We start from the raw sequence: 72,089 nt of genomic DNA, 5'->3' as shown, positions 1-72,089 counted from the left end.
TGAGTGCATTTCAAGAACGACATACGCTTTCTCAGCTCCTGTCGCCATTTTGTCTCACTGCGCTCTCGAGCGCTCTGGCGGCAGAAACCTGAAGTGCGGCTTCAGCCGAACAAAACTTTATGAGTTTTTCTACGTATCTGTAGTGTGTCGTGACCATATGTCAATGAGTGGAGCTACAGTGAATTTATGAAATCGCTTCAATCATTTGTAATAGCCCTGTACATACGAAGAAGAACTTTATTTTTAAACACTTGAGGAAACAAGTTAAACCTGTGTGTAATATTACGTAGGGGAGATATACGCTGTATGGGAGACAATCAATACTCTGCTGTATTCAAACTGTGACGTAGCTCATTTCTCATAAATGACAGATAATGAACTTAGAAATAGTGTATGTGACAATTTAGATACTGTTATGAATGACCACAGTGAAGTGGTAAGTTTTGATGACCTCATCAGAAAAAAAGACATTGTTATCGAAAACAAACTGACATAATATTTACATAGATTAAGCCTTCGAAGAGAATCAACAGAAATTTTGCGAAATGAAGGTATCAATGAGGAAGATAACGTTGTGGCACAAAACCTCAAAACAGGTCACTGTAATTATTCAAGCATTGCAGCGGCCATCTCAGTCCTCGAAATGCCCTGCGTAGTCCGCGCCAAACCATGAAGGCGTCAACATCCAGGTGGGAGAGGAAAATGGTTCAAATGGCTCTGAGCACTATGGGACTCAACTGCTGAGGTCATTAGTCCCCTAGAACTTAGAACTAGTTAAACCTAACTAACCTAAGGACATCACAAACATCCATGCCCGAGGCAGGATTCGAACCTGCGACCGTAGCGGTCTTGCGGTTCAAGACTGCAGCGCCTTTAACCGCACGGCCACTTCGGCCGGCGGTGGGAGAGGAGAAAGTCACACTGACAGCCGGGAGAATGGCTCTTACACCTCCAGCCCGTCTCCCTTTCCAACCATATCAGTCATTGTCCATCTCTCCACTACATTTTGGCGTCAGGAGAGGGATGGGCAAAGGTGCTACAGATTTGTGGTTTGCCCATCGTCCTCTTTAATTATCACAGGCATAGAATCGGTTATGGTACCGGGAAAGGGCGCAAGGGATGTGTATGCACAGTGAAACCTACCAGGTCATGTTACCCCACACACCGAATCACACAACGTGGTATGCTGGTAAAGTGTACATTACGCTAGGCAGTGCAGGGAGACAGTTTGAATGAGATATGAGAGGCTGTTGGTTGCACTGGCGACGCTGATTCAAAGCAGCCTAGCAAGGCCCTGAGGTACCAGAGATGCGAGATGGGTCATTGGTCGTGTCGTCTTCATTATAGCGCTGCAGGTCCCTCGAATTCAGCGGGCAAGATAGAAGAAATTGTACCTATGATAACTGTGTAGACCAGTGTATGGCGTAACGGGAGAACGCATCACGTATTGCGATTTCGAGGAGACAATATTATAAATTATTATAGAGTGACATTATAGAGCATTGGTTGTAGCTGGTAACGCGCCAGCGGTTAAGTACATACAGCAGTAGAATTGCAGGGCTCATGATTCTCTGAAAGGGTATCCCGGGAATAAGAGGAGAATTTCAAGGTTTATGATAGTTATGCGATCATTATGATCAGAAACGCGACTATAGTCACTTTATCACGGATCAAAAGTGAGAGGGAAATATGACTTTGGGCGTGTGTCATACTACACTTAATAATAATTGAGGACTGGGCATGTTATCAAATTACACCTTTATTTTTCACAAACTAAGTACACAAGAAAACATTATTACATCCTTGATCGTTTACGTAAGGTGAAAAAAAAATATCCGATCCACGTCGGAAACAAAGTGGAGATAATCATTTATCCCATAATCCAGGGTGCATTTCATCGCACTAAGAACTTCAACAAAGTATATGCCTTCCTTAAGCCTTTACCATTGTGTGACTCTTACGTGGCATTCTCCGATTTATTTGCTATTTTCGTTTGCACTATCTTGCGTTGAGTGGAGCAAATTCGTTGATTTTGTCATTGAAGTCAAATTCAGGCAAAGGAAGATAAATGATTAACGTCCTGTCCACGTCGAGGTCATTACAGACGGACAACAGGCTCGGATTTTTTCAAGGACGTGGGAGGAAATCGGTTGTGCACTTTCGAAGCAATCATCCTGGCATTTGTCTGCAACGATTTAGGGGGATCACGAAAAACATAAATGAGGCGGAGTGGATGAGGCTTTGAATGACAGTTCACCGATTGCGAGTCCATTGTGTTGACCATTGTGCTATCTCACTCGGTGGCAAGTTTATGGGCTGCTTCGTGTTCTCTCGATTAGACAGCAAAATTTGACAGTTTTTTACTATCTGTAACTTGCTGGAACTGCGTTCGATATATTTTGCAGTCACTGCCACTGACATAGCTGTCCCGTGGGCTTTTTCTGTGTTAACCCATACTTTGAAAAAGCCATCAAAATTTCCAAATTGGAAACAGTGTCAGTGTTCCTCATCAACTCTTGCACATCAAACTTGCAAGCAGCTACGCTTTTAACTTTCTCTGCTACATTTCGCATCTAAATCGGCAGCTCATTTTCTAAGCCATGATACAGAGCTTTCATTTAAGGCGTTTCCTGACAGAAAATCGTATAAAATATGTGCGATTTCTATTCTGTTTTACTTATTGTTCTATGAGATACAAGGAGCGTTCAATAAATAATGCAACACATTTTTTCTCGGCCTATATAGGGTGAAAAAGTGCAGAATTTGTTGTGGGACATAGTAGTATATTCCCGTTTCAAACCCTACAGTGACATGAAGTTTCGACAGGTGGTGGCACTTTTCGAAAGCTTCTGAATGACGTCTGTAACGGAGGTGCGTCCCAACCAGAGAGCTGTCATAGAGTTACTCTTGACGGAAAACTAGAGCACGGAAGATATTCATAGGCACTTGTAGAATGTCTACGGAGACCTGGCAGTGAACAAAAGCAAGGGAAATCGTTGGGCAAGGTGTCATTATCAAACACCTCGCTGCTCAACTGAACCTGCTCTGTTGATAGTGCCGATACACTCGTTCACCAGTTGGGGTACTCGGAAGTGTATGACCGCTGGGTTGCTCGTCGCCTTAAAAGAAGACCATTAAAAACAAGGAAGGACCATCTTTTCGGAACTGCTTGCTTGTCAGGAAGCTGGTCGTGACAGTTTTTTGTAGAACAATTCGTGGGTGACGTTGAGGTTACAGATGCAACAAGACGATGGCTCCGACATCATCTAGTAGAGTGCGGGCATACAGGGCCTCCCAGTAAGCTGGCGTAAGGTCGTCACATTGACCTGAAATTAGATTAAAAGATAGCGTTTTGTACCTAAGAGATTGGAGAATAATGTGCTCTATTGGAATCCAGAGAAAACCACGCTGCTTTCAGACCTCATCGTAATATGAAGCGTTCTAATTGCAAGAGTATCGCTTTAGTGCTCTGTCGGCAGAAATCGTCAGTATCCGGAAGCCTTCGATGAATTATCGTGTTTGCTTCATCACCCAACAGCCAGTCTTGGAGATACTACAATATTAGGCGGATCATGGAGACCCTCAAGAACATAGCGGCTAGGGCGGGGAAGAAGTCTGTGTGCTTGTCGGGGGGCCTTGTCCAGGATGTGGCTCTTCTAGCGGCTATCGAGCGTGCGGGGTGCAGCCAGCTGCAGATTGGTGCGCCTGTCGTCGGGGTTCCGAGGAAATCCTTGGGTCCTTTCGACGGCTGGCTAAATTGTTGAAGGCGGCCTCCATCTCTCGAGGAGTGGAAGCCAAGCTGACGATCTGCAGCATCGCACCCAGGATGGGCTGCGGTCCTCTGGTTTGGAGTCGAGTGGAGAATCTAAATCAGAGGCTACGTCTACTCTGTGACGAAAATGGTTGTAGATTCCTCGACCTACGCTATGGGGTGGAAAGTTGTAGGACGCCCCTCGATAGATCAGGGGTGTACCATACACAGGAAGCAGCTACATGGGTAGCACAGTACTTGTGGCGTGCACATAAGGGTTATTTAGATAAGGTTCCGCCCCATGGGAAAAAAACCGCTGCCCAGAAATATTACGAGTTCATGTCCCTGATGTGGGTTTATCAACTGTAAAAATTGTTAGTTCGCCTAAACAGGTCATTCCAAAGAATTTAAATATGCTTAATCTCATGTTAGTAAATTGTCGAAGTATCTGTAGCAAGATCCCCGAGTTAATCTCCGAAATAAACAGGAGCAATACCAATGCTGTATTAGGTACCGAAAGCTGGTTGAAACCAGACATAAAAAGCAGTGACATTTTGAACTCTGACTGGACAATGTTTAGGAAGGATAGGATGATGCTATGAGAGGTGGTGTGTTCATTGCAGTCAAAAGCTGTTTAAACTCATTTGAGGTCAATACTATGTCGGACTGTGAAATAGTCAGGATAAAGCTGTCAATCAGACAAGGATTGACCATTGTATTAAGATGTTTTTATAGACCACTAGCATCCACAGAGTGCAGTTGGGTAGAAAGTTTTCTCACAGACAGGGAGCAGTATGTCGTCCTGAACGGGGTAACTTCATCAGAAACAAGAGGAACTTCAGGTGTGCCCCAAGGCAGCGTAATAGGTCCTCTGCTTTCTACGATTTCCATAAGCGATCTGGTTGATGGTATTGACAGCGGCCTTAGACTGTTTGACGATGATGCTGTAGTGTACAGGACAGTAGGAAATGAGGATTTGCAGAGAATAAATGCGTGGTGTAATAACTGGCAGTTATCTCACAATATTAGTAAGTGGAACCTAGGCGAAAATCCCCATTAATGTATGAGTACAAAATAAACGATCAGTGTTTGGGAGCGGTAAGATCAGTCAAGTATCTGGGTGTGAGTATTCGAAATGATCTCAAATGGAATGATCAGATTACACAAGTAACGGGTAAGGCGAACTGTAGATTGCGGTTTGTTGGTAGAATTCTGAAGCGATGCAGTCCTTCAACAAAGGAAATAGCTTACAATACATTAGTTCGTCCAGTCTTAGAGTATTGTTCGTCTGTATGGGACCCTTACGAGTTGGGTCTGATTTAAGAGATTGAGAAGGTCTAAAGAAGAGGGGCAAGATTCGTGGCTGGTACATTTAGCCTTCGCGAGAGCGTTACAAATCTCATACAAAGTTTGAAGTGGGACACACTTGCAGATAGACGACGCGCTTAACAGAAGGGGCTGCTCACTAAATTCCGAAATCAAATCTTCACCGAGGATGTAGAGCATATATTATTACCACCAACTTTAAATCACGTAATGATCATTATTCAAAGATAAGGGAAATAAGAGCTCGTACTGAGGCGTTCAGACAGTCGTTTTTCCCTCGCGCGATCCGCGAGTGGAACAGAGGAGGGGGGGGGGGGGGAATATGACTTTAGCGCGAATTGTGCCCTCCACCACACACTGCTTGATGGCTAGCGGAGTATACACGTAGATGTAGATTATAGCGAAGTAGCAGCAAGAACTCCTTTCGTGGAAATTGAGCCGTGCAGCTGGCAGTTGTGTGAATCAAGAGCGCTGTTGCCACATAAACCATGTCAGTGACAGACGTCTGTTTGTCAGTAGTCGTTTCTTTATTTTGCGACTAAGTCTAAATGACAATCTGAAAACAGTGTGCCTTTACAACCACGGGCCGAGGGAAAGGTTTTCTCCTAGTAGACATAGGATATGAACAAGAAGTGCAAGAGGACTCCCATACATTCCCCGGTTAATTCCTAAACCCTCTCCTTTCTGGTTTTTTTTTTTTCGGAAAAATTTTGCGGCAATCTCTATTTCTTCGTCATCGTCAGGGGCTACATCGACATCCCTTCGGCACGACCCAGGACACAGCACCGTTGCAGAAGTTTATTACACATGGTCACCCCACTCCCGAGCAACGCTGAGTGCAGTAGCTAGCGTTTCCACGAACATTGTCTGTCGTGCTGAAGCCACTTTACTCCTCAGGCGGATTTCTGTAGCTCTCACTGTTCTGACACCCTGAAGAATGGCTCTTACACTCCGTCCCCAACCCCTACCCCCAGTAGCGCTAATTGCACGCCAGGCCGCTACAGAGGAGATTTTAAAGCAGGTAGGTTGGACTGCCGAGGAGAGGAATTCCATTTGTGTGGACATGTAAGTCGCCCACATATTTTGATGGGAGTTAGGTATTAGGAGGTGAACAGTGATGTGGCGCTTATCAGGCAACCAAAGAACTATGAAGAATTAGGCAACGGATATGCACTTGGTATGTGTGAATCAACAGTACGAGGTCCACGAACAAGACAGGAAGGAGTACTTAACTAAATGGTTCAAATAGCTCTGAGCACTATGGGACTTAACATCTGAGGTCATCGGTCCCCTAGAACTTAGAACTACTTAACCCTAACTAATCTAAGGACATCACGCACAACCATGCCCGAGGCAGCATTCGAACCTGCGACCGTAGCGATCACGCGGTTCCAGATTGAAGCGCCTAGAACCGCTCGGCCACGACGGCCGGGCCGTACTTAACTTTTCATGAATAGTGCCACGGTAGTGAACGACCGTAAGAACTGCCTTGCACATAACAAAAGACAACCTTTTGCATGCACGTATACGCAGCCACATATGTTTTCTGGGGAAGAGAGTATTCTACTTTATCTAAAAGGCATTTAGCGGCAACTGAAGCACAGCTTGATATAGCGAGGAAGGATGGTACTTCAACGGTTATCTTTGTCTATGTGTACACATATGTATGATTCAGTGTCACTGACCAACAGCTGGTATAATAAAGCTAAGACAACAAACCCACTACATTTTTGGTGATAATGACAATCGATAACATTAACAAACAAAAAAGTTCAAATGTGTGTGAAATCTTATGGGACTTAACTGCTAAGGTCATCAGTCCCTAAGATTACACACTACTTAATCTAAATTATCTTATGGACAAACACACACACCCATGCCCAAGGGAGGCCTCGAACCTCCGGCGGGACCAGCCGTAACATTAACACCACAGAAAATTAATGTACCTCTGATAATCCAGTGGAAGTGTTGAAACATTGCTATCTGTCCAGTAGAACGTCACCCCAACGCCACTGGGACAGTATAGCCTCAGAGATAAGGACAAAAAGAAATAATCCAAGCACCATGAGTGTATTTCTTAGAACACTCAAACGGAACATGGACCTCTAGTATAACCGAACACAAATCACTTCCAATAACAGGTTACTTTCAGTAACCATCTCCGAAACCTGACAATGTAATCCCAGTCTTATTGCTACTCTTCAATACGTATTTATCACATTATATTCTGAGATGACTTCCTAGAGACCCACGGTACTGCCAATGGTGCTGCTCGCTGATGAATGCCGCAGGAGGTAGCTCGATGGCTTCTAGGCGAGCGTTCCAGCCGTGGAAGCGTGGATTCCAGCCGTTGACGCAGGGAACTCGCTGTACTTGCTGTGCTGAGCGTAGATTGAACATGGAGGCGGTACACGCTTATATCATAATGCAAATGAGTTCATTTGTTACATGTGACTGGTTGCTGCCGGCCACGACGACAGGCGGCTTCATCATTGACTCACCACGCAACATGATGTCGTCCAGCAGTTGATTTGGATCTTTGGAAGGCATGGAAATGTACTTCCGTCAGCTGTGGTGTCCTGAGGTGGCCGTCGCTATCAATCCTATTGCTTAGCAGCACCTGCTGACTATGCAACCGGTGGCACTGCGCTGTACTACGGGATGTCGTCCAGCGAGCGCCAGAGGACGCTACAGGAAACAACAACGTATTCACTGTTTATCATACATTTTTCTAATGCAAACAAAATAGACGCTATTCGAACAAAAGGATAAACATTTCTTTCAGATGCAGTGAACCACAATTGTATATAGTGATAGGTCTGGAGAAACATGCTAATGTTAAACTAAATTACATTCGATTTCACAAAATAACTTCCGTGAAACGCTGAAAATCAGGTTCACAAAAAATGGTTCAAATAGCTCTGAGCACTATGGGACCTAACATATGAGGTCATCAGTCCCCTAGAACTTAGAACTACTTAAACCTAACTAACCTAAGGACATCACACACATCCATGCCCGAGGCAGGATTCGAACCTGCAACCGTAGCGGTCGCGCGGTTCCAGACTGAAGCGCCTATAACCACTCGACCATACCGGCCGGCTCAGGTTCACATATATTCCTCCGTGGACGTCAGTTAATGTCGAATACCACAGACGCCGAAAGGTTTGCTAAGCAGAACAGTGAAGGGACACCACACCAACAGAGCATAGACGCTGCTAAACGTAAGAAAAGAAACACTTTACAGCTATCACTGGTCCTACGGCTTGTCGCTAGATACTTATTTGCTGCTGAAGGGGTGTCAGGTTCGATTCCTGAGTTCGGGAAAGGTGTCTGTGTAGAAGAATTATTGTCCATGACCAAAACAATACGTACAAGGGACAAAGCATATTAATTATCTGTTTCAAGGCGTGTCAACGTATGACAGCTAATTTTTTTAACAATGCACCTTTTCGTGATACACAATTGGCAGCATTGCATAAATGCTGATTGCAATGACGGTCGATGAACATAATGAATATTGTAAATGATGTTCCTTGAAACCTATGTCATAGACTGACAGACCTATATAATTGCATTATCCGTTATACAAATGTTCAAGTGCATGTCCACCTTGTTGCATACCTTGATGTGAGTGCCTCTTGGCATTAACAGGGGCACCTCTTTACATTTCTGCAGATAATGCAGCGCTAGCATAACGATTTTTTTTTTTTTTTGTTTACAGCTCATCTGGATTTCCGGTTTCTGTTCTGTAAAACCTGCCCTTGATATAACCACATAAAAAACTCCAAAGCCGTTAAATCAGGCGATCTCACTGGCCATCGGATCCCACCAGCACATTCTATCCGACGTTCGGGGTACACGTTGTTGAGATATTACCTAACCGCTCTACGATAATGGGGTGATGATGCACCATCCTACTGAGACCAGTGCCTCACTGCTAACTGACGTGGGATGCCTTCTGGGAGATTCCAGAGATTAAGCTCATTTTGTAGGAATTGCAGGTACAGCCGGGCAGTCCTGGAGACAGGTAAACTGATCCATTGATGTGATCTACTAGTAACAGCTTAAAGGGATGTCATTTTCGTTCCCCCAAAGACTTTTGTACCCAAGACCTCGATTCCCCAAGTCGGCTGCAGCTCTTCTTTGTCCTAATTACGATGACGATGAGAAAAACGTGCTACTGACCGACTTTCATAGCTCCATTGCAGTGCGTCTCCCCAGTGATCTGTATCATATCGATGTTGTCTTCACTGGAGTACACTGTTTTTGTTACCTGTTTGACTGTAAGACCTGACTCGAACTACAAACAGACGTCCACGCGACCTTATCACAGTGGAGCAAGAAGGAAAACGCACGCAGATGGCGGCACAATTCGGTGGAGTTTCGCTTGTAGGTGCGTTTCCCCTTTGGACAGCCGTGACTTCTTGCACTAACGTACGCGGGAAACACAAAACTACAGAGGATAGCTCGCGCGGGAACCCTGGTACATACGCTATGTGATCAATAGTGTCCGGAAACCCCCAAAGAAATACGTTTTTCAAATTAGGTGCGTTGTGCTGCCGTCTGCTGCTAGGTACTCCATATCAGCGACCTCAGTAGTCATTAGACATCGTGAGAGAGCAGAATGGGTCGTTCCCCGGAACTCACGGACCTCCAACGTGGTCAGGTAATTGGGTGTCACTTGTGTCATACGTCTGTAAGCAAGATTTCCACACTCCTAAGCATCCATCCATAGGTTCCCTGTTACCGATGTGATAGTGACGTGGAAACGTGAAGGGACAGGTACAGCACAAAAGCGTACAGGCCGACCTCTCCTGTTGACTGACAGTTGAAGAGGGTCGTAATGTGTAATAAGCAGACATCTACCCAGACCATCACACAGAAATTCCAAACTGCATCAGGATCCACTGCAAGTACTATGACAGTTAAGCGGGAGGAGCGAAAACTTGGATTTCATGGTCGAGCGGCTGCTCATAAAGCCACGCATCACGCTGCTAAATGCCCAATGACGACTCGCATGTTGTAAGGAGCGTAAGCCTTGGACTATTGAACGGTGGAAAAACGTTGTGTGGAGGCGTTATTATTATGGTGTGGTCGTGTTATTCATGGAGGGGGGTTGCACCCATTGTTGTTTTGCGTGGCATTATCACAGCACAGCCCTACATTGATGTTTTAAGCACCTTCTTGCTTCCCACTGTTGAACACCAATTCGAGGAACGCGATTGCAACTTTCAACACGATCGAGCACCTGTTCATAATGCACGGCCTGTGGCAGAGTGGTTACACGACAATAGCATCCCTGTAATGGACTGGCCTACACAGAGGCCTGACCTGACTCCTCTAGAACATCCTTGGGATGTTTTGGAACGCCGACTCCGTGCTAGGCGTCGCCGACCGACATTAATAGCTCTCCTCAGTGCAGCACTCCGTGAAGAATGGGCTGCAATTCCCCAAGAAACCTTCCAGCACCTGACTGAACGTATGCCTGCAAGAGCGGAAGCTGTCATCAAGGCTAAGGGAGGGCCAACATCATACTGAATTCCAAACTTGCAAGTACTTGTAAGTAATTTTCAGCCCGGTGTCCGGATACTTTTGATCACGTGGTTCATGACATACATTAAGCAATAAAGATACGGTCTGAGTTATGTATCACAATAATCAGCAATCTTTATTTATGTATGGAATGACAAGGAGAGCCAAATTACACTGCGTCTGAAAGATAAACGAATGGGTAACAAGCCGTACACATCCAATGTAAGCATGCTTCACTGCATGACTCATGAGCAGTGTGTGGACCATTAGCGCCAACTGTGACCTGACCTACAGAACACACGACCCAAGCTAGACAAGAGACAAAATTATGTCTACGTCTGCTCATAACGAGTTGTACGAAACATGAATGAGGCACGGGGAGTGGAGAAAGCAAGCTTTTCCCAGTGACTCCAAGAATTTAGGCTGCCGAGGGGTGAGGGGCGGTGCAGGGGAAAAAGGCCGTGCTTACGTCCTGACGACTACACTTGCGCTTTCATATCAATTTATGTACAAATCGGCGATGACAATGCCATCTGCTGGCTGCCGTACCAGCTTCAACTGGAACCACTGAGCGTCAATGAAACTGAGACATGGGCGTAACAAAAGCGTACAGGATTCGTGAAATCGAAAGTTAGTTTCAGATTGAAAGATGGTGCTTAGTCCTACTAATTTTGTACGACTTCGTGGATAATAATCCGAAATTCATAAGCCGACAACATAATCGTTATTCCAACATTTCACAGTCCTCATAAAAAACCGAGAACGTTTTATTCATGTATGCCATCGCGAAAGACTCCGAGGACTCATATTACTGTCTATCCAAGTTTAATCGAGGCAAAATATTTCTGTGGCGGTTCCGAAATATGTCTCATTTCTACAGTAAAACGCGACCACTCGTCAGAAATGTCTCCACTCTTTACTAATAAAGATTTCTTAATCTGCACGATTTTCCTTGTGGTCTCATAGACAACAAAATTTGTATCAGAGATACAATACACGAAGTACAGTCAGTCTTTTCCTCGAGTACTTCCCAAGGTTTCTGCAAGATACGCAGACATGGAGCATTCTTCTCCACCAAGTAGAAGTCTTCAATTTTTTGTCTTACACACACACCCTGTCGAAATTAAACAACTTGATTTTCCCGGTACATCTTGGTCTATCTGAAACAGAACTAATAAAAAAGAAGTTAGAAAGTAGGACTCCATTCTAAGCAAAATGACAGGAGAAGTGCCCAGGGGTAGTATGACTTTCTGAAACCACCTGCACGCATGTGTAGGTATTGTTCCTAGGTATCACGTCATGAAGCCATAGTTAACTGAACAAAAATAATGACGAGTCATTTGTATAAAAATGTAAAACAATTTACATGTGACGGGAATAGAGCTATCTTCTGTATATTACCCAGATAACTTAATCATTAGCCTACGGAGTGGTTCGAAAAGAATATAGCAAATTTAGTCACTTAGTGGGTCACAGCAAATTCTTTTTTTGTTGATTACATGCTGACTAGGACTCCCCAGGATAAGTGATTATATGGACTGGGGTGTGATAGGATACCTGGGGCCATAGGCGTCCGTAAGGGGAAAGGGGCATGAGGAGGCACATTCACCTTCCCCACGTCCACCTTCCCCAACCCCGCTGCAATACGGAATTAGTATTCACATATTGAGTGGATAACCATCAAATCTGTGGGGTAAAATAAGATTTTGATGTCACCTACAAAGTTTAGTTATTGTGGCATAACAAGTTCCCAAACTGTATGACTCATTTATATCAGAAGTGGCAATCTTAAGGTCTTGCTCACTTCCCGGAAAAATTTCTGCGGGCGCCCGTGCCTGGGACCCTAATGAACACAACCACGTATGTGGTTTTAAAATGTCGATCCCACCTCTGTGGGTATCTCTGTTAGGGAAGCGGTAACAGAAGTTCCTATAGTAAATAACGTTGCTTTTATGCGCCCAAACTAAATGACAATTCTAGAGCAGTTAAAAAAAAGGGACATAGTTTCAAAATAATTTAGAAATGAAAAACTTGAATTGAAATGTACGTCTTGACCGGGTGCTTCTGGTTGATTTCCAGTGTTATCTCTGCAAAAATTTCAAATTCTCACAGAGCTTGCTGCGTATGTCATTGTTCGCCTTTTCGGCCGAGACTTTTGCTGTCCTCCTCCCAACGGTCATTATGTTTCCATCTTCACTCAGTAAAACACTAAACTCCTAGCCCTACTACGAGGAGAGGAATGACTGTCTGGCACTGACCGTGATGCACTAATAACCGCTTCCTCACTCATCAAGCGATGCATTCGTGGGCAACGTAACACGGCTCAACAGTCACTTCGCAGTAGCTACTTCCTTAAAGTTCTGTCTTATATCGTTGAAGCTGTCAGCGGTCGGACACAAAACATAATCGCAACGAAGTCGACCGACTTTTACCGACTTCTCTCGATCCAGAGCTTGGGGCCCCCGTCCGTCGCTTCGTGAACAGACTACAAATAATGGACACAGACCACTGCACATGACAATCGTTACACTTCAGGTTACACCCCCACAAGAAACAAAGGACATGTGAAAGACGCTATATGCGATTAATAAAGGCTGTTTATTTGACTGGTAGCAAAACAAGACACTGACAAACAAGTGACATATAATGTGGCGTTGTAATGATTATTTGATATATCAGGTATTATGTAATTTGTACTTCGTCGTTAACTGATTCTAACTGCAACATCGGAAATTTTAACTTCACACTACTGAAGGTCACAGAACAACTGGCACGATTACGTCCAGACGTCGATGGTCTATATACGATACGTTCCAGGCGCTTTGCACAAGCGTTAACCCATGTGAAAGACCGCAAGTGTGACGGGCATGAATGGTGAAATAATAATAATGTGGCATTTAAGAGGGCCATATAATGACAAAATATTGGTGTTAGTATTACAATTCTCTGATGTAACTGAAGGACTGATGATGATTTCAGAGTATCTTAAAACTAACATCTATAGTTTGTCGTTATATGGTCCCTCTAAGTGCCTCATTATTACTCTATCACCATTCATTACCGTCACGCAGACTGATAAGCCAGAACATTAAGAACAGTGCCCATTGCGATGCTGTATGCCGCATGGTGGCGTTGCGGGCACGTGACGTGCTAACAAATGAATAAAAGCGGAGCAGACACGGACGGGGGGTCACCCTACAGAAGATATGGGCTGCAAAAGGAGAAACCCGTTGAGATAAACGACTCAAAGGGCAGATTATTACTACGTAGAACGAGTATCTCGAAAACGGTGAAGCTGGTCGAAAGTTCACGTGCTACTGTCGTGAGAATCTACGGCAAGCTGTAGAAGGATAGTAAAACTACACTCATAAATTAAGGATAACTGCAGAATGTGGAGCCACACAACGTGGCACTCCCCAAAACTGGCGCTAATAGCATAAGCACATAAGGAACACACACGACACAGATCTGTGAGTCCACGGTGTTGGGGATAAGTTAAGCAAACCGTTCCGAAACACATGGGCTACAAAACGCCACTGTTTCCTGCGCATGTACGCAGACATCAGTATGGGATATGATCACCACGAACACGCACACAGGCCGCACAACGAGTTGGCATACTCTGGATCAGATGGTCGAGCAGCTGCTGGGGTATAGCCCCCCTTTCTTGCACCAGTGTCTGTCGGAGCTCTTGAAGTTTCGTAGGGGTTTGAAGACGTGCAGCGATACGTCGACCGAGAGCATCCCAGACGTGCTCGATGGGGTTTAGGTCTGGAGAACAGGCAGGCCACTCCATTCGCCTCATATCTTCTGTTTCAAGGTACTCCTCCACGATGGCAGCTCGGTGGGGCCGTGCGTTATCATCCATCAGGAGGAAGGTGGGACACACTGCACCCCTGAAAAGGCTGACATATTGGTACAAAATGACGTCCCGATACACCTGACCTGTTACAGTTCTTCTGTCAAAGATATACATGGATGTACGTGCACCAATCATAATCCCACCCCACACCATCAAACCGCGATCTCCATACAGGTCCCTTTCAAGGACATTAACGGGTTGGTATCTGGTTCCTGGTTGACGCCAGATGAAAACCCGGCGAGAATCACTGATCAAACTATACCTGGACACGTCTGTGAACATAACCTGGGACCACCGTTCCAGTGACAATGTACTGTGTTCTTGACACCAGGCTTTACGGACTCTCCTGTGACCAGGGGTCAGTGGAATGCACGTTGCAGGTTTCCGGGCGAATTAACCATGTCTGTTCAGTCGTCTGTAGATTGTGTGCCTGGAGATAAGTGTTCCAGTGGCTGCAGTAAGATCCCGAGCGAGGCTACCTGCAGTACTTCGTGGCCGTCTGCGGGCACTGATGGTGAGATATCGGTCTTCCTGTGGTGTTGTACACTGTGGACGTCCCGTACTGTAGCGCCTGGACACGTTTCCTGTTCCTAGAATCGTTGCCATAATCTTTAGATCACAGCTTATGGCACACAGAGGGCCCGTACTATGACCTGCTGTATTTGACCAGCCTCCAGTCGCCCTAGTAATCTACTCTTCATAACGTCATCACTATGCACCGTACTTTGACATGCACCAACAAACCTCTGCGTATGTGGACTGCTGCCAGTACCACCGTGCGACGACCGCAGGTCAAATGCACAGCATGGTCATTCTTCGAGGTGATTTAAACCCGCAAACCGTCCATCATAGCGTTGTTTAACCATGTATCAGCATTATCCTGAATTTATGAGCGTGAGTGTATCACTAGGCGCTAAATGATTGAACGTACACGAAGAACGGACTCTTTTCTGCTCTGTAAAGTGGGACGGATGGTAACCTGCGGCTCTCTGTCGAAAAAGCACAATGCTGGTGCATGCACGGAGCACACCGTACATCGTACATTGTTAAACACTGAGCTTCCCACCGTGTTCACACACTGACGCTACGAAATCGTCAATTACGATTGCAGTGGGCACGGGACCATCAGAATTGGACTGCCGATCAATGGAAACGTGTCGGCTCTTCGGGTGAAGCACATTTTTGCTACACTAGGTCGATAGTAGTGCCTAAAAACACAATCATCGAGGTGAACGGCGACTTGTATGCCCCCGGACGGAAGCTGGTGGGAATACATTCTCCTGCGCTTGCATAGGATCCTGGCAATAATCGAAGACGGCCCGAAAGCTGCGATCTACGTACTTCTCTTCTTGCTTGATGTCTTCCCCGATGCCGATGTCGTCTTCCAAATGTACGAGGTGCGGCTAGAAAAAAACCGGACTGATGCTGGAAAAAACATTTATTTACAATTATTTACAATTTCATGTTATCTTCTTCAATGTACTCTCCTCCTCGGTCTCTACACCGCTACATACGAATTTTCCACTGTTCATAGCAATGCTGCAGATCATTTTCGGTAAGTCCATACTTTACTTCCGTCGATTTTTCTTTTACTGCTTCAACAGTCTCAAATCTAGTTCCTTTCAAAGCTGACTTGACTTTAGGGAAAAGAAAAAAGTCACAGGGGGCCAAATCAGGTGAGTAGGGTGGATGATCTAAGATGGGAATGTTGTGTTTTGCCAAAAACGTCTTCACTGACGACGCACTGTGAGCTGGGGCATTGTCTTGGTGAAGGATCCATGACTTTTTTCTCCACAAATCGTTCCGTTTTCTCCGTACTCACTCACGTAGGGTAGTCAGGACGCTAATGTAGTAATGCTGATTCACTGTTTGTCCCTCTGGTCCCCAATCAATGTGCACAATCCCTTTGATGTAAAAAAAAAACCAATCATCATTGCCTTGAAATTCGATTTTGACATTCGTGCTTTTTTTTTGTCGTGGAGATCCAGGAGTTTTCCAATGCATCGATTTTGTAAGAAGGTGGGATCACTTTCAATGTTTTCCAGGATGTCAGAACAAATCATTCTTCGGCGTTCCTTCTGTTCAATTGTGAGACACTTTGGAACCATTTTTGAACACACTTTGTTCATGTTGAAACTTTCATGAAGAATCTGCCTAACACTTTCCTTGTCAACTCCTGTTAACTCAGACACTGCTCTGATTGTTAAACGGCGATCTTGTCGAACAAGTTTACCGATTTTTTCAATGTTTGCATCAGTTTTTGCTGACAATGGTCTGCCAGTGCGAGTGTCATCACTGGTGTCTTCGCGGCCATCTTTAAATCGTTTAAACCACTCAAACACTTGTGTTCGCGATAAACAATCATCGCCGTACACTTGTTGTAACATTACAAACGTTTCACTTGCAGATTTTCCTAGTTTGAAACAAAATTTGATGTTAACACGCTGTTCTTTCTGTACACTCAACATTTTCCGACGCACAGATAAAACGTCAACTACTTAAAACAGACGCCACGGGTAGACTGAGTGCAGGAGGCAGATGAAACTCGATCAGTAGGCGGGGCGAGAGTCACGTGACAGGCCACGCGACTTTCAGCCTTATTGCATTCGTTTTATTGTTTCACCAGTACTAGTCCGGTTTTTTTCTAGCCACACCTCGTATAATTGCCCTCGTCTCGGAGCTAGAATCGCGCTACAGTGGTTTAAGGATCAAATTAGCCTGATGTAAATCCTTTGGAACCATTTTAGATCGCTAGCGGGCGCCGTCACTGCGTACGCAGATGGGTGACCTGTTACTTACGCGACCTGTGCTTTAACATGTGAAGCCACGTACCTCTACCAACCTACCAAAAACTGTCGGAGCCCAGATACGCAGAATCAGTGATGTATTTCGTTCCAAAGACGGACAAACAAGCAGACGGTCATAATGTTCTGGATGATCAGTGTCTACATACTGACGGGATAAAACCGCAAAACACCGAGAAGGAGTTTTGCGACATACACAGAAGTTGGTGGGTGTGTTTCTATATCTGAAAGATGATATCTATTCTAATTTCACACCGATCGCATAAGAGTGGCGGTAGTAATGCCACTACAAGTAGTAGAAGAATGCAAATCTCGTTTGCTTTAAATGCGCATTTCAACAGTCATGGGAATTAGCTGTGTTTGATATTTGGACGTGGTGAGTTGATTTTAGTCGAGAGTGTCTTTAAGGAAACAAACACTGCGTTATCTGTGCGGCTGGTCCCGGTGGAGGTTTGAGTCCTCCCTCGGGCATGGGTGTATGTGTTTGTCCTTAGGATAATTTAGGTTAAGTAGTGTGTAAGCTTAGGCACTGATGACCTTAGCAGTTAAATCCCATAAGATTTCACACACATTAGAACATTTTTTTAATAATTATTTAGTAGGCGCTTTTGAGGTGTGAAGATTTTTCATAATTAAATAAGGGACCTTAAGAATAATCTACCTACAAATAAAAGCCACATATGTTCAGTGTAGTGCATTGCGAGTGGGTCGTAATGATGCACACTGAAAGATCAACTGCTTGCATGCCCCACTTCATTGCCTGCCACCGACCTTACGGCCGTTCAACACAATATGTTAGTAAGTTTCCTTTTACGACTACCTTATTTAAGTAGAAATGCTGCAATAACCTAAAAGTGAGCTTCATGCAGATATAAACGTCATTTCACAACACCATCACAGTATTAGAGAAAGGAAGATCAGGGTTGAAAGACCCGTCACATCGATGCCATTAGAGACACAGCACAAACTTGGAAAGTTTCAAGGTGGGGAAGGAAATCATCCATGCCCTTTCACAGGATTCATCCGAGCATTTCCTTGAAGCTATTTAGGAAAATCACAGAAAACTTAAATGTGGATAGTCCGACGCAGATATGAAGCTTCGTCCTTCAGAATCCGAGTCCAGTGTACTAATCAGCATACGATTTCACTAGGTGATCATCATAGTGTTGTTTTCGTCACATGTTTTGTGGCTAATTATATGTTAAATGTTGATTAAGTTCGAAAAATAAGTAATCTTTCTTTCTGTGAAATGTTCACTTTCTAAAAATGCAATTTTTTCATGGAGCCAGAAGAGCAGATATCAGACCGGCTGTAACAGAATCACTGCAGGACTTGGATTTAATTAAATCTGGATTATCACGGCATTTGAACATTTTTGAACTGCGTTATCAACAACTCACTACGTTTGAACGAGGTCGTGTAATAGCGCTGGATATTCGTTCTGCGATATTGCTTTAAGACTTGGCGGGTATGTAGCCGCTGTACATTACTGCTGTCAACTCTGGTCACGAGAATGTACGGTCCCAAGAAGGCCGGGAAACGGACGGTCACGTGGCACTGCCGACAGGGCAGACCATTGTGCTCGGCGTGTGGCTCTGCGGCATCGTACTGCTTCTCCATCAGCAGTTTGAGCAGCGGTTGGCACCACAGTGACACAACGAACTGTTACTACAAATCGGTCACTCCAAGGTCGGCTCCGAGCCAGACGCCCAGTAGCGTGCATTCCATCGACCCAAAACCTCGGCCATTTGCGATTTCAGTGGTGTTAAGCGAAAGATCAATGGAGGGCAGGTGGAGGTCCGTTTTCTGCTGAACGCTGGTTCTGCCTCGGGTCTCGGTGACAGTGATAGCCGGGTGATGGTTGGAAGGAGACAGTTGAGAGTCTGAAACCAGCTTGTCCTCGTGCTAGACACATTGGACGTATAGTTCAAGTAATGGTATGGGGCTCGATTTCGAATGCCCACGCACTCTGATTGCAGTGCTTCGATCTATCGTGCTGCCATTCATGAGCGCATTCCAAGGGGTGTTTTCCAACAGGATAACGGATAACGTTCCCCCAAAAAATGTCGTTAATATGTGATCTTGCAATGTTAATCACTAAATATGTGACCTAGACCTTTATAGTCCCGAAATTTTACTACCCGACATTAATTATTTTTTGGTGTTTAAATTTTTTCCGTCAGTGCATATATTTTGAATGCGGGACACAATTAAAGGTCACATTTAGAAACCCAGTAATAATTTCTCACTCGACGCAGGGGTTTGAAATTTAGCGCAAAAGTGCCTACAACCCTGGTTTGTAATTATGAAAAAGTATCATGTCTTGTGATGTCATCCATGGACTTGGCGGCACTTCAGTGGTGTCAACACGTATAAAGAAAGGCTAGGGTTCAGAACTTCAAGTGAATTACGATGTTGGTTACTGATGTCATATTGGTAGCAAATTTTATCACAAGTCTGCCCAACACTGCTGTGGATGCGTCACTCGATGAGAAGTTCGTTACATCCCTTCTTATACATGTTTCTTCCATTCTTTCGACACCTCTACGACGCAAGTCAGAACCGCGAACCCCAGTATTTAAAACACGCGGTTTTCTTGCAAATGCCCGAGGAAAATGTTTCACACACACCACCTCTCGGTAGTGACTCGGAAAAGCAGCAATACGTGGAGTAAGGAGCGTCAATGAAATCACTGTTCCCCTCGGAGCGTTGATTCTCCCACATTTCGCGGTAGTAAACGACTGTTTGCAGTGCGATGAGCAACGGGACAACGTTCTTGACAATCTTTGACATTGCTGACACACTCCGGGCGGCTCAACACTTCTGTAAAGACAGCGTGGTCCTGTGGTCCCATTGATGTTATAAAAACCCTTTGGGACGTAGCGCAGTTTTTCTTCTGGTGAACATAATGGAAACACTAGAGGTCATTTAAAACCAGTCGACGCGATTTTAACGTCGTATGATGCGACAAAGACCGTTTATGTTTTCAGCTCTCTTACTAAGCACCTCCCATGGTGTGATTACGGGAGCGTACGACAGTGACACACGCGTGAATACACTGCTAAGATCCCCAACATCAGCAACACACTCTGTACCATCCTCGCTTCTTTTTGGGGCATTTTAAAAACGTTCCTGTACAGAGACACAGGTTCTGGCGAGACAAGCATCGAATGGTTTCGAACGGCCCTTAATGGTTCCACGACCTAAGCCAGAACACAAAGTGCGGCCACTCTACGCTCTAGAAGGGCGCGATCACGTTCGGTTTTGTTACAGGTCCACAATGACCTTAGAGAAGGGTTTCGCGTGCTGTCAGTAAGCACTCGTTCAGCGATGTAGGGCAACACTCTGACAGGTGTCGAAACGGTTGCCTGTCACATCAGCTCATAGGAATCAATGGCTAGCTGTGTCTGCACAAACACCTTTTTAAAGCACCCAACTAAGGTGGACGACATCAAGGGTGAAGTCGAACTGAGAGGGGGGCGGGGGGGGGGGGCATAAGAGGTAGCCCTTGCCATTTTGTTCTCCCATGTGTCATTGTCCCACCACCAACCTTACTCTCAACCCCTCCCACCCTGCCCTCCGTGAATCACTCCGTGGGAAAGCACGAAACAGGAGGACCGAAAAAGTGTAATCGCACATAGCTGCTTCCAATCACTTTAAAATTTGGTCGAACGGTTTTAAATGGTCCCAGGCGGGTGCACCATGTGCGTCAGAGCAAAAATTGCGACCCCGCTACACTCCAAAGGGGTGCGATCAAGTTCAGTGGGTTTACGATGTCCTCAGAGAAAGTTTGAATTGTCCAGGGTGTGTCACCAGCGTCAAATGTTATCAATATGTTCGTCCTTTTGCTCATCATAGTGCAAACTGCCGCCTTCGACGGCGAAAAGATGTGAGAAACAATACCCTAAGGGAAAAGGGAAGTGGTGGTTTTACTGACACCCCTCAGCCCCCCCCCCCCCCCCCCAAGGCTTTTTAGTGTCTGTTCCGAGCGGCAGTGTGTCTGAAATGTTTGCCTCGGCCACCCATAAGAATAACGTATAATTTCAACTCGAGGATTCTCGGTTCTAACCTCCGTCTCCGAGGCGTCAAAAGCGACGTAAAACGTGTCGAACAACGTACCCATCGTGTGACATGAGCACGATTCCATCCGATACCACAGTGGACAAGTTTTGTCCACAAGTGGCATCATTAATCCGCGTTACACCTCACAAGAATTTCTGAGCCGTGTCATTTTTTTCGCGTTTGTCACCACCTTACTGTTTGAAGCGTTTCCGAATCCGAGGATGACATCGGGACCACAGAGGAATGTTATGGACGCCTGTGAGACAATCCTCAAGCTTTTGCGTCGCAGTGAGAGACAACTACCGTGTTTCGAAGAAGTGACTCAATGGGCGTAGACTGTGAATTTACACGACTACACCACAGCTCCTTTTGTATTCGTGTACATATATTTTTGCCCAAATGATGCAGCCATTTGTTAATAAGAATTTATCTTTGCATTTGTTTATTGTATCTTCGGTGTTGCCATTTGAAAATGTACTGCAGTTACAAATAATAAAATGATGTGAATATTTTGTCAGTCTAGTAGCTTGTGTTGTTGTTGTGGTCTTCCGTCCAGAGACTGGTTTGATGCAGCTCTCCATGCTACTCTATCCTGCGCAAGCTTCTTCATCTCCCAGTACGTACTGCAACCTACATCCTTCTGAGTCTGCTTAGTGTATTCATCTCTTGGTCTCCCTCTACGATTTTTACCCTCCACGCTGCCCTCCAATGCTAAATTTGTGATCCCTTGATGCCTCAGAACATGTCCTACCAACCGATCCCTTCTTCTAGTCAAGTTCTGCCACAAGCTCCTCTTCTCCCCAATTCTATTCAATACCTACTCATTAGTTATGTGATCTACCCATCTAATCTTCAGCATTCTTCTGTAGCATCACATTTCGAAAGCATCTATTCTCTTCTTGTCCAAACTATTTATCGCCCATGTTTCACTTCCATACATGGCTACACTCCATACAAATACTTTCAGAAACGACTTCTTGACACTTAAATCAATACTTGATGTTAACAAATTTCTCTTCTTCAGAAACGCTTTCCTTGCCATTGCCAGTCTACATTCTATATCCTCTCTACTTCGAGCATCATCAGATATTTTGCTCCCCAAAAAGCAAAACTCATTTACTACTTTAAGCGTCTCATTTCTGAATCTAATTCCCGCAGCATCACCAGATTTAATTCGACTACATTCCATTATCCTGGTTTTCCTTTTGTTGATGTTCATCTTATATCCTCCTTTCAAGACACTATCCATTCCGTTCAGCTTCTCTTCCAAGTCCTTTACTGTCTCTGACAAAATTACAATGTCATCGGCAAACCTCAAAGTAGCTTATAAGTGTCAAAATAACGTCCATATGTTGGACAAAAAATTGAAACACTGCGAGAAATTCACACTTGAACTTAAAGCAAATGCTAGGCAAGACTGCAGGTTGCGCTGTTATATTTGGCCACGAGAAGCACCTGTGCATTGTCAAGTGTCCGTCGTGGTCATAACAGTGTTGTGTGGAATTGTGGCTGCGTTATGTCGGATTTCAGTGGATTCGATCGAGGGTCAACTGTTGATGGTCGTATGGTCGGTGCATCGGTAACCAACCTACATCTACATATATACTCTGCAAGTCACCGCACGGTGCGTGGCGTAGAGAACCCTGTACCACAACTTGTCATTTCCTTTCCCATTCCACTCGCAAATAGAGCGAGAGAAAAACGACTGTCTGTATGCATCCGTGTGAGCCGTAATTTGTCGTATCTTATCTACGTGGTCCTTACGCCAAATGTCTGTTGGTGGCGATAGAATCATTCGCAGTCAGCCTCGAATGCCGGTTTTCTAAATTTTCTCAGTAGTATTTCTCGAAAAGACTGTCGACTTTCCTCCAGGCATTTCCTCTGAGTTCCCGAAGCATCTCAGTAACACTTACGTGTTGTTCGCACCTACCGGTAACAAATCTATCAGTCCGCCTCTGCCGGCCGTTGTGGCCGAGCGGTTCTAGGCGCTACAGTCTGGAACCGCGCGACCGCTACGGTCGCAGGTTCGAATGCTGCCTCGGGCATGGCTGTGTGTGATGTCCTTAGGTTAGTTAGGTTTAAGTAGTTCTAAGTTCTAGGGGACTGATGACTTCAGAAGTTAAGTCCCATAGTGCTCAGAGCCATTTGAACCATTTTTAGTCCGCCTCTGGATTACTTCGATGTTTTCCTTCAGTCCGACCTGGTACGGATCCAAACACTCGAGCAGTACTCAAGAATAGGTCGCACCAGACTCCTATATGCGGTATCCTTTACAGGTGAACCACTCTTTTGTAAAATTCTCCCAATAAACCTAAGTCGACCATTCGTCTTACCTACCACAGTTCTCAAGTGCTCGCTCCACCTCATACCGTTTTGCAACGCTATGCCCAGATATTTAAACTTGACTGTGCGAAGCCGGACACTAGTAATACTGTATCCAAACATTGCAGGCTTGCTCTTCATTCTCATCCAAATTAACTTACATTTTTACGAATTTAAGACTGGCTGCCATTCATCACACCAACTGGAAATTTTGTCTAAGTCGTCTCGTATCTTCCTACAGTCATTCCATTTCGACACCTCACCGTTCACCATGGCATCATCAGCAAAGAGTCATATACTGTCGCCCACCCCGTCAGCCAAATCATTTACGTATATAGAGAACAACTTCGGTCCTGTCACACTTCCCTGGGGCACTCCTGACGATACCCTTGTCTCTAATGAACACTCACCTTCGAGAACAACATACTGTGTTCTATTATTTGAGAAGTCTTCGAGGTACTCAAGTATCTATCAACTTTATTCCATATAGTCGTACCTTCGATAACAGCCTGTAATATGACACGGTGTCAAACGCTTTCCGGAATTTAGAAGTATGGAATCTGCCTGTTGTCCTTCATCCATAGTTCACAGTGTATCATCTGAGAAAAGAGGAAGTTGAGTTTCGCACGAGAGATGCTTTCTAAAACCATGCTGATTCATGCAAATAAGCTTCTCAGTCTCAAGGAAGTTTATTATATTCGAAAATGGTTCAAATGGCACTGAGCACTATGGGACTTAACATCTGTGGTCATCAGTCCCCTAGAACTTAGAACTACTTAAACCTAACTAACCTAAGGACATCACACACATCCATGCCCGAGGCAGGATTCGAACCTGCGACCGTAGCGGTCACGCGGTTCCAGACTGAAGCGCCTAGAACCACACGGCCACACCGGCCGGCTATATTATATTCGAAATGACAATATGTTCAAGGATTCTACAGCAAACAGAAGTTAGGGTTATTAGTCTGTAATGTTGCGGGTTCTTTCTTATACACTGGAGTCATCTGCGCTTTTTTCCAGCCACTGGGGACTTGGTGTTGGGTGAGAGATTCAAGATAAACGGAACCTAGGTAAGGGGCCAGTGGCATAGAGTACGCTTTGTAAACCCGAATTGTGATTCCATCCGAAAATGATGATTTATCTGCTTTCAAATCCATCAGTTGTTTCTATGCGGCGGATAAGCTTATTACTATGTAGTCCATACGGGAATCTGTTCGATGGTCAAATGACGGTATGTTTGAATGAGTCTCCCGTGTGAACTATTCCTTGATCGTGAAACTCAGATCTTCAGCTTTCGTTCTGCTATCTTCAGCTGCGTCACCAAACTGGTCTGAATGGAAGCCTTAGACCCGCTGAGCGATTTTACATACGGTAGCGGAAGTGTTGATTGTTTCAAGAGCTAACGTATCGGAGATTTATTCCATATAGAGTGAAAACAGAACAACACCCGCTAATCATAACTCGGACGAAAGGTTGTGTTGAGTGATCTTGAGGACCGATCATTCAACATGGTTATGAGGAAAATTAAAGAGAGCGAGAGATGCAAAACCCACTGCTAAACTGAATGTCATCACGAAAATAACACGGTGGGAACTCCATAAGCAGGGAATTGCAGGATGAGCTGAAATTAATCCGTTCATCAGTGAAATAAATGCTCGTAACTGGAAAACGTGGTGCCGAATCCGTGAAACCTGGAGTATGGAGCAATAGAAAAATGGCTCTGAGCACTATGGAACTTAACATCTGAGGTCATCAGTCCCCTAGAACTAACTACTTAAACCTAACTAACCTAAGGACCTCACACACATCCATGCCCAAGGCAGGATTCGAACCTGCGACCGTAGCGGTCGGGTGGTTCCAGACTGAAGCGCCTAGAACCGCTCGGCCACATTGAAAGTTGTGAGCTCTATCTTCTTATCTCGTGTTTTCTACTGAAAATCTCGTGCTTGTACTCCTGTTAACTTTACTATTACAGAGATCGCCAAAACTTTTTTTTTATTGGTCCCGTGCGCAACAAATAACTTACTTGGTCTTTCTGCTGCCACTGCTTGATCTGCTGCATTCCATTGTTTAACAAAAACATAAAAAAACCTATTATTCATGCTGAGTGCAATGCATGTTCTGTATGGCGGCTGCCGCTGCTTACTAGAACTACATATAATTCAAGAGAAAGGGTTTGATCAAATCTAAACTCGATATATGATAACCCAAACAAGAAAACTATATTCTGAAAGCGATTCTTTCTCACTGAATTAACAAAACGCTAGCAGCTCTTTGAACAATCGCTTCGTTTGTAAATCTGCCTCCAGTGGCATTAAAGCTATATTACAAATTAATCAAACTCTTGAGACAGACTGAAATACTTCTCAGTTGAATACATAGTGAAACAATTCCCTGACAATTACAAAAGAAATCAATGGCAAAAGTCAATACTTAATCTAACAATGGTTTCCCCTTAAGAATTCAATTCCTATTATTATCAAAATTACCGTCTGCTGCTACGCACATACACAAACCCTTTCTTTAAATTAATAAGCGCGCTGCAAATTATAAAAAATATCAACGAAATACCAAATCCTGTGTCGCTGCTGGCGGACACGGCAGTACGGTAGCTCGGCGACGACCCCTCGCCCAACACACGTGCGCACCACAGCAGGCGGGCTCCCACACTGGCTTCCAAACTGCCGCTAGTTAATCCGTGCGCTGCGAGGCGCAACAACAATATCTTAGATTCCAGAGGTTGTGTATGCGCGCTGTAGCCAACCTTTACATCCTAAGAGAGTATTGCCAACTCTCAACAACGTCCGGCCTATGGAGCAATAGAAGAAGGTCATAAGATCAGATGAGTCTGGTAAAATACCGTTTCCATCTTCTGGCCAAATTTATTTCCCTGGAGTGAAATATGTCGGCGGTTCGGTGAGGATGTGTGCAGACAGAAAGCGGTATTTCACGGGCCGCGTGGTTTCTCTGCAAGATACCATTACTGCTAAGGATCATGGACCATTTTGGCGGGTTAGATCAATCCCACAGTACAGTGTCTACTCCCCATTGACGATGCTGTGTTCCAATACGAAAGGACCTCTGTTCATGCGGCTCGTATCGTCTAAGACTGCTTTTGTGAGCACGAGAATTAATTTTTGCATCTCCCCTGGGCACCGTAGTCACCAGATCTCCGTATTATTAATCCTTTGTGGTCTACTTTGGGAAGAAGTGTGTATGATTGCTATCCATTTCCATCATCGTTACTTGAAGTCGCCACTGTTTTGCAGGAATAATGTGTTGTGTACATAATTCCGCGTAGTCAGCGCGTACACAACTTTCCCACTATAGCGCGCCCGCTAAGCACAACAGCGCAGGCACAGCGCTCGTCCGTCTCTGCACTACGAGATGGCGCTGCCATAAAGACTGACCAAATTCTGCTTACGCCGATCTGCGTATTAATATGCAATGCAGCCTATGAGATTGCAGCTAACGTAGAACCTCTTCTCCTCGCGGATCACACTCGTGCAGTGATACATGAACGCGCAAGGCATTATAACGAGTGTACAGACCTCTGATTAGTCAGTCTGCATCAGTCAGCATTAGTCTATACCAGTCTGTACGAGTTCTACATTTGTCTGTACCAGTCTATAGTCAAGTTTCAGTCTGCGCCCAATAAGATTATACATTTATCTTCATGGCTAAGTACAGGAATATGGTAGACACTTTTTGTCAAGTATCAGAGATATATGTGAGCATACGATTAACGTACCAATACCAAAGGAACTTCAGATTGTCAATTGTAAATAGCATCCAGAACCAAGTTAAGTAATTTTTATGCTTGTTATTATTTTAATAAATGTGTGTGAAAATTAATCAAGTTCCGTTTAAAGTTGGTCACCGTCAATCTGCTACTCTAAGCGTGCAAGTGGCATTTCTATCATCTGACCTAACGGCAGAAGATAAACACGCCACGATAAGACCACGAGACGTATTGCTGACACTCGCCTACTTCGTTAGAGCTACAAGTCAAATAATCTGATGGTGTGTGTACTGAAGGTCTTACAGTATGCACACCACATAATGGTACAAGATTCCCTGGAAAAGCGCACGAGAAGTATATTTATCCATTCCGAGACGACTGGAACCTGTTTTGTATGCCAACAACTTTCCTGCTACATATTAAGCACGATAACGTGATGTGTTTGTGATGTTTCCAAATTTTTGTCCAGCCGCTGTACCTTACCACACATTAATCCACAATTATATCCGACATGTAATCGATCAACAAAACAGATCCATTAGCGAAAAACAATACTGAAGTTCGTGAGAGCAAGTTAATGTTAATGTCAAACATTTCTTCATAAGTCTACGGACATTGGCAACATAGACAAAAGCATACCAAACAATTCTCTGTCTAGTATGTAGCGGATATATACGTTTGGCGGTAATCTCAGCAAAGTTGGCAGCACTGTCTTTTGTAATCGGAGCTTAGAAATAGTGGTCATTCGATCAGAGACGTTCATACAGGCATGTCTTACGATAGGTGTCCGGCTCCAGAACTTTGTGCTGTTGTTGGCTATGTGGGGCGTCTCCACTATTGCAGCTGGCACAGCGGAAAAGCACAAGACCGCATGTGCGAGCTCACGTTCTTGTTTCACTCGTCCGACCATTTCATTTCCGGAATACACCCACACAGCGGAAGCAAAACTGCGCTTCACGCAAAATCATGGCGCTAGCGCGGAGTAGGGCAGTCGCAAGGGGGCTAGGAGGGCGAGACGCGAAAAAAAAAAATTGCGGTATTGTTGGTGGAGAATGAAATTCCGTGTTTGTGCGCGAAGAAGTTAGCCGGCAGTGGGAGGGAATGGCCCAAAGAAGCGGCGCGTCCGGGGTGCAGGGCCGTGTATCGCGCAGTTCGCAAGTGAGAACAATAGCCATTGTTAGGAGACCAAGTTTTAATCCAGTGGGAGCAAAGCAGCACACCCTGTGAGGAGAGCTGCTGGGCGGGGAGGAGAGGGGAGGGGTGGAAGAGGGGATGGGCAAGAGGGAGGGGAGGGAAGGAGATACCAGCTGCGAAAGGAGTGGCAGCGAGGTGTCGGCTTCCCCACCATCAGCTTCTTTCGCAGCTGAATGAAGAAGATCAAAGCGTCAGAAAGCCCTGTCAGTTTCCAAAAGGGAAAGAAATGTTTTTTCGGTCATCTGCATTACTAAACGGCTAAAACGGTGACCCAGTCACCCATCCACAGCTGCAGCTTGCGTGTCTAATTGCTTCCAGGGGCAACAGAAACTGGTCTGCAGTACTTGCTGTAATTAATGAGCAAATTTTAAAATTTAATATGCAGTCATAATTTACTCATTGAGAGGTATAATCTTGCGTAATAGGCATCGTAATAAAACTAGTATTAATGTTAGAAGCAGTGTATATGTCTTGCGCAACATAACTCACGCCGACTGCCCAGACTGCGTTCGTCAAGTACACTCTAAGACAAAAAAATTGCGCACTGCGAAGGAATTATCCGAATGGGACGGAAATCGGTGGATGTAATGTACGCAAACAGGCAAATAAATTATTACAATTTAAGAGAATTTGGATGATTTGTTCAAGTGAAAGGGTATGACAAAGTGAGCATGTCAACAAAGCGTTGGTCTGCATTGCCCATTTTGCAAGTGTTAGATAGTCAAAGTCCTGAGCTGGTTGGAGGGCACTCTCGATAATGAACGTACGATTTTTAGATGGGAAGGGATCCGGTGACCTTGCTGGACAGGGTATAATTCGATGACCGCGAAGAGAAGAAGTATAAATTTGTAGCCGTGTGCTTGGGCGAATTATCCTGCTGAAATGTAAGCCCACGACGGCTTGCCATGGAGAGGGCAAGAGAATGGGACATGGGATATTGTCAACATACCACTGTGCTGTAAGGGTGCTGAGGATGAAAACCTAAGTGGGCCTGTTAGGAAATGAGGTGGAACCTCAGATCTTCACTCCTGATTGGTGGGTGACAGTCAGGTTGGTGTCCCACTGCCATCTGGGGCGGCTCGATACACGTCTTCGATGGTCATCGGGGCTCATTTCGAAGCAGGGCTCATCACTGAAGACAATTCTACTCCAGTGGATAAGATTCCGAGCCGAAGATGTGTATGGAGACGTACTCGTTTTGTTGTCCTTCGTGACAAGCCATACTGGGGTTACATTTCACCAAGATAAAGCCCACACATAGGGAGAGTTGTCATTGTGGTTGTCAAACCCTTCCTTGGCCAGGAGCGTTATGCGCATGGCCCTTCAACCAACTCGGGATTTTGCCGGCCGGAGTGGCCGTGCTGTTCTAGGCACTACAGTCTGGAACCGAGCGACCGCTACGGTCGCAGGTTCGAATCCTGCCTCGGACATGGATGTGTGTGATGTCCTTCGGTTACTTAGGTTTAATTAGTTCTAAGTTCTAGGCGACTGATGGACTCAGAAGTTAAGTCGCATAGTGGTCAGAGCCATTTGAACCAACTCGGGATTTTGACGATCTCATGCGCTAACTGAACAGAATTTGGCCCGATTTTCCTCAGGGGGACGTACGACAACTCTACCAAACAATTCCAAGCCTAATAACTGCTTGCATAATGGTCAGATGTGGAAGAACGCGTTATTGATTTGCTCTTTCTCTTGAGTAAATCATTTGTTTGTGAGTACATGTACATCACATCTACCAATTTCCATCCCAATCAGATAATTCTTTCGTTGTGCGTCGTTTTTATTTTATTTTATTTTTTGCGACTGTAGCTGAGTGTTTAGATCAGCTGACTAGTATGCGGAGGACCTCGGGTCGATTCCCGGTACTGCTAGGGATTTTTCTTTGGAACGGGATGCACTCAGCCTCGTGAGAACAATTGAGGAGCTATTTGACTGATAAGTAGCGGTTGCGGCTCACGAAAAATAACAACGAGTAGGACAGAGGTGTGTTGACCCTACGCCCTTCCACATCGGGTGTAATGACGTCATTAGCAGTGGATGACAGGGAGCGCGGTCGGTACCGATGGGCTCTCCAATACCTGTGAAATCACTTTTAAATCACTATATTGTGTCCATTTGTGGTGTGAATAGCAGAGTTTGCTTAAAACCAGTTCAAGGTTTTCATACCGTTCTTTTAAGTGAACCGAGTGTCCAACTGCTATAGAAGCCTACTTATTGCCATTGTGTAGAAATACTGCTTTAAGGGTTCTTTTTGAAAAAGTCGATAAAAAGTCTCCACTCCTCAGGACCATATTCTATTTTGAAATGTGCCATAAGTCCAGGAAAGTCACTGCCAAACACCAGGCCACCGACTTGAGAGAGGAAAGATACAAACTCCTTTTCCCTCGATCGATACCAAGAAAAGGATGTACCCGGAGACAATATATGTTTATCTTTTAATCTAGATCCTAAAACCCCTGCCGATTCTTTAGAATGGCCTAGGTCTCTAAATCGTTCAGCTCAGATTGTGAGAATGGAATGGGATCGGTTGTGCCAGGATCGTAGCAATCTCTGTCTTCTTCACTACCACCTTGCTGAGCCAATGGCTCGTGATCATCTATACCATCCAAAGAATCTGCAGGTGTGGTTATTGGTACTTCAGGTCTGTGAGGAACAGAACGAATGGCTGATTGAATGTTAGTGTAAAAAATATCCATTTGTTTTTCAAATTAAAACCTCGTACGTTGCAAGAACAAAAATAGCAGTCATCACTATGATTTTTGGGCTCCCTCCAAACCATTGGTATTCCAAAACGTAAGGATTGCTATTTACGTTGAAACCATTGCTTCAGTTCTTCAACACGCACTGAACAAACTTTGTTTGGGGCCCAATGTTTATCTTGATCGCCTAACGTTATACCAAAATAGGTGAAATATACTTTTTCAACAAAAGCGGAAATATTTCTTTGTTGCTTTTTAACAGTATAGTTACCAAAACGGTAGCAGAAGCAATTTGGCGAAATTATACATCCTCTGGTAGCCATTGCCCATTATCCATGAAACAACTTCACAACACAAGTAAAACAGTCACTGCGTTAAACCACACTAGTAACAACAACACGTGAACAGCACAGAGGGAAGAGGTACTGTGAACTGAAGGACAACAGCAGAAGCTCACTGCTTTGTGATGGCGAGGGAAGGGGCAGCGCGACAGACAGGCACTGATATGAAAATACTGTTGGTTTCTCCTAATTACTCTTTAGTTTACGTGTATCTATATAAAAAGAGCTAAAAACCAAAATTAAAACTAGAGTGTTGAAATATTGGAAAAAGCTAAAACTAGACAAGCAGGTTGTGAAATAAACGTACGTGATGGAATTTTTTCACTATTTTTCCGCCACACGGACTGGCCGCGCGGTTTGAGGCGTCATGTCACGGATTGCGCGGCCTCTCCCGCCGGAGGTTCGAATTGCATGTGTATGCTGTTCTTAGCATAAGTTAGTTTAAGTAGTGTGTAAGTCTAGGGACCGATGACCTAAGCAGTTTGGTCCCTTAGCATTGCACACACATTTTAACATTAATTATTTTTTCCAAAATCGGCGTTGAAAACACTATAAAATCTCTTAATAAATTTGAAACAATTTTTATGTCGCAGACCCGTGTCATTGATGTCAAGGCTAAACTTATAACTCTCAACACTCTCCGGCTGACTCTTTGAACAGTGGTGACCATAAGCTGCCTCTGCGTATGTCGTGATGAGGGAACCGTGAAATCGTTTGTTTCAGGTTAGTGCTGTGTTTCTGTAAATTAAGTCATGTAGTCAGCTAGTCCATAGGTAAGAGAACTCGTGCTTATATGTAATTTCCTGGCTCTTTTCTTTATTATTATCGGCAGTCAGTTTATATGATCATATCTATTTGTAACAGTTCTTCTCCAGTCCTAGCCACCTGTGCCAAGGGATTATTGTGTTTTGTAATTCATCTGAACCTTACGCATTTTATAATTATTTCTTTCGCCTGTTGAAAACGTGCAATAATGTTAATGCACCTTAGTACTAAACGAAATGTTATTGTGAACTTCGGTTTCATTTCGCAGTTTAATGAAACCCCATTTTACCACAATATCTATGTAATCTATATTATCCTAATCATGTTTAATTGTGCCACCCCAGTTTAAATTCAGATGCTTATTAGTTTTTGTTGTGTGACTTTGTCATTAAATTCTACATTGTGTTATAAGGAGCAATCTGCTCACTGTATAAGGTCACAGAGTTCAGGCCTTGCTAGCATCTAAGGGATAGGCAAAATGCTCAACCATAGCCTTACAGTATTGGAACAGATACATACAGTGATTATCAACAACAAAACCTTGAGTATGAGATTTTCACTCTGTAGCGTAGTGTGCGCTGATATTTAACTTCCTGGCAGATTAAAACTGTGTGCCCGACCGAGACTCGAACTCGGGACCTTTGCCTTTCGCGGGCAAGTGCTCTACCAACTTTTTTTTTGTTTTTTTTTATTTTTGTTTTTTTTTTGTTTTTTTTTAATGGAACTAAAAAAAACAAGTGCCACCGCCACTTTTCATCCTATAACAAAAAAAAAAAAAAATCTAGGCCACTTCAGGCGTTGGCTCCTGGCTAAACCTACCCCAGAGAGCTGCCTATATACCAGGGGAAATATGGGAAATCAAGGTTAGGGCTATCCTGAAAAACAAAACATAATCTTCCTTTTTCTGAATTTTATTATAATTTTTTTTTGTTTTATATTTATTTATTTATTTTTTATTTTTATTTTTATTTTTTTTGTGTAATTGATCAAGGCCTTCTGCGCCCCGCTGGTAATATGTTGAGTCACGTCTTCTCGAAATGGATGTGTTACGTTCAATTGTTCAGAAATGTTCATTGGTTCAAACAGGAAACCTTCTTCTCTCTTGGCTTAACACATTCCAGCTGCGAGGCGGCTCGTGGAAAGCACTCCCAAGGAAGTTCGAGAAAAATTGTCTGTATTTTGGGTGACGGACAACGACATAATGACGGTCATTGAGGTATGTCCAAAAATCGAGTGCAGAGTCTACAGTTTGTCCAAATAAGTAGTGAATGGCATGTCCGCGAATCCAATTCACTGCATTGGTCTTAGTCCGAGGAAAATAGTCACGTTCCGGAAATAATAATGAAAGGGGAGTAATCCGATCCGGAATGTCCCGCGTTAGAAAAGCCACAATACGTCGAACCAAGTGCCAAACCTCCGCCGCCGGTCCGCAAACAAACCGATGTTCATCATTGTCTGGCACTCCACACGTGGAGCATAGAGGTGATTGGGCGAGGTGGATACGATGAAGGCGAAATTGGTTGATTTGCTTACCATTGACAGTTATGTACCAGACAGATTGAACATTCGTGTCAAGGTAACAGGCGAACACCGCGCGCCATACATGACGCCAGTCAACCTGGGGGAACTTTTGTTCAATCGGGTTAGGTGGACGACCTAATTGGAGGACATTGTATACTGCCTTTGTCTTGAGCAAAAGCTGTCTTGGTAAGGTGAGGCGTAGATAACTGAGTTCCAGAAAGAAGTACCGCATATAATGGAACTGGGCCGGAACATCCGAGATGATCACTGGGGCTGACAGTGAGACCGGCGAGTATGCCGACAGGAGGAGACCAGTGAGGCTCGTTGGGCAACGTGTCCATACCGCCATCTGGGAGCTGACAAATAGGGCGCGAGCTCTATCCGGCACGTGAAACAGACCTATCCCACCTCGTTCACGGGGAAGAGTAAGGGTCGCATAGCTAATTTTGAACAACATCCCAGAGCTGACGAAAGATGCCATCGCTGCCAACATGCGACGTGCCACAGTAAGCGGGAAAGGTAGAACTTGCGCTACATGGGGAACTCGGGATGCGATATATGTATTGACATATCGAGCTCGTTGGAGAATATCTAGGGATCGAAGGCGATGGTCCATAAGACCTGCTCTGACCATTAAAAGGAGGCGTCGGCAGTTGATGGTGGCTGAACGCCGGAGATCAGATGAAAAATCTATTCCCAAACAACGAATGGTATCAACGGTGGTGAGAGGTGTAACGCACTCCACGGGAAGTCCCGTGCCAATGAACATAACTTGTGACTTACGTACGTTTAAAGAGCTACCCGACGCCTCACCATAAGTCGCTACCCACGTCAAAACAGCTCGAACTTCGTCGGCATTACGTAAACAGATGACGACATCGTCAGCATAGGCCGTGCAACAGAATCGGTAGCGATCTATGGACAACCCTACCAAACGTTGTCTTAGTCCACATAGCAAGGATTCCAAGGAAAAGGCGTACAAAATTGCTGATAGAGGGCAACCTTGACGTACGGATCGACCTATTATTATCGGTGGAGTGAGTCTGCCATTGTACAGAATCCTGGATGAGGCACCCCGCAGAAGGCGCATCACTACCGTGATAACGGCGACCGGGAAACCCATATGGTGGAGAACGGCCGTAAGGAACGAATGGTCAACCCTATCAAAAGCTTGACTGAAGTCCAAAGACGCAAGTGCCCCAGAGAGGTGTTGTGCCTGGGTAACGGCGATCATATCCCTGTAGCGGCATAAAGCCGTGCGAATATTGTTGTCGCCTCCCAAAGATGCTTGGTCTGGCGACACAACATAGCGGGCAACGTTTTTAAGTCGTGCTGCCAAAAGGCGAGTGCAGATTTTCATATCACTGTTAAGGAGGGTGAGGGGCCGATAATCACTGATATTGTTGCCACCGTGCGGTTTATGTACAGGAATAATAATTCCTTCCATGAAAGCGTCCGGCACAGGTACTTCCGGAGACATCAGTTCCCGACAGATGGAGGTGAAGGTGGACTGTAACAAATCACGGAAGGTGCGATAAAATTCGAGGGGAAGACCGTCGGGGCCCGGCGAGCGATTGATGGTTCCTGCCCGGATCGCATCGCGGACTTCCTCATCAGTCACCTCCGACATCAAGTCAATCGCCGCATCTCCTGGGATACCACCGAAGTTGAGCTGTGAGACTTCCTCGATCAACTCTGGGGAATGTGGAACTCCAGCTGCCGGTAGTGGGCGTGAAGCACATTCCCTACGGCAGATTGGGTTACGTAGTGACGCCCTTCTTGATCCGTTAGGACGTGAATCAATTTTCGGCGTCGATTTTGTCGTTCTTTGATGATATGGTACATCGACGGATGTTCATGAGGCATGCGATCAGCAGTACGAGATCGTACTATCGCCCCTTCCAAATGCCGTCGCATGAGATTGGAGATTTGGGCCTTAGCTTGGTTCATCCTTGTATGGCGCTCAGGGGAGGCTGGCATCGTGGAGCATTCTCGTAGGATCCTGTAGTAAAAGTCCATAGTGCTCTTCCTCCAGGCGACAACATCTTTGCCATACCGGATTACAGTTTTTCGAAGAGCAGGTTTTGCACACTGGATCCACCAGGATATGGTAGACGGATACGTGGGTCGGCGTCTATTACATGTGATCCAAGTGTCTTCTATTAGAAGTCGACAGTCAGGTGAATTAAGAAGTGCCGTGTTCAGTTTCCATAAACCACGTCCGTGCCATACTGCCTGTCTTGTGAGAACAACATCACAGAAGTAAGCCTCATGGTCTGAGAAAGCAACAGGCCAGATTTCAGCCTGTCGAGTGTGTTGAATTAGGGATCGCGAGATGTAGATGCGATCCAGTCGGCTAGAGGAGTGCGCAGTGTGGTACGTAAAGCCCAAAAGATCACCGTGAACATGTCTCCACGTATCGACAAATTGTAGCCGCGTGACGACTGTTTCCAGAGCTGCGCATGGTGAGTGACGCGGCAATTGGTCCTGAGGTCGCTGGGTGCAGTTGAAGTCTCCACCCATAATCCAGTCATCGTGTGGTCCCATAAAAAGGGGTGTGACTTCATTCGCGAAGAAGGCATTGCGTTCACGACGGTAGCTGGAGCCCGACGGCGCATAAATATTGATGATGCGTACACCAAAGAGAGTAAGGGCCATACCTCTGCCGCTGGGGAGGTATAGGACATCTTCGGCAGGAAGACCTTCGCGTAAGATGATGGCAACACCACTACCGGTGTCCGAAGCGGGAGAAAGATGCACCATGAAGCCATGTGGTGGTGAAAAATCGGCGACATGCACTTCCTGAAAAAGCGCAATATCTATGTCCGCATCATAAATCATATCGCGGAGCAGCGCTAGTTTGTGGGGCGCACGAATGGTCGCGAGGTTAATCGTTGCGACACGATAATGCTGGTGTTGGAGTCCCACAGGCACAGGCGGGACTTCTTCTTCAGGAGCGAGAGGTCGTCGATCTTGCCGGTCCGCTGAAGAGGCTGCTATTGTGGAGAGTTTGCGGGCGCGGGCGCAACCGATGGGGGTGCCCCATCATCAGCAGCATCCGCCCCAGTCCCTTCGATCTCCACGTCGTCCGCCCAGGAGACTGATGCTGCGGTAGGGTATCGGCTGTGCACGTCATCCACGTGGAGAGGAGACGTAGTTTTCGTCTCATCGGATAGACGCTCTTCAACGTCGACCTGTGGGGGCGACGGCGTCAGTAAGGAGGGGTGTTCGTTGCCAGTGGTCGCCTGTGGCGGGTCTTTCGCATCAGCCTTTCGGTCATCAAAGATCGGTTTGTCGTCCATCTTCGGGTCTGCATCCCCGGTATCAATCGGTAGAATGGATTCATCAGGGGGTGTACGGCTACGTTTCTTCCTCTTTCGTGTCGACCCTTGTTTTCGAACAAGTCGTTCAGAGTCCGATTGCGGGTGGCTTTCGTCTGACTCCGGACCAGTCTGAAGGAAAGCAGAAGTAGGTACCACTCCCGGATCAACGTCCATCTCAGTAGCATTTTCAGTCACAGTGCTGCGATGATTCGGCAGGTTAGGATCTGGCGTCTGGGGAACCTCAGAAGGAATCTCAGGAGCGGTTGCATCTACCTGATCAGACGACGTCAGCGGAGCAGGAAGACTCTGTGTAGACGTGCTACCTTCCTGGGCAACCTTGGCGTATGTGACAGGGATCTGAGTCATCACCGCTAGGGACGCTTCCTCGCCGACCGGCGTCTGGATCAGGCGGCGTCGCATGCAGGCGGATCTGACGTGGCCTTCTTGACCACAACCCGCACATGTTCGGGGTTGGCCGTCGTACATGACAATGGCTCGCACCCCGCCAATGGTCAGTCTCGCGTCCGTCGGTCGTCGTAATTTAATGTATATATTATTGTTATTATTATTTTTTGATTGTTGCCGACTTACGTGGCGGGCCTTCATAAAAATGATATTTAAGTTGAACAATGTAATAAACTTTTCATATAAATTTCCTCGGCTAGTCAGTTGACGTTAAAGCAAAAGATCTTTAGTTATTAATTACAATTGCGGCCCACACACGCGCGAGAGTATTTTCTTACCTCCGATAACCATTGTATTGTAGTCAGAGTCCTGGCTCTGGGTCTCGGCTATGCTACTGAAAATAAGAATCTTATAGCTAAGTATTTCTGCAACTTCGTGCGGCTGTGGAGAAAAATTAATATTATGCTAATAGCGGGCGAGTTTTCCGCTTCCGCTAATTTTTCATAAGTTAAATTCGCCACGTAATGGCGTCGTTGGTTGCATCGGCCGCTGCGATTGTTGAGCTGTAATTTACTTGAATGCAGATTAATTCAAGGAAGGCGGACATGAAATCGGGATCACCTCTTACAAATTAAAAGTGCACAATAAATTTAAATCAGTATATTATATGCTTAACTCATACAAATATGCTTACATTCGTCAGCACACGCAAGATGTCCCTCTAGACACATTCAAGACAAGCGAAGCAGTAAGGTCGACTAAAAAATTAACAAAAGAGTGTAACTGGGCTTCTCTTTAGATCATTCTGTCATAAATTATTTCTTTGCAATCTAAACCTACACAGAGAAATTATTATTTTACGGCTACATGAAAAAAAAAATCTCTTACAAATTATGAATGTCTTCTTTATAAATATTGTCTTTTCGTAATATGGCACTGGGGACGCTATATTGCCCCCCGAAATGTTTATGTCATAAAAAATGTTCGTGTTTTTTGACATAAATATTTCCACTTTCATGTCCACAGTGTCCACACGCAGATTTTTCTTTCATAGTCTATATATGTCACATCGTATATTTAAAGCGTTAAATTACTGAGGTGTGTTGTCCACAAAGTGTAATACAGATGAGGTTCAAGGTATACAACCACGAGTTAGTCCGGAATATTTGAAGTCCCAGGGGTGTCAACTGTTCGCTCCCCATTTGGCGCGGCCGTAGGGAAACCTGGGGAAAACCTCGGCGGAGCGACAGACTAACTGCTTTGGTCACTTTCACTTAATTGTTTCTGGAATGTCATTGGAGTACAGGATGTGCATACAAATATTTTTGTTGCACTATGCAAAAAATGAGGTCATTAAAACAATTGATTGCAGTGTCGTTGATGATCTACGCCGCGACGTTTGGCTCGCGACGGCGTCGGTTGGTGTGTTCGGTGCTCGGCGTTCGCGGCGGCTGCGGAGAGAAAAACGCCCGCTCGACGCCAGCGTGTGTCTCGCCGTCGCGGAACGTCAGAATCAGCTGATCGGCTGCACCGTTGGCGATGCGCTTCTGTCTCGGCCGGGCGTGGCGGAGTGGGATGATATCCGCCCCCCGCTCTTGTTGGCAGGAGTCAGCTCTGCTACGCATCTCCGACGTAGTACATGAAACACACACACAACCAACGTAATATTTGTTTCCCGCTGCAGATGGTTACGCTAGTGGGAAAGGAGCATTTATTAGTGCGGCAGTTGTTGTTAAGTTTTCGCCAGTTTCCGAGTGTCAAGCTAGCACTGTCTTGCAGAAAACATGACATGGACCTTCTCCCGTGAATGCAGTTTTGATGCAATACTGTTTCCATTACACGTCAGTTTTTGTCTTGATAAAATTATTTATGTTTTCGCCGCACTCGCAGGCACTGGTGAGTGTCCCAATACGAGCTTAGCACAAACATTCGCCGTTTCTGCGGTCGCTGTTTTGCAACAGTCCACGCATCGCATTCCAATCTCGCATTATTGTGCTCACTGAAACTACAGTCTGTCCCAAAAATATTGACTGTGGGTTCACTTCACGTTAACAGTTCACATTTATAGTAAATTCACAGTTTTTCGTGCGTAATATTGGCGTTTGGCGTCTTCACCGCTGTTGAACGTTCAATACTAGCACTTCACTGTCCATATCACAGTTTCACCTTCACAGTTTTTCACACTGCTTAAAGTAACTGTTTCGATTAGTTCACAAACACTAATGTATTTCGTTCAGTCTGAACTGGATTTTGGCTAGTGCTGGATTTTACCAGTCTCTCGCACTAATTATCTCTTTTTATTTTCCACTTAGAGTCGTACTTGCCTTCAGATTTTTTGACTATACAATTGTATTTCCGTCTCATCTGAGGTAAGTCCCCATGTCATGTCTGCCCACTCATTGCGTACTTGCCCTCCAGAGCTAGGCTCGACTTTACAAAACTTTGCCTCTCGCATTATTGTACACATTTTATAATCTAGGCCTAGCGTGCAAGTTCCTAGATTAGTGTTAGATTTGTGACTTTTGTTTGCACTACAAATTCGTGCAAATCTCTGCCTTAGCAGATGGCAATATATTTTAACAGTGCTTAGCGGTAGTCGCGTTTATTGATTTGCTTTGTACCTTGTCCACAACACATGAGGTACCTTGGGTGATGTACACCCTGCACTCATGTTGTTTAGTAAATTATGATTGAGCATATTTCAAGATCGGTATAGACATAAATACATGGAACAACATATACATTATAATATTAAATTTTCATAAGTTTCATTACTACTACAGTTCAAAAATATTCATGACACACTAATGAAAAATTCTTTCATCGTCACATGCTATTGAATTTTCTCTTTTTTTAAATTTTTTTTTTTTTTTTTAGCGTTTTTCAACATGAAATTTTTAACATATTCTTAAACCTACGTTCATTTTTTTTTCTTCAAAATGCAATTGCTTAGAAATACTATTATTCCTTAACATCTACAAAATTGAATCGCACTAATCTTGTGTGCCTCATTGTCTTTAAATGTTACACTAAAATCTGAACATTTACACACAGAAAAAAAATACACTCTAAACTTAACCTACTACACACAAATGTAAAAGTTACTCTACTGAGCGAACTTCTTTAAGTCTTTGTAAGTATTTTTCTTGTTTCCTTCGTAATTGCCTCCTTCTTTGACCACGGGATGGTGTAGTTTGCGTGACAGAAAGTATCGTGAGGTACCACTTCGATGTTATAGGTGTAGCCCTCGATAACACCGGGTTTTTCCGAAAACACATCCTCATAATCTGTAAGTAGCTGAGTCAATTCGTTTTGTTGTGCTTCAGTCAAATGTTCTGACTCCCTAACTTTCATGGCTATCAGTTTCCTTTTTTCCTCTCTGTCTTCAGTAATAAACTCCTTATAACATGCTTGTCTTGTACTTAAGTCAGAATATAAATTCATTACCTGTATTCCTTCGAATCTCGTTTGAAAGCTCCGGCAATATTTACCGTGCACTTCCCGTGTCCTCAACAACGGCAAAACTACACGTCTATCCTCACTCATAAGGCTTACTTCCCCGCACAAGAGGTCGATTTTTGCGTCCCTCTGGCGTAAAAATTCCATCCCCAGGATGCAAGCAACACCTAATCCCTTAACTACTAGGAACGAGCTTTTCATTGCTTCATTTCCTACCGTAAACTCGACTTGCACCTGGTGCTTTATGATATGAGATTGTGCACCTATTGCACCTGTAACACGACAATTCTTCACTGGCAATACTGGTATTCTATTATTTTGACTCAAGTACTTGTAAAAATTTGCGCTCATGACATTGGTTGACGCACCGGTATCGACTATTATGTGTATTGGTGCTCCGTACATATCTGCTTGCAATATAGCCTGCACAACACTTTTGTCGGTTCGGTTACATTTCTGCGGTATGTCTACAAGTTCCTTTTCTATTTTTGTTCCTTCATTGTATCTCAGCATACAAAGTTTATGGCTGTCATCTGTGAATGTGCCCTCACTACACCATCCTGCAGCCAACAACGGAGAGCGTATTGTGGCTGTCTTTAGTTTAACGGATGAGCATTAGTGGGTTGACAGTTGTCTGTCACTTCCACTAACCTCACATTGTGGTTCTGGTTGTTGTTGTTGCTACTGTTGGGTTGGCCGCCCTGCCTCCCCGATGGTGTATTTTGATATTGTGTATGGCTCTGGTTTTGCGGTGGTCGGTTGTAACTTCCTGACATGTTCTGTGATGGACCTGGGTTGGCGTTCCATTGTGGCGCTGTGTTTTGTTGCCACTGTGGTGTCGGTTCGTTACGACCACGCCACTGGTTTCGGTTGTTCCGCCATTGCGGATTGCCGTTACCATTATATCCATTACTCATGCGTCCATCATGATGTCTCTTTCGATTTTCACGATTATAACCGTTGCCGTTATAACCATTGCCATTGTTTGTGCCTTGATTCTGTTGCCGGTGCTCTTGCCTATTCCCGTTACCATTTGGTACTAAGTTACTACCATTACTGTGGCTGCTATTGTAATCGGCTTTGTGTTGATTATAGCCTGCATGGTTCCACTTGTTTTCGGTTTTCATATCTTCGATCAATAGGTCAACAGAATCCACTATTCCCATGAATTGTTCTATATCGTATTCCGGCACATTGATGAAATATCTTTTAATTTCACTGGGCAACTTCATTTTTATTAATCTGATTATGTCACGATCGGACATTGGCTCGTCCCAGTACCTGGTTTTGTTTATATACTTTTCGAAATATTTGCGTAACGTTCCCATCTTAGGATTGTACATTTCTGGACTGTACAACTCCTTTCGTAGTCTTTCTTGGACGCTATCGGACCAGAATTTTTGCAAGAATGCACCTTCAAACTGTTGCATCGTTAGACATTTTTCGGACACGTCGGTGGCCCACAGTGCCGCGTCACCTTGAATAAAGGAGACCACGAACTGTATTCTTTGTCTTTCCGTCCATGTCCTGGGAAACACATTCCTGAAGCTCTTAATAAATACAACAGGGTGGACATTTCGTTTTTCGCTATTGAAGGGTTGGAATGTCCTGTGTTTTATTACATTGTCCTCTTTTTTGCATATCTGATTGCTACATTCTGGGACATTCATCACTTCGTGATGTACGCTGCACGGTATCGCATGTTGTTCGTGCTCATAATTCGCATTAGGTTGCGGTTGCGCACTCGCACCCTGCCTACCGTCAGCGTTATTATAGTAATCAGCACGCGGAGTCTGATTCATGATCTGTCCGCCACTGTTTACATTGCTTTCCAACGCAGACAGTCTCCGCGCGACCTCCTGTTGCCAATTTGGCAACTCCGCAGTCACACGGGACTTAATCTGTGTTAATTCGGCATGTAGTGCGGCAGCGCTAGCGTCAGTATTTACACTCGCGGCCGCAGTCGCTTGTTCTACGGCTGTTTTTACATCGCTTTCAATCTTTGCAGATATCTCGCGATCCTTTACTTCTAGCCATTCATTTAATTCTTTTTCTACTTTTTGAGCTTGCACTTCCAAATATGCGTCAATACTTTTCCGTGCATCTATCTCCACATTATCTACGCGGTTGGTTAAAGTCTGGACATTATCTTCAAGCCTAGCCTGCGATATCTGTAATTTTTGCATCTCTCCGGCTAAGCTTTGCACAAGATCGGGTATTTCTTTGCACGCGTCCCGCATCTCGGCAAGTTCGCTTTGGATCCTATCTAGTTTCGCTTCATTGCGCTGCTCTTGCTCACGTAGCATCTGAGCCAGTTTCTGATCTCTTTCCCTATCTCTTTCTTCTAACCTGCGCAGAAATTCTGCAAATGGGTCTGCAATCGGTGAGCATACTGGTGCCCCGCTTAATCTAGCACTCGATTGGCCCCCCTGCCCAGGCAGTGGAGTTGTTACTCTATTCCCATTCTGCTGTGGAGCGTCATTCACCGTCCACAGATCCTCGCCCCCCGCTCCGGAAATTATGTTATCCGAGGCGGTGGCTTGGGATTCGTTTACATATTGCAAATGATCCTCACTTTCCATATTAACAGAATTTTGTTCTTCTGGTACGGATGCTTTAGGTTGTCCTATCTTACCCATACTAAATTCACTTTAAGCCACTGACGAATCTTTAACACTGATACACACACGATTAATTATCCCCTCCAAAAATAAACACATAAATACACAAAACGAATAATTATCCCCTCCAAAAAATAAACACATAAATACACAAAACACCGAAGGTATCTCATGTGCACATGGGTTCGATATTCCGCACAGAGCTACACAGGATGCTTGCACAATAGGCCTTACCTTACTTATTTTTCTTTCTCGCAATCCTTTTTCTTTTCTACACTTTTTCCTCTCCAGATCTCCTCAGGGTGTGGTTTTGTTGTTGTACATGTAAAAGAATTCATACAAGCATTAATATTTTACAACAATTAGACACATACATAATTACATTCATTACAATAGAATCATATTAATCGGGCCCCAAAGTTGCGGCGCCAATCTCGCGTCCGTCGGCCGTCGTAATTTAATGTATATATTATTATTGTTATTATTATTTTTTGATTGTTGCCGACTTACGTGGTGGGCCTTCATAAAAATGATATTTAAGTTGAACAATGTAATAAACTTTTCATATAAATTTCCTCGGCTAGTCAGTTGACGTTAAAGCAAAAGATCTTTAGTTATTAATTACAATTGCGGCCCACACACGCGCGAGAGTATTTTTCTTACCTCCGTTAACCATTGTATTGCAGTCAGAGTCCTGGCTCTGGGTCTCGGCTATGGTACTGAAAATAAGAATCTTAAAGCTAAGTATTTCTGCAACTTCGTGCGGCTGTGGAGAAAAATTGATATTATGCTAATAGCGGGCGAGTTTTCAGCTTCCGTTAAATTTTCATAAGTTAATATCGCCACGTAATGGCGTCGTTGGCTGCATCGGCCGCTGCGATTGTTGCGCTGTAAATTACTTGAATGCAGGTTAATTCAAGGAAGGCGGACATGAAATCGGGATCACCTCTTACAAATTAAAAGTGCACAATAAGATTGAATGAGTATATTATCTGTTTAACTCATACAAATATGCTTACATTTGTCAGCACACGCAAGATGTCCCTCTAGACACATTCAAGACAAGTGAAGAAGTAAGGTCGACTAAAAAATTAACAAAAGAGTGTAACTGGGCGTCTCTTTAGATCATTCTGTCATAAATTATTTCTTTGCAATCTAAACCTACACAGAGAAATTATTATTTTAAGGCTACATGAGAAAAAAAATCTCTTACAAATTATGAATGTCTTCTTTATAAATATGGTCTTTTCGTAATATGGCACTGGGGACGCTATATCAGGTATGATGGAATATGTTTTTTCAGTTCAATTTTGACCTGACGCACACCATTAAGGACATGGTAGGTCGTGAAGGTTTGCCATTTTTCCTCTACGTAGCCGATGACGTTACCGTATGGTTGTAACGCAGAGACAACTTCGTCCTTCGGCACTTCAAAAGGTAGTTCAAACACCCTAATCGTGCGTTGACCGTACTCTGCGAGTTCAAGTGTTACGGCGCCGACGTGACCATCAGAGTATTTGAACTTAAGTCCATTGGCATGGCGGCGAATAACATCTTCACACACCTCGGTGTTTGTCATTTTAATATGAACGACACTACTCGTGATCGAAAAATGGATTCCGATAACGTGGTTAGGATCTAAACGAACTTCTTCACGTATGAACGTTTCAACTTCATGTGCACGAGGTCGCGCATGTTCAGCTGGGAAGGAAACTTTAAGGGTCGCACGGCGGTAAGCGCTCGACATGTTGTTCACGGTGGACGGACGCAAGCCTGAAAGCTACGACGCGGATGTAAACAACGCCTGCAGCGGAGCACTGGCCGGCGCGCGGGGCCGTCCGCACGCTGCCACGGCTGAGAGCCGACTGAATCAACTGAGCTACCGAAGCACGACTCACGCCCAGTACTCACAGCTTTACTTCTGCCAGTACCTCGTCTCCTACCTTCCAAACTTTACAGAAGCTCTCCTGCGAACCTTGCAGAACTAGCACTCCTGAAAGAAAGGATATTGCGGAGACATGGCTTAGCCAAGGCAAAGGTCCCGAGTTCGAGTCTCGGTCGGGCACACAGTTTTAATCTGCCAGGAAGTTTCATATCAGCGCACACTCCGCTGCAGAGTGAAAATCTCATTCTGGAAACATCCCCTAGGCTGTGGCTAAGCCATGTCTCCGCCATATCCCTTCTTTCAGGAATGCTAGTTCTGCAAGGTTCGCAGGAGAGCTTCTGTAAAGTTTGGAAGGTAGGAGACGAGGTACTGGCAGAAGTAAAGCTGTGAGTACCGGGCGTGAGTCGTGCTTCGGTAGCTCAGTTGGTAGAGCACTTTCCCGCGAAAGGCAAGGGTCCCGAGTTGGAGTCTCGGCCGGGCACACAGTTTTAATCTGCCAGGAAGTTTCAAAACCTTGAGTGTCGCTAAGCTCAACTTTCCTGCTTTCACAGGGCAAAGATGACTGGCTTATAGGCAACAAGCGTTGCATACTCCGCTGATTGCCTATTCCCTGCTGCTTCTCAGGTGCACAAAAACATTGCGACGACACATAAATACGCATGTTGCAATCGCCGACAAGCAACAGATTTTAAGACACAGTTCTCATAGCAGTGCCATATGACGTTTTTCCCTCGGTTCGTTATGTTGACAGAAACATTTTTTGTTGAAACAAGAATAATGGTTTTGGCCTATACCTAGCACCTAACTTGTTGCCGGGAGCGTTCTCACTGTCTGAACTAACCTTAAATTCTACCAGAACTTCTTTCCTACTCTCTAAATTTGAAAGAAGCTCTCGTGCATTCCTTACTGGGTTAGCGGTCTTGGAAGGAAGGATATCGCATGGAAATGTCTTAGCCACCGCCCCAAATCTTTCACTCTGCTGCTGAATGAGCGCTATTTTTTAAATTCATGACAGATTAAAACTGTGAGAGTGGGATTCGAAGCCACAACCTTCCCTTTCACAGGAATGTCCCTACCGACTGCGTTATTCAGGTATTGCTCACCACATGCCCTCAAACACAAAAGTAATTTTGGATGTTCATTATTCTCTTCCTAATTCCAAGTACTCACTTGCATTTCTCCTGCCACACTCAGATTCTCGCTACAAGTAATACTTACTTATGCCATCGCCATCCTATCTAATTCCTCAGTGTTGATCCCTCCCCAGAATTACCGCCTTAGTAACTGGCACCTCGATACCATTTCCAGCAAATAATTTCCAGAAAAAACATCATCAAAGCGGAAGGAATCATCGCCCAACAGCAACAAAAAATCATGGAATAATTAAAATCTCTTCATAAAATTCGTTTATCTTCATGTGTATTTCAGTCCGATTCCACATGGAACACGACATTACATACGTGGAAATATCAAAGAAAACAAAACCGTATGTATTGATATGCCGAGCTGGAAAATGCTGTAATTATGTAAATTAAGAATAACATCGATAATGCGATTAATTATAATGCAGGGTAATTGGCTTTACAAAATTTCTTTCCCAACATAAGCAAACAGCGCCTTGTAAAGTATCGTAAAATGAACATTTTCCTTATCAAATTAGTTTTTAATGACATTCGTGTTGTAATATCTCTCGACCAAGCAATACGAAATATACAAATGTTTCTATCATGGGGCACATACTTCCAGTTTTCAGGAAATTCTCGCTTCTGAAAGAAAAGTTCGACGTAAAGGATTCACAAAAGTGTTGGACAGACGTCATGGCAGCAAAAAGTATTTAAAAAGTATTAAATGATATAAATTCAAAATGGACATAACTGAAAAAAAAAAAATAATTGTGTCCGAACATAAAATATCAGTATGCTTTGTCAAGAGCCCGCTTTTAGCGAAGTATGTTTTAAACTACGGACGCACATTTGTTGCTTGAGTATGGCACGAAACGCACACGAAACCGTCATAAAATAGCAGAGTTTCAAAATTTCAGGAAACTGCTTTGCATGAAATAGCTTTAATCTGGTAATTTTCTGACAAGTTCACGTTTTTGTGTACGGCACAGCAATATGCCACAGCTTTTATTTAACTTCATACCGCATCCCTGGATTTTAATTTTATAAATTTCTGTTGAGAGAACCTCTGTGAGTGAGAATACTTTACGTTCTCTGATTAAATTCGTTAATAATGTATTTTACGCAATAATTTATTCATGGATTGTGTATGGTTACCTTTCAGTACGTCTAATTTTACCTCTCTTTCTTTTCCCTAGCGTTCATCTCGTCTAGTACCGATTCGCATCTTCTAGGATTTGACAAATTTATTTCAGTTATTTAACTTTGTGACCGGATACAGTTCTTGGCATCGCAACCGTCCAGGTAGGATAAGGGAAGGAATACGTGCGCGCCATCTGCTTGTGAACATTCTAAAATCTCTATTCATATTTTTCCTCTTCGTGTAGGCTATCGCATTTTCTGAGTCGAAGTTGAGGACCAATCCAGCATTTGCCTGAACGAGAATGGGAAACTGCCTAAAAAACCCAATCAGCCCGTCGGTTGTACCGGAGAACGGTCGATAAAATGCCGACTGAATTCTATCCGGGTGTGGCTCACTATCTATGTTCGTAAAACGCTATCCCGAAACCCGGAACTATTTTACCGGTAGAAGTTGCAGCGTAGGGCCAACAAAAATTCCATTTTCAACATTCCGCGTCACTTTTCACCCATTTGAAAAAATGAAAATGCTGTCATAATCCACTCATTAAGAAATATATTCTTTCGTTACAAGTTTAACTCAACAAATCAAGTAGTACAGTTAGAAAACATGTGTTTTGTTTTAACGCAGCGATATTTATGGCACCTTAATACGCGGACAGCTTCCATCCAGTATTTGAAAATGAAAGCACTTAGCGAAATTCGAAAATTTTATACATAATTTCAAATATTTTCGAAACTTTTTCCCGCTCATAACCAACACAACATGATGAAATGATAAAAGCTCATTGCTCACTACATTTTCATTGTTCATGCAACCAGACTTCATTATCAGTCGTGACGTTCACACTTCTTACTTCTTTACTGCTAACGCTATTCGAAATTCAGTTTGCAGACAGTTTCCACACATACCACTGAATTTACCTGCAGAATAATATCATTTTACGACAAGTACCTGAGAAGATATGAAGTATTAATTATCTAGATACGTGAAAGCCTAGCTTTTGCTTAAAACGGCGTTAGTAAAATTTCAGCATCAGACATGGAGTTTTAATTTATTATTTCGTTACTGCTACCTCCGTCCTTAGCACACTTTTCAATGGTATCTTCATATATTACTGAATGAACCAGCAAAATTATGTTATGATACGGCATGTAGTTTAGAAGATATGACGTCATAAAAATAGATATAGCGAGAAACTTGTTTTTGCTTAAATTTTAGCGCACATTACGTGGGCTATATTCATCCTGTTGTTCAGAATGAGAGCACATTGCAATTCCAACGAACGTAAAGCATAACTTGAAACCTTTCTTAAATTTTTATCTACCTTAAATGCTTAAAGGGAAATATTTAACACATTAACTCAGTTTGGTAGTAATCAGATGATTGAAGTTGTTTTATACGTGGAAGTTCGATGTTTTAAAGAACCAGGAGTTTATTGGTACTGCTATCGCGCTTGGTGTTACGCTATATGTGTTTTCTGGTGAAGAGTTTATCTCTGTAATTTCTACGAACTGTAACGCAGTCCAGTACCTCCGGTTCTGTATCTAAGTTGGAGAAAGTTTACCGAGTAACACCCAGTTGTTGTATTACGCATCGTACGTATTTATTTCGCGACAAACGGTGAAGTGATGTATAGTCACGTAATTCTGCTTAAGTTACCTACTTAATTTGGGCGTTATTTGTATTCGCTCTGACCGTCTGCCAGTATCTTTTCATTCCTATCGAATGTATCACTACACATATGGATATAAAAGAAACTTTTACTGCATATTCCTGTGCAAAATATAAGGTTGCTAGTGTACCATTTGGAAAAACACTAAAATTGATTCAGCATTTTCGTAAGATCTGAAAGCTAAGGGCGATACATAAAATTGGTCATGTAATGCTACCATCGACCACCGTGTTAATGATTACCGAATAAAATTATTTCTTGAACTTATGTTCAGAAGCAAAACAGAGTAGAACTATGAATTTGAATGTAGCTAACGATAGCTCCTTTAGAAAATATCTGAGTGACGATAGCATGAATCCATTGCTTGTGATTGAGGCCAGACGTCACCAACAGTTGTATGCAGCTCTGTCACGCGTAGCTGATGAGAATTCTAACCACTACAGTGATCAGCCGAAATATTTTGATCCCTTTGTTGTCTCTCTCCCATTCTTCAACTCTTTAGCGGAAATAGTAAAGTGCATCGCTTCGAACGAAAATGGTATTGCGCACAACATGTGTGTTTTGTATCGACTCTTCCGTGAGCGTATTTGATTAGTTTCTGAGGCAAATAACGCTGAACAACAAATTTGAAGTTAAAGTGTGTAAATTGCATGATTTTGAGTTATTTACGTTTATTTGAATATAAAATGATACAAAATCATCATCTGCATAAATATTTAGCTCTAGTTTTTTTAAAAAAGTAATCCACATTGTTGTATAAATAAATAACAAAATATGCATTCATATTCAAAGATTCAGCATAACAAATTTTAAGTGAACAATTACTTGAATTATGTTACGTGTTATGCATTGATAAATTTCAGTGCTATCGTAGAAGTACAAAGGTAAAATATTAAGAAAAAAATGAAGATAACATTACATGAATGAAAATACTATGTAATTCTACCTTGTACCAGAGCTATGTAAAGCACAAAAGAAAATATATAAAGTAACTGACCACAAATGTATATAAAGGATTACAAATGTTAAACGTCTGTGTGTACAGTATATACGATTATATATTTTGTTCAGAGAAAAATTCAGACGATGACCGTATTCGCTTGGCTTGACGTTATTACACATACTCGGGAATATCCTGAATGACAGTCCAGCAGTAATCTGCTAAAATAGTTGGGCTCCACTTTCCGACATACCTCTTCTCAAATGTGGAAATATCTTGATGAAATCACTCCTCATGTTCATCACTTACTGCACCACAATCGTTGGGGATGAAGTCAAGATTACTATGTAAGAAATGAATTTTTAATGACATGTTGCAACCAAGTTTTTCAAAAGACGACAACATGTTATTTACAATCTCCTTGTAATTTGTAGCTCGTTTGTTCCCTAAGAACTGCAAACAGAGTTTCTTAAAACATTCCCATGCATGCTTCTCATCACCTTGTATGGTTCCATCAATAGTATGGTCTCCAAAAAGCTCTCATATCTGTGAGCCTACAAAGATTTCCTCCATTCCTTTGCAATTACTTAAGTAAGGGAATTTTTGCCTTAAGTGCTTAAATGCATCGCCGTCTTTGTTCATTACCTTAAAAAAGTTTTTCATGAGACACAACCTGATATGCAAGGGCGGGAGCAGAATTTTTTTAGGATCTACTAGAGGTGCACTCTTAATTTCTTTTTACACCTATTTCAACAGATTTTCTGGTGGACCATTCATGTTTACTGTAATGGGATGCACAATCCCAGCCATCCCATTCATAGAGAAAGCAAGCAGTAATATTTAGTATACCCTGCATACCTAACTATATACCTAACAGCAGTGCAACCGCTTTCAAGTCACCAGAGACCTGCCATTGAGAGTCATTATACTTGATGACTTTTAGTAAAATTTTCATGTTGTCGTATGACTTTGATATGCACACTATGCCCAACTGGAATAGAAGGAAGCTCATTACCAATATGTAAAAGCACTGCTTTTAAGCTCAGCTTTGACTATTCAATAAAATGAGTCCACTCATCAGGGTTGTAATTAATTCTGAGAGCCTCCATTAGACCGTTTATGTCTACACATGCCACAAGTCTACCTTTCATGTTAAAAAGAGGAGTGAATTGTTGCTCTCTTCTGTGGGAGAAGGAAACATTTGCATTGCTTTCCAGAAAATTGCTCTACTGCAATCTCGATGCTAAAATCTCAGCCTTAGCTTTAGAGAGCTCCAAATCTCTAATGAGATCACTTAATTCATTTTGAGACAATTATTGTGGATCATCAGTTGATGATGTATTTGGAAGGAATTCTGGATCTTGTAATGTGCATGGTTCAGGACATTCAGAATCACTATCAGAAGTAATGTTGTACTCTGTCGGTGGTTTAGGTATTGGCAATCCTTCCTCAAGTAGAACTGGACGAATGGCACATGGAATGTTAGGATAGATCACTGTCCGCTTCTTCTTCTTAGATATTTCCTTCTTGATAGGAGGAACCATACAAAAGTAGCAGTCACTGACATGGTTAGTTGGCTCACGCCAGATCGTGGTCACTGCAAAGGGCATTGAACGTCCTTTCCCATGCATCCAGATCACGTGTGGAGCACAGGGTTTATACTGATCACCTGTTTTGCACCCAAAATAAGAACTGTAAGCTTTTGTAATCAATGGAGGTACTTGCTGTTTTTATGAAGTAAATGTCAATCCCTCACACACATAGCAAAATGTGTCAGCGCTGTTAACACAAACTCGTGGCATTTTGGTTCACTTCAATAGCAATCAACTTGAACAACTGGTAGTTAATCTGGAAACAAATGTGCGGAAAGTATTACATGCATTAATAAAGTCACTGAAGTTTCAGAGGAGGGAGACGAAATGATCATTGAAATTGGCATCAAAACATATATATCCGAAATATTGCACATAAGTAAGAGCAGGGACAATGATATAATTCATTGTTACTAGTTATTATGACTCTGACAAACCATTATAATATTTGATATTATCTCACCGTAATAAAACAGTGTAAAATGGAATCTAGAGCAAATTTTGAATTATCTTTGTGATATTCGCTATCAGAACATTAGAATTGATAGGAAATTGCTATTTTAATTCGGTTTAAATTTTCAGTGTCGCGCAGTGTAATGTTGAAAGCTAAAATTTAAAAAGCGATAAACGTTATATTGTGAAAAACGTGGGATCCGTCCCATGGAAGCCGTAAGGATTGTTGAATAACACAGTTTGCCACCACCAAGCCTACATCTCATTGACCCACAATGTACCGGGTATAATTTAAGTGCAGATACTCAGGGGGATCCACTGTGAGTCGTAATTGCAGTATGATAGCGAAACTTTGCAGATACGTTAACGCGTTAATGCGGAACAGATTTACGCCGGAAAAAGGTAATTACGGTTTTGGCCATCAGATGCAAATCTGAAGCTGTGAATGCAAGAAAGACAGACAGAAATACTTCTATATGTAATGGATTAGGAACAGGACGTGGTCAGAAAAGGTCAAATAATTGATAAACGCATAATGTTGATTTTATTATTAACCGCCGCTCACACAGTTTGTTCAATACGAGCACCGAACGGCGAAGAAATGCTGCATTCGTAAAACTACGTGATCAACAGTTACTCGCAGTGATTACTAGAGCAACGTATGCCTCTACAATAGCCTTCATATCAGGGAGAGACCGAACGCATCCTGGTAAACGTGGTCTTCTAGATAAACCCAGACCCAAAAGTCACACGGATTCAGAACATGTAATCTTAAAAGCCAGGCAATTGGTAAACCACAGGAGATAACACGTTCGTAGAAGGCTGCGGTAAGCAGGTCTTTCACTGGGCAAGCGAGATGAGATGTTGCCACATTTTGCATGAAGACAGTGGTTTCAGCACAGTTGCACTCTTCCAAAGCAGGAATCACATACCGCACATGGCGGTCTCCAGAACGTACAGACGTCACGGTACAGCTGACAAATCCTCTTAGTATTGTGATATTCCTGGCTGTGGCCGCCAGTATTTTATTCTGCTAGAAGGTCGCCTTGATGTAGCTTGAAACACGTTAAGTAGCATATGGTACAAGAGTGGGGTGAGGTACAAGCGACAGATGATACAGTATGTACTAGTCCCGTGGGAGAGTCCGCCAGTTGTACTGAACTTACTCCTGATTGCTCGACACGCTCGGGTGCTAAGCGCCAAAACGCCTAACTTCACTTACTAATTGTTTATAGACTTTTCATTGTATTTAACCGAGTTTTCAGTATGACGGTCTCTCATGGCTACCCTAAGAGTCTGTCGTTTTTGTTTGTTAAATTTCAGTAGTTTTGAGAAACATAAGAATAACGATATTGCAACCGAAGTGCTTCGGACGCCTTCGGGCCGCTTTGGCGCTCCCGGGACACGTGGTACTTCGGCTGCGCTAGTCAGACTGTTTCGGGCGTTCTGAAGGTCCAGTCACGCAACTGGGTTTCGGTCGTTCGGAGTGCCGGACGTGTAAGATTGTTTCGGGCGTTCTAGAGGGATGGACGCGTAACTCTGTTTCGGGTGGTCATGTCGTATTCTATGTCGGAAGCCATCAGAAAAGTTACCGTACTATTGAGAAAGCTTTGTCGAGCGTTATTGAGAGGTGGCATGAGCCCCCTCTCGTATTTCTATCTTAGAATTCTCCTCTCTAATTGCATGCGGTGGAAAGTTGCTATTCCTTCACACGCGGACTTCCCAAGCAGCATCTCTCGTCACCCGGGTGGTCCGGTGACAGGCGGGCTCTGCTGATTTTGAAAGGGTGTGAGGGAGTCGAGTGAATGCTTTCCAGACGCTGACATTGTCAAAAGACACGCCCGGAGGGGCCTGAAGTAGCGGCTGGGCTAGAGGTTCCGTTACTTCGCAGAAACTTAGCGAAAACACTTTCTGTCGGGCTACCAGCGAGGCGTGGGAATGACTTGTGTACCCAGGCAGTTGTGGCGGGAAAATTCCCGTGCTTTCTGCAAAATAGTAACTGTGATTGGCTTGCTCAGGGCATAGCTCCGTGACGTAGCAAAATCAGCGCAGAAATTGGCGCCAAGAATCTCCATTGGTGGAATGGTAGCACTCCAGCAATGGAGTGGAATTTTCCACTGGTTTTCGAGTTGCTGATTGGAACGTTTAACCACGGCCACTGTCGTGGGGGCGGGAATGTTCGGTGTTCGGCATGTACGGGTACTCTAGGGTAGTCGGCTCTCGCTTTTCAGTCGAGGACGTCGAAGCAACGACCCATCGCCTCCGGTACGCCAGATCGTGTTCTGGCAGATAAGAAGACAGTTTGGTAATGTATGTCCGCAGCACCGGCAGATAGGGATTTTCCTAGGTGATAATCAGAGCTCAGCAGAGCGCGCCTATTCGTCTTTTTCTAATTTTGTTCTGTCTTGGGTAGCAGCAATTAATGTGGGGTTAGCTGTGTGTCTCTCTTAAGATTTGAGTGGCAAGGAATTGGCTCCACATACCACTTCGTCATAAAACTCACAATCTAGTTTAGGGACAACTTCACCTTCACAGCGTTTGTTTGAGTATCCAATTTGAGCCAATATGATGTATTATAAATGTTTCATGTGTTTTTGTTTATTATTTTGTGTTTAGTCTTAATAAATCATATTGTTATTTTGGACAGAACTTTCATTCTGTTGATCGGTAGAGGAACCCATCATTTCTCACTACGTTAATGAAACCTTCCTTTATTTAACTTATTTATCAAATTAAATTATTGCAGGTGCCAAACTCTTTTCTACTCCACTTGCAGCGTTCATTACAGTCAGTTCGCGTATTTTTTTTAATCCATGTGCAACAGCAAAAGTCGGAGTTAGAATAGGGGGGCTTAGAGCATCATTTACATATGTAGATTCTAGAAGAATTTAGTGTTAAATACACTGCTTGCCCCGGCACCTCGCATTATAAAAGACAGTGTAAAACGTATGAACATTTAGATAATAATGAAACAGGATACAGTAATAAGAGGTGTCGCATACCATCATCGTCAGTACTACAGATCTTGCCCTCTGTAAATACGGAGGCTAACCTGGGCAAGTGGCATCCCAGAAAAGGAGCACAATCACAGGTTCCAGGTGACGGCATAGCAGCCTCCGCCGAAGAAGATCCCGCGACCGACAAGTTGTCTTCTGCACTGGGACACAACTTTAGAAGATGACAGGTTGGCGGAAAGAACGGTTGGGGACTCTTATTCAATCTCACCAGATCTCTCCGTCTTCCAGATCTGACTTCCGCCACGACAACGTGTAACTTTATAGTATTCCGTTCAAAGGAGAATGGACCTAGAATAAAAATGCTTGTAAGTCCACAGCACACAGTAACAAGCAGCGAGTGCAATAGCTCTCCGTGCACAACACGCAGTGTAACAGTACCAGAAATTTGACAGTTATTTGCATTCACCGCACCCTGTGGTGTAAAATGTGCCTTGTCACTTGACAGAATATTGCCCGGCTACATGTCATTAACTTCAGTTCGGGCCAAAATCAGAAGAACAAATTCAGAACGTTGCTGTGGATCATGAGGTTTCAGATGCTTCACCGTCTAGATCTTGTACGGGTGCCAGAGAAAAGCAGATGGGAAAACTTTCCTTACTGTTGATCACATGACGGACAATTCTCGTGAAACTGAACCAACACTAGCACTACCCCATACACGTACTATATGGTCTTACAGCAATAGGAACCCCGTCACTAACTTCCGTCGTGATAGGACGGCTTCCTCTTCCAGGTGCCACACCAATCTCATTAGGCCTCTCCTCGGATCTTTCAGCTAACGACGCTCTTTCAGTAGTGCACTGTAATAGCTGCGGTTCACATGAAACATTTTCATTAACACAGAACGGCCTCTCTTCTCGATAGCCATACTTTAACTCACGTTATGCCTTGTCAAATGAGAGCGTGCGTGCCATACCCTCATACGAACGGTGTGCAGCGACAGATTCGTACCTGGTGGCCAAAACTGAAACTAATGTTTTTCCAGCGTAAATGGGTTCCTCATTATCACATTAGTATATCAACCAAGTTTCACTGTCATGTGATAATTACAGTCCACATTGAATCTCCGAGACTAGCTGCATTTCAGATTGTAACCACCCATTACCATTGACATCCGACGGTTCCCCTGAATAATATCAGTTATCAGTGTGTGGGCCAGATGAATGAGAAGTACAACCTTCAGAAAGCATAGGTGTTTTGAATCACGTTGTCTCACAAAGAACTCATGGCCCTAATGTGTTGCTAATTAATGTTTGATCAAAAGACCATCGTGATCGCAATAAGCAATACAATAGAGTCTCGATAGTTCGAGTCTCGATAGTTCTAGTTTTACAATAATCCGAGCTTCTTTTTTTAAAAAAGAAGGTTGCAACGATCTAATTTCCTTTTTTTATTGACATGATAAATAATGAAAACATCATTGAAAAAGATAGATAGGGAGAGTACAGCTCAGTGACAAAGCAGACAACAATGCAATCAACACCGACGATTAGCTCGCTGCCCTGTTGCACGAACATCTGTTGCCAGTATGGCACGAAATACCCCGACTGCTGCCGGCTGCTACCGATCAAAACTGGGGACTTCATACGCTGCTGTAGTTCCCAGTACCTGTACTGTAGAGCGCTGTGTGTCGTACGCCTTACAAAGAAGAGTGCTGTAAAAAAAAAAAGAGGAAATTTGTACCTTTGCATCTAAAATTAGAAGCACTAAGACGACTTGACAAAGGAGAACCAATAAAAAAACTTGCCCTCGTATATGGTGTCGGTGAAGTTACTGTTGGTGACTGGCGAAGAAACCGACTTAAATTGGAACAGTTTTCTTCACAGAAATGCTCACACGAATCTCTTAGTCGAAGAAGTATAAAGAAGTCAGACTTCGAAAAAACAAGTGAGGCAATGTTCATGTGGTTTACCCAACAGAGACAGAAGGGTGCTTCGATTTCTGGTCCAATCTTGCAAGAAAAAGCTTTGTTTTTCAGAAACCAGCTGCAGAAAGGAGGTGACAATTTCGCCGCTAGTGTGGGCTGGCTCGACAAGTGAAAGAAGAGGTATGGAGTGCGTCAACTAGACGTATGTGCAGAAAAACTCTCTGGTGACGCTCAGGCAGTTTCAGAATTTATCGTCGAGTTTAAAAAAATCGTAACTGTCGAAAATTTGTCTAATGAACAAATACATAACTGTGACGAAACTGGGCTAAATTTTATAATGTTAGCAGCGAAAACACTTGTATCTTGTGAAGAAAAAAGTTCTCCTGGGCACAAAAAATCAAAGAGCGGCTCACCGTTTTGGCAGCTTCAAATGCAACTGGAAACCACAAACTAAAACTAGTTGTGATTGGGAAGTCTGCCAAGCCAAGAGCATTCAAGAATGTATCCATCCCAGCTCTTCCGGTTGTCTGTACACATCAGAATAATGCCTGGATGAACCAGGAAATCTTCAAGAACTGGTTTTTTAACTCATTTGTACCTGACTGCGAGAAGTTTTTAAAAGAAAGGGGACTGACATGCAAAGCAATTTTGCTCATGGATAATGCATCCTCACATCCAAGTGCAAGAGACCTGCAGTGCGACGGTCCAAATGGTCCAAATGGCTCTGAGCACTTTGGGACTTAACATCTGTGGTTATCAGTCCCCTAGAACTTAGAACTACTTAAACCTAACTAACCTAAGGACATCACACACATCCATGGATTCGAACCTGCGACCGTAGCAGTCATGCGGTTCCGGACTGAGTGCCTAGAACCGCTAGACCACCGCGGCCGGCGCAGTGCGACGGTATCCGCGCCTTGTTTCTCCCACCAAACGTTACCTGTCTCATTCAGCCCATGGATCAGGGCATTCTGAAATGTCTAAAAATAAAGTATCGACGGCGATTGCTACAATCAATCCTGCCATTCCGAAGACAACGAAAGCATTTTAGGAGCTTTGGAGAAAGTAACTTTGAAGGACGTCGTGTACTGGATTAGCGATTCTTGGAGCGAAATAAAGTCAGACACAATTTCTAAGTCATGGAGGAAAAGTCTACAGGAAAGTATGCCAAAGACAGAAACTGAAGATTCAGCAGATGAGGACGATCAACCATTGTGTAGTTTAATCAGAAGATTGCCAGGGTGTGAAGAGGCAGAAGAGGTGGAAGTAGGAGAGTGGTTAAATTCGGACGAACAGTTGCAAGTGACAGACTCTTCTATAATTGACATGGTTAACATTCCATCGCAGTGTGAGAGTGACGAGGATGACGAGGCAGAGGCTGCACCGATGATGAGTCACACCGATGGCTACGCTGCTCCAGAGGCCGCCATATGCTACGTGGAACAGCAACCTGGGGCGACACCAACTGACCTCGTGCTCCTGAGACGGTGGCGTGACATTGCCGCGAGGAAACGTTGCAGCTCCGCCAAACAAAAGACACTTCACTATTACTTGTTTAAATAAATAATTATTGTTATTATGCCAATGCAAATGCATGTCTAAATACTTTTATTTTAATAAAGTTCGTATTTTGACCTGTATTATTTAAAGTATCATAATATTTCTTTTTCCCATTTAAATTTCGATAGTCCGAGTTTTCGATAGTTCGAGGTGGTTCCCGTCCCGTTCACCTCGAACTATCGAGACTCTAATGTAGTGCAAAAGAACTGAGTATTAGATGCATGAGATGGAGATCAATTTACCTATTTATGAGATGTCAACTTTATCGAATGCATCCGGGTTGGTTGTCATAGTACCAGCAAACATGCTCGCCTTTCTCCATAGGAACTGCGAGATTTGTGTGTGAAATCGTGATTCTGCCAACACACACACACACACACACACACACACACACAAGTACACCGACGGAAAATGTTACACAATTAACACTTTGACCAAACGCCTGCCTGTACGATATGTCAGTGCAAGTTCCTTTTTTGTGCGTATTTTAGGTATTTTCAGTATAGAAAGAAAGCCATTCGTACACATGATGCGAGAACATGATTTTTATTGGATTTGCGTAACGTTACTGAAACTTCTCAGGCGCGGATCGCAACAAAGCATGCCCAATGGACGTTTATGTGCAATCAGTCATTATTTTTCGCTTTGAGGTAGGTCGAATCGTTGGAATGAACGTTATGGAAGAAGGAAATGTAAGAATTATACAGACAGATCGCACAGACTGTGGTGTTACGAGTGCTGGTCGTGTCAAGATGGACTCAGAATGACAATACGACAGGTAGAATAGGTACGTGTCCTTCCGGATGGACTGTACCAAGAAAAAATCTTAGGATTGTGTCAACTGGCTCCAGCAAATAGACGGGTTTTAACAGCTGTTGTCAGGGCACAGGCTACAAGCATAAGTGTCATTATGAAACGAAGACTGGGTTACATCTCAATGTGCCATGCGTTGTTTACCTCTGACACCATACTAATAGGCGACAGAGACTTGCACGGTGTAGAGAAGGAGTCACCTGTGACGTTGAGCCCCATTTTGTGGTGTTTAGCAATACTTACCAATTTTGTTTGTGGCAGTCAGTTGGGGGTCAACGTCTCTGTAGACGACCTGGATAGAGGTCACATGGAGCAGAGATTCTCGAATTCCATACCTCTGCAACTAATGCCTTCATGGTTTGATAGCTGTAGGATACGTCAAGAAGACTTGTTTCGTAATTGTAGAAGGGATACTGAATGCTCATCATCATGTTCATCATCATGCTGTAGGAATCAGCATGGGTTTCGAAAAAGACGGTCGTGTGAAACCCAGCTCGCGCTATTCGTCCACGAGACTCAGAGGGCCATAGACACGGGTTCCCAGGTAGATGCCGTGTTTCCTGACTTCCGCAAGGCGTTCGATACAGTTCCCCACAGTCGTTTAATGAACAAAGTAAGAGCATATGCACTATCAGACCAATTGTGTGATTGGATTGAGGAGTTCCTAGATAACAGAACGCAGCATGTCATTCTCAATGGAGAGAAGTCTTCCGAAGTAAGTGTGATTTCAGGTGTGCCACAGGGGAGTGTCATGGGACCGTTGCTGTTCACAATATAGATAAATGACCTGGTGGATGACATCGGAAGTTCACAAAGGCTTTTTGCAGATGATGCTGTGGTGTATTGAGAGGTTGTAACAATGGAAAATTGTACTGAAATGCAGGAGGATCTGCAGCGAATTGACGCATGGTGCAGGGAATGGCAATTGAATCTCATGTAGACAAGTGTAATGTGCTGCGAATACATAGAAAGATAGATCCCTTATCATATAGCTACAAAATAGCAGGTCAGCAACTGGAAGCAGTTAATTCCATAAACTATCTGGGAGTACGCATTAGGAGTGATTTAAAATGGAATGATCATATAAAGTTGATCGTCGGTAAAGCAGATGCCAGTCTGAGATTCATTGGAAGAATCCTAAGGAAATGAAATCCGAAAACAAAGGAAGTAGGTTACAGTACGCTTGTTCGCCCACTGCTTGAATACTGCTTAGTAGTGTGGGATCCATACCAGATAGGGTTGATAGAAGAGACAGAGAAGATCCATCAAAGAGCAGCGCGCCTCGTTACAGGATCATTTAGCAATCGCGAAAGCGTTACGGAGATGATAGATAAACTCCAATGGAAGACTCTACAGGAGAGATGCACAGTAGCTCGGTACGGGCTTTTGTTAAAGTTTCGACAACATACCTTCACCGATGAGTCCAGCAGTATATTGCTCCCTCCTACGTATGTCTCGCGAAGAGACCATGAGGATAAAATCAGAGAGATTAGAGCCCACACAGAAGCATACCGAAAATCCTTCTTTCCACGAACAATACGAGACTGGAATGGAAGGGAGAACCGATAGGGTACCCTCCGCCACACACCGTCAGGTGGCTTGCTGAGTATGGATGTAGATGTAGATGTAGATTGATAATACTGTTGTCAGTTCTGCAGCCGGATCATGCGTTATTTGAAGACAATATTTCCACCGTCCACCTGGCCGTCATCTTTAGGCATGAACGTCATCAAAGAGGGCTTACGCCGTCTGGGATGGGGAGGGGTTGATGTAAGAGCTGGATAGTCGCAAGCTCGTGTTCAAGCAGAATGGTTACATAAACAGGTCCATTTATACCATACGCAGTTGGTTCATATAATTCGTAATTAGGTAAAGAATCATACTATCAATTGTTATAAAGATCGGTTCTATACCTTTTGAGTTGGACTGCACGCAAATGTGAGAAAAGTCATTTTGAGATAAACGCGTTTGAAAAATAAATTCTCGTAAACTAGAAATTCAAGGAAGTTAAGAATAATGTAAAATGCTTAGTGATTATAACACCATACCGTAATCCTTCAGTTTACTCACAGGCTTCGTTTTGCGCTTGCAGCAGTGCTTTCTGAGCTTTCCGACCGTCCTTCGATTCCAATGAACTACGTCGATTCAGCTGACTCACGCGTAGGTTATCCATTTGTTCTGGATAATTGCAGCTTTGTATGCCTACTACAATTCCTGCCTGGTTCATGACTATCAGAAGGGATGAATTTCTTTCATTGAATAAGCCCGCAGCTAAATACGACACTAATTCGATGACTTTTAGTCCGGAGTGCAAGTGTTTAGGAGCTAATCGCCAAATAGTGGAATTAGACATTTCATTCGAATTTTATATGTGGTCTCATAATCATGTCTCCAGTTATTCATCCCTTGATAAATCTTCATTCAGTAAATTGGAAGATGTGCACTCGGTTCTATGCTCATAAAATCTAAGGGAATGCGAATTTCGTTCTGTAATTTCAACAGCGTATTCTTGGATAGTTAAGCTAACGATTTACGCAATAAAAAATTCTGATTTTTTGAACCTCCTAATGTGGTTTCCCCCATTAAGATACTCACCAAGAAACCCAAATGGCTCTGACATGGCACTTACCCTCTAATTTACGTAGACGCCCAACAGCAGACATGATACGGATGCCGTCCTCGACCAGGTTCAAGCGTACTAAATCTTAGTTTAGTTAGGGAGTCGGTAAGAGATGGCGTAATAGGCGTACATTGAGACTGGCCGTGCTTTCCCATCCAGATTAAGCTACAGGGATTAAGGTAAGCCGTCCTTGGATTACCTTAGTGAGTCGTCGAGTAGGATTTTCTCCAACATGTTTTCCCGCAAAGCTCTCGTAGTTGATTTCCTTCGCAGAAGTAATATCAGTGCCTTCGGATTGCCAGTAAAGTGCTCTTCTGTATTCTGTAATTTCTGTGTGGTGATGCGGGTAGCTATTTTATGTGAAATAATATTCGTGGATTCCGTTAAAATGTGTTTCTTTACGAAAAGCACAGTAAACTAATAATAAATGAAACAGTATATTACTTATTAGTTCAAATCTAACGGTTTCTTACGAGCTTGGTCTTACGACAGAGCTAGATCGGAAGTCTTCAATAGGTCACTGTCGCCTCTGGAGCGCAGTCTAGATTTTGTGCTTACAATTCTGAAACATCGTAGTTCTCCGTATAATTTTGTTATCTGAAACGCTATTCATTTGTTTTTTCAAATGACTGCCTTCTTGCGTCGTAATGTTGTTGTAAGAAAGTTTTTCTGACCAGTAGGCTTCTCCTAACATCGATATAGAAAAAGTACCTGTTATTAGTAAATATTTATTAAACAAAATTACTTACTTTAGAATGGCTGTGGTTTCCAAGTATTTCGTACGCTGTTGCAACTATCTTTCTCACAGATAGCCTCAGAACGTAACCCCTCGTCTACCGGTGACGACAGATGGCACAGCGGTTACTTCCGCCAGTATGGGAACTGTACCTTTCAACTCCTTGCTATGAGTTCTGCAGTGCTGCCTGAGATTATAGAATGCTACTGATATCTGTAGGCCTTACAGCATTAAACTGACAGTCTGGCAAATATAAACCTCCTCTCAAAGTGTTATTTCATTTCGGCAGTTGCTTGTAGTGTCCACCACCCACATAGCCGCAGCCGTTGGATGGACCTACTCCAGCCATCTGTAGGATACGCCAATTAATCCCCATTAATGTACGAGCACAAAATAAACGCCCAGTCCGTGGAAAGTATAACAGCCGTCGAGTATCTGGGTGTGACTATTCGAAATGATTTCAAATGGGACGATCAGGTTACACAAGTAACGGGTAAGGCGAACATTAGATTGCGGTTTATTGGTAGAATCCTGAAGCGATGCAGTCCTTCATCAAAGAAAATTGCACACTAGTTGGTGCACTCTTAGAGTATTGTTCGTCTGTATGGGACCCTTACCAGTTGGGTCTGATTCAAGAGACTGAGAAGGTCCAAAGAAGAGAAGCAAGATTCGAGACTGGTACATTTAGCAATGGCGACAGCGTTACAAATCTTATAGAAAGTTCGAAGTGGGACACACTTGCAGGTAGACGTTGCGCTAAACGGAAGGGGCTGCTCATTAAATTTCAAAATCCGATCTTCACTGGGGATGTGGAGCATATATTAAGACCACTAACTTTCAAATCGAGCAATGGTCACCATTCAAAGATAAGGGACATCAGAGGTCGTACTGAGGCGTTCAGACAGTCGTTTTACCCTCACGCGATCCGCGAGTGGAACAGAGGGGGGAAATTGTGGCTTTGGAGCGAATAGTGCCCTCCACCACACACAGCTTGGTGGCTAGCGGAGTATATATGTAGATGTAGAAACTGTGATCAAGGTGATCCATAAGGCAGACCACGTGAGCAGCCCTTAGCGGGACACTAAGCAGACCGGTGCTTAACTGCATATTGCATATCGAAAGTGCACGTGACTCGGGATGCTGTTTTGTCTGACATTGATAGTCGTTGGCTCGACCAGCAGAATATATGAACAGTGGTGCTGGATAGCGATTCGCAGTTTTGCCAGCTTTTCCCACTGGCAGCCGAACGTTGATTTTCGTGGCGACGGTTTATCGCACACGTGATTTTGGCCTGCCGCAGCTTGTAAAAGGCAACCGTTCACAGTATGAATCTTTCTTAACGAGATTAACGCACTTCGTTCCGCCTTGAAGATGTCGGCAAGGTGGACCGCGGAAGTATTGTTTTCTCATGACTGTATGGTTCGACTGAAGAAGTGAGAGGGTTATCTTCACTTAATAACGCGAGGAAGTTTACGTAGTCACAATGGTAAACCCTTTCTTAATACCCTTCTTCACCAGGGTACCAAACTGCATTTCACAGCTATGTAATAGATGATCCCTCATTGCAGTTCACACGTCAAACACCTTGTGAAGCGTACGTATTCTTGACTGGCCTTCCAAGTCCCATCTGTACAGCATGCCTGTGACACTTTCATACCAACCTGTAACCAGCACTCCTCATAACCGACACAACATGCGTTTTGTTTCAGGCATGGCAAAGAATTCCTTAAGATTACGGTATGTTGATAATTTATACGTTTTGGAGCGTCTGACTGCAACTGAATGAAATGCAGTTTTCGTGCCATACGTGTTTCGCTTTTATTCTCTGCAAGGAATCTTCAGTGGCCTGTAATATGTACATATTTCTGCTACTTAGTTAACATTTTGTGGCAATGTACCTATAGGTTATAAGGTGTTGTGGTGGCTGGTTATTGCTATGATACAGTAATATTTTAAATTCTACTTACAGGTTGCGTGGACGATTTTCTACATATTATGTAGAATTTTCGACATTGTAGATTTTCTGCTTATTATGTAGCAAATCGTCCACGCATCCTGTAAGTAGAATTTAAAACATTACTGTATCACAGCAAAAACCAGCCACCAGAACTGCTTATAAACTTTAGGTACAGTGGCCCTAAAATAGCAAAAATTTGTACACATTGCAGGCCACTGAAGATGCCTTGCAGAGAATAAAGGCGAAACGCGTATGGCACGAAAATTGTGTTTCATTCAGTTGTAGTCAGGAGGCATAAAAGGTAAAAATTATCAATATACCGTAATATTAGACGCAACTCAGGAAGACAGTGATACAAAAATTGAAGATGTTAATTCTTCAAGATGACATTCGAAGGCTGGTTCCCAGTCACAACAAACACAAGAGTATATTCGTAGCCAAGGGTATCAAACCACACACTGATGCTGCTGATGGACATCAGTTCCGAATGGAATTAAAGATCAATCATTTAATGCGCATTATTTTATGAACATCTCCTCGCAGTTTGATAGATATCGAAATGGAGATTTATTGTGTAACACATTCCAGTTCTGTAAGCATAAAATCTACATCACCGGCAGCTGAAGTTGTCATGCATATCATACGCAGACCTAGACATTGACATACAAAAGAAAGCAGCAGTTATAAATGTTAAAGCCTTCTCAACCTAACTACAGTACAAAGATTAATTCAGTGGGGCACAGATGAGTGAAGGAATGTCCCAAGATTCTGTAACACATATCCCGCCTAAAGTGGATTACCACAGCAACATTAAATCCAAATGAGAATGTTCAAGAAGAGTTCTACTCATTTATTTGTTTATCCAATCATTTTAAGTTAATAATGAATGATTTTTTCATTATGATAATATAGGAAATTATTGCAATGATTGTAACTATAATTATACAAATGGCTCTGAGCACTATGGGACTCAACTGCTGTGGTCATAAGTCCCCTAGAACTTAGAACTACTTAAACCTAACTAACCTAAGGACATCACACACATCCATGCCCGAGGCAGGATTCGAACCTGCGACCGTAGCAGTCGTGCGGTTCCAGACTGTAGCGCCTTTAACCCCTCGGCCACTCCGGCCGGCTGTAATTATACAGAAAACAGCTATTTTGCGATCAAAACATTTGTCTTATAACATTACTGACAGATGATAGCAGATACAGCAAGGAAAACGTGTTCAATGGCACCTAAAGAATAAAAAATGGAGGACAAGTTAACTGGAGCACATTGCAGCAAGAGGTAGTAAAGTTGTCAAAAGATGTAGTGAAAGAAGAATCATTGGAGACGGAATGAACAAAAAGGAGGTTGGTGGAGTATTCTGTCAGAGCATAGACAATGGGAAAAAACACTTATCCGCTGTTGGAAGGTGAGGACGCAGATGGGAGGGGAACTGCAGCGTGGTTCGCGGGTTAGACTCATGTTCTGCGGCAGCTTTTTCCGCAGGCGTATAGTCCAAACTAAGGAGGAGGTCGAGAAGGCTGTGCAGCCAGGATGTCGAAGTAGCTGGATTGCAGTAATTTAATTATGGTGAGTGTCTGATATGCAAGGAAAGGCAATGTGCATTCTGATGAGTAAAAATGCGACGCATCTGGACGCGTCACTCCTAGCTGTGTGCCAGGAGGATTGACATGATGAAACAACCGAATTTAACGCATTTTCATCCACAAACAAGTTGTAAGTATGAAATACTTAAGAGACAAACTGGTCTAGTAATGGCTTAAAAAATAAATTTGCTGGACGAGCTGCGGCTTTTCATGTGTAGCACAAAGCGTTTCGAGAATTTATTTTCATTTTTGACTACTGTGAGAGATTATAAAATTTTTATATAGGGACTTTGCGTGTGTGTTGTTTTGCTTCTCTTTCCCTGTAGCCATTTTTATTTATATATTTTGTTTGTGGCACCTTTCTGCACTATTTTTAGAGTTTCGACACTACAGAGTGCTTCGTGTCCCATTATCCTGTCGTAATGCTTAACTTTGATGTCCACGATGAAGCCTTGTTCTTGTATATGTTTCTGGCGTTTTGGAAAGCAGTGTTTGTCTTTCTTGCTATTATCTGTAGACTGTCTTTCTCATTACCGTTTATGCCTAATCAGTTACCTAAATATATGAATAGGCCGATTTTATTGATTTTATTTTGATTTATGGGTCATGTCTCTGGACAATTTTTAACATTTATTATAAATTCTGTCTTTGGAAACAAATCTGTAAACCGATTTTGCCCCCCCCCCCGCACAATCAGCTATTCCATCTGGATTTTAGCATTTCCTGGTGTGTATGGTATTAGGGCAATATCATTGGCGACTGCAGTCACATAGATGCTACGTTCTTGGTTTCCGAATTTTCTGCCTTTTTGTGTCGGGTTTACTTCACTCTAGTCACCTTCTCCAGGGTATAGCCGAAAAGCAAGGAGGACAATCCATCTTCCTGCGTGACTCCTGTTTTTATCTGAATGTTTTTGTAGAATTCTCCGAAGAACCTAACATTAGGTTAAGTGTTTTTAACGTGTCTTTGACAAAGTTTGTAGTTTTTGGATTTCGATCGAGTAATTTCATAATATCGATGAGGAAGTTTCTGTTAATTGACTCGTAAGCTTTCTTGATATCTACAAATGCAACTATTATATACTTTGTTTCTGTTGTCTCATTTGCAGAATAGTGTTTAGGTTCCAGATCTCCTCGCAGCAGAAAATCGAAAGCATCCCCAAGAAGATAGTAAATCACATAAATACATAAATTGTAACGGTAACGGCTTTTTCTACGAACAAGATACTACATTAAAAATTAGGTCATAACTTATACAATAAGTCTTTGATTTTATACACAACATGTGGGAAATTTGCCCAACCTACTTCATACGACAGACTGACAGAAATTTTCGTACTAAATACACCGAACACATCAAATACTATACACACAGTCAGTTCACATAACAAACCCTAAGAACACACAAAAAACACTGGACACCATTTCACAAACATGTATGGAGATGTGGTATTTCAAACATTTAAATAAAAAAGAATTGATTATAACACATACGAAAGATTTGTAATCCACGTAAACGCCATAGCTAAGACTGAATTACAGCACTTGGCTTATGATTTGGAAGAAAATTCACAACTACCTCACAGATTTAACAAAGAAAAGAAATCGTCAGATAAAGATTTCTACCAAAATTTCATGAAGAAGCGACAAGAACTATCTTACAGGAAAACTTAGTACACAAGATAAACGCAATGTGTCAGGTTAAGTCGTCCACACGTAGAAAAACTTTTTAGCTTAAAGATTTTTTATTATCATGTATCTGATTTTTATGCTATGGTCCACACTAACCGAAAATTTTCTTTACTTTTCGAATGACGAGTCCAACAAAATCTTTTCTTGCTACGTTGCGTTTTGCTTAGAAATCTTTGTTTCACCAGTTACACCAAAACAAATATTCAAGAGAAAGTTTTTGTCAGTGTCACCTCATTTCAACGTAACAACAAAATTAACACATTCCAGGTTGGTATACGTGGGTCCTACTAGCCAATATTTCCCCAATTTATTTTCAAATGATATTCTTGTACACAGTGATCTCTAATTTTTGTGAGTTGCTAGCGCTTAATAACTATAGACTTAAAAGGGAGATCATATAAAAAAGAAAAGTAAGAAAAAGAAATATAAATCGTAATTATTAATTAAAAATACTGTTTACTCTTAGAAAGAGAAGCAATAAATGAAAACATAACGTAACTGAAAATCAATTTAACTTACTGAAGTATACTATCTTCAACAGTATCCTGACTCTTTGGAAGCTTTAACGGGATGATATCCTTTTGCTACATTATTATTTTAAGTAAACAAAAAGCGTTAATTAAGTATTACGTGAGGCACAGTACCTATAAGCAGATCTACAGAAGGACCGTCTCATAAATTTAACATCTACATTCCAGTACATTATGTTTCCCTGCTTTCTTAGATTTTAATAAGCATGTGAAAAGACGACTGCAGGGAAAGAGGGTAGTACGAAACACGCCAACACTGCATTCAAAAGTTTTGTGAACTCGCGCAGCAAATTCTGGAAATGCGTCGTTCTACGCATGAAAAAGAGCAATTGGTGCATGAATTTCATTTTTCAGACAATTACTGACACATTTTCAGGATTTCCAGCAATGTAGTATATAGTAGATAAAATTAAATTCTAGTTATTTGATACTTGTTCCAACAATCTTCAGGAGTGGGAGAGGGAAGTGTGACAGGACCGCTGTTGGAGGGAGTAGGCTGCAGTCAGCGGTTGTTTGATGATGATACTGTGGTGTACGCTCAGATGTCGAAGTTGAGTTTCTGTGGAAGGATACAAGATGACATTGGCAAAATTTCTAGTTTGTGTAGTGAATGACAACTAGCTCTAAATGTAGAGAAATGTAGATTAATGTGGATGAGTAGAAGAAACAAACCCGTAAAGTTCGGATGCAGCATTAGTAGAGAGCTGCTTGACTGAGTCTTGTCGTTTAAATAACTGGGGGTAACGTTGCAAGGCAATACAAAACGGAACGAGTATATGAGGATTGCGGTATGGACGGCGAATGGTAGACTTCGGTATATTGGAAGAATTCTAGGAAAGAGTGGTTCATCTGTAAAGGAGACCGCATACAGGACGCAAGAACTATCTCTTCTTGAGTACTGTTTGATTGTGTGAGATCCGTACTAGGAAGACATCGAAGCAATTCAGAAACAGGGTGACAGATTTGTTAATGGTACGTTCGGACACCACGCAAGTATTACGGACATGATTCGGGAGCTCAAAGGAAATTCCTGGAGGGAGGGCGACATTCTTTTCGAGAAACACTGCTGAGAAAATTTAGAGAAGCAGCGTTTGAAGCTGACTGCCAAACGATTCTACTGCCCCCAACTTACATTGCGCTACGGAGCACGAACATAAGATATAAGAAATTAGGGATCATACGGAGCCATATAGGTATTCGTTTTTCTCTCACTCTGTTTTCAAGTGGAACAGGAAGGGAAATGACTAGAAGTGGTACAGGATACATTCGCCACGCTCCGAGGGTGGATTGCGGAGCGCCGATGTAGATGTACAGTTATTTTCTAAGCGATAACAATGATAACAACACCGCTAATACTAACAGAATAACGATAGTAGTAAGCAAGTAGTGTATAGGAGAGGAAACGTTCATAAATAAATATAATTTAGCCTATGTTTACCGAAACAGAAAAGAGCGTGAATTATTTTACACTACTGGCAATTAAAATTGCTACACCAAGAAGAAATGCAGATGATAAACGGGTATTCATTGGACAAATATATTATACTAGAACTGACATGTGATTACATTTTCACGCAATTTGGGTGCATAGATCCTGAGAAATCAGTACCCAGAACAGCCACCTCTGGCCGTAATAACGGCCGTGATACGCCTGGGCATTGAGTCAAACAGAGCTTGGATGGCGTGTACATGTACAGCTACCCATGCAGTTCCAACACGATGCCACAGTTCATTAAGAGTAGTGACTGGAGTATTGTGACTGGCGTATTGTGACGAGCCAATTGCTCGGCCACTATTGACTAGACGTTTTTAATTGGTGACAGATCTGGAGAATGTGCTGGCCAGTGCAGCAGTCGAAAATTTTCTGTATCCAAAAAGGCCCGTACAGGACCTGCAACATGCGGTCGTGCATTATCCTGCTGAAATGTAGAGTTTCGCAGGGATCGAATGAAGGGTAGAGCCACGGGTCGTAACACATCTGAAATATAACGTCCACTGTTCAAAGTGCCGTCAATGCGAACAAGAGGTGGCCGAGACGTGTAACCAATGGCACACCATACCATCACGCCGGTGATATGCCAGTATGACGATGACGAATAGACGCTTCCAATGTGCGTTCACCGCGATGTCGTCAAACACGGATGCGGCCATCATCATGCTGTAAACAGAACCTGAATTCATCCGAAAAAATGAAGTTTTGCCATTCGTGCAACCAGGTCCGTCGTTGAGAACACCATGACAGGCACTCCTGTCTGTGATGAAGCGTCAAGGGTAACCGCAGCCATGGTCTCCGAGCTGATAGTCCATGCTGCTGCAAACGTCGTCGAACTGCTCGTGCTGATGGTTGTTGTCTGGCAAACGCCCCCATCTGTTGACTCAGGGATCGAGACGTGGTTGCACGATCCGTTACAGCCATGCAGATAAGATGCCTGTCATCTCGACTGCTAGCGATTCGAGGCCGTTGGGATCCAGCACGGCGTTCTGTGTTACCCTCCTGAACCCACCGATTCCATATTCTGCTAACAGTCATTGGATCTCGACCAACGTGAGCAGAAATGTCTCGATACGATAAACCGAAATCGCGATAGGATACAACCTGACCTTTATCAAAGTCGGAAACGTCATGGTACGCATTACTCCTCCTTACACGAGCATCACAACAACGTTTCACAGTCAACGGCGATCAACTGTTGTTTGTGTATGAGAAATCGGCTGGAAACTTTCCTCATGTCAGCACGTTGTAGGTGTCGCCACCGGCGCCAACCTTTTGCGAATGCTCTGGAAAGCTAATCATTTGCATATCACAGCATCATCTTCCTGTCGGTTAAATTTCACGTCTGTAGTACGTCATCTTCGTAGTGTAGCAATTTTAATGGCCAGTAGTGTAGTTTGGCTATGGAGTGTCCGAAGTGTTTGGTGTATAATGGAGTTAATCACACCTAACGGGAGAAACTGGGTTCTCAAAATCAACGAAACATCATTGACCTAGTGAGATATGAGCCTGACTGCGTTCTCCAACATGCCAGAATGATGTTACCCTTACGGAAAACGATTTAGACAAGACGAGTGTTATTATATTATTTATGTTATGAAGATAGGAGATAGGTATGAGATATTACGTATGTTGATGAGAAGGGAAAAAGACAGAGTGGACTGGA

The sequence above is a fragment of the Schistocerca serialis genome, chromosome 6 (assembly GCF_023864345.2).
Source record: "Schistocerca serialis cubense isolate TAMUIC-IGC-003099 chromosome 6, iqSchSeri2.2, whole genome shotgun sequence".
Taxonomy (NCBI): Eukaryota; Metazoa; Arthropoda; class Insecta; order Orthoptera; family Acrididae; genus Schistocerca; species Schistocerca serialis.
Note: the sequence above shows the minus strand (reverse complement) of the source record.